Source organism: Mastacembelus armatus, chromosome 17, assembly GCF_900324485.2.
Source record: "Mastacembelus armatus chromosome 17, fMasArm1.2, whole genome shotgun sequence".
NCBI lineage: Eukaryota > Metazoa > Chordata > Actinopteri > Synbranchiformes > Mastacembelidae > Mastacembelus > Mastacembelus armatus.
Genome location: NC_046649.1, coordinates 4660915 through 4733003, shown reverse-complemented (window position 1 = coordinate 4733003; position 72089 = coordinate 4660915). Strand labels below are relative to the sequence as shown.

Sequence of the window (72089 nt, the reverse complement as noted above, 5' to 3'; positions counted from 1 at the left end):
AGATCCGACTTCACGCCTCTAATAAAAATCGGTAACTGCGCTGTATCCGTGTTATCTGTGCTTTCATCGACAGCTAATGAAAAAGCTGTGTAGCTGCGTGTCTCCTCGGCCAGCTGTGTTGCAAGGTTTTCTGCTAGTTCCGTAACTCGGTCCGCGATGGTGTTTCTTGATAAACTGACATTGTTAAAAGTCTCTATCTGGTCGGGACACACCTGCTCACAGACCTTCAGCATGCACTGCTTCAAAAACGCTCCCTCTGAAAAAGACTTGGAAGCGTGGGCGATTTCTTCAGCCACAATAAAGCTAGCTTTCACTGCGGATTTCGTGAACACACTCTGCTGCGACCGCAGTTTGCCTTGTAATTCTTGGACAAGTTGTTGCTTTTCTTGAAGGCTAGCTTTGGCGTACTTAGCTCCGTGTTTGGTGTCAAAATGCCGGCGTAGATTATACTCTTTGACAACCGACACCGCCTCGTAACACAAAATACATACCGGTCTTTCTCCTTGAAGCACAAAGAAGTATTCGCCTTCCCATCTTTCTTGAAACAGTCTTCTATCTCCATCAACTTTTCTCTTTCTGGACATTTTGGGGTCATTATTTAACTCTCAATTCCACTTGTTGGCATTGAGGAAACACTGCCGTGTAGTCGCGGGGAGCCGTTACCTCGCGGGTATCACAGTCGACAGGCATTGTGGGAAATGTAGTTTTTTTTTGTGTGTCAAATCACGCTTTTGACCTATTTTTTTAGACACTCAGACCTTTTATGCTCTCGCGGGCCACATTAAATGACGTGGCGGGCCACATTTGGCCCGCGGGCCTGAGTTTGACACCCCTGCTGTAACCAATAGGCTGTAGTGTATGAGTTCACTGAAGTCTTGAAAGACCATACCAGTGGTTTTCCATGTTTAAGGCAAATAACTAGCATCTGTTGACATCGCCCATCAGTCCCAGTGTTTTCTCAAAGCTTGCTGCCATACTTCAGATTTCAAGCAGAATGGTTTGCCAAGCACAGGTTCATCCACTGCATCGCCAACAACAGCATTTCCAAAATGTCCCATTCATAGCAACAGTGTTGTGATTGTATAGTTTTACATGTGTTACAACTAGGGATGGGCGATACCAGCATTTTTCCTTTCGATATGATACCATTATTATATGGTACTTTTATCAGATACTGACTTTTTGCCCCTTAAAGGAAACTCACGATTGCACAGTGTTCATTAATAATTTTTATTGCAATCTTAATTGCAATCAAATGATGAAATATGAATAAAACTCAGGAGCATAAATACTTGAAATGCTTAGAAAATTATAATAGATCAATGTGTAAGTTAAATAAAAATAAGATGAAAGGAAATCTTTTTTGAAATTCTTTGCCTTTAATGAAACTCTCCCTCAGTGTCTTCTGACGGTTAGCAAGTGGTGCAGGGGACTTTGAGGCTTGCTGGTTCACTTCAGGGCGATGTTCAGTGTTTTTAAAAGTGTCAGGGTGCGTTGTCTTTAAATGCTTAAAGAGGTTGCTAGTGTTGCTGCTATGTGGCACCACTTTATTGTGGAGCACATGGCATTACCTTTGGTCATAGGTGAAAAATAGCACAGCACCACGTTCCTTTTTCTCTCTCGCCCATCCATGCTGTCGCAGCGCTACTGAGTTCACTCTGATCAGCGGTGTGAGGATTGAGGTTGTGCAATGAGCCTTCGGGTCTGACATCTTGATAGGCTGCCATAATCACGTGACCCGGAACACCATCTATAATACGCCCGGACTGATTTTTGCACATACATTAAAACTCTCAGAAGTGAAAACAAACTGCACATTTTGTATAAGCACGGTGTATCGCAATACTTTAAAAAGTATCGATTCCTGAATTTCGACCGGCAGGTATTGATACCAGAGTATCGATACATCCGTCCCTAGTTACAACTAGCTCTGCAGTTATTTCTTTGTAAACTACTGTACTGTTTGTTTTTTAACAAGTAAGCAGGTCTTGCAGCACTGTTGCCCCATCAGTAATAAATGTCACATTTAGGGTAGTTGTTTCAATGACCAAAGAGATGCAAATGGTTAGATAAACCACAGCAAGTGGCATACCAATGATTTTCGTTGCACTTCTGTGAAATTTCTTTAACTCTCCAAATAGAAGAGACACAGGCTGAGATATCCCTACTTTTAGCTCATTGAATGGATTAATCTTGTAAAAGAATGGATCCTACATTTCCCATAATGCACCTTCAGAGCATCTCTGGTAAAACGACTAGGCATACACAACACCCGCAGTCAACCTAATCTGCATGTGTTTGGACTGGTGGAGGAAGCTGGAGTGCCCAGAGAAAACCCACACAGACATGGAGAGAACATCCTGTGCTCTTCTGAAGAAATCAGGTCTTCTTATCTCTTACACTCACTACCATAACCATAACCAATGGCTATGGCTGTAATTTTTTAACCTAGGCCATTAGTTTTAAGAAAAATACAAAAAAATTAATTATAAGTATTTTGGAGATTTTTTGTTGCGTTTTTGTTTTTAAGCTTGTGACTGACACTGATAGGCTATGTATAAACATGCTTACATGAACAATGGCTGGATGAGAGACAGAAAGCAAAGGTACAATAGAGCTGGGAGATTAAGAGAGAAGTAATTTAGATAAGAGCAACCTGGAGGGTTTGAGGAACAGGAGAGACTCATATTGTATACAGTCATACTGGCTGCAGAGTTAAACAGAGCAGACACAAAAGCCATGTAGACACACAAACATGAATTAATATACAGAGAGGGGATTTGTTTAGAACCTCAAGGGAAGAAGTGTCATGGCAAGAGAATTTTTATTTTTGTTGACAGAATGTCCACATGCAGTTTTTCAACTCCTTTTAATTCACTATGTTTACTTAACCAACCTTAATATACTGTACTGTTATGGATTATGTTGCGCTAGCATCTTTGAGTTGAACAGACTTTTGAGCCTGGACTGCATCACTTCATCAGGACTGGAGCACTTCTCCAAATTGCAACTCAATAATAAGTGTAGGCTTCATTGCCAAATGTTTGACTTGAAAAACTTGAGTCTGAATGTTAATGCGACTAAATGATATCCCATAGTTTAATATTAACAATAATTGTAGACAATGCTTTTTGAGATTTGGCTTGTTTTGAATTATTTGATGTGCTTTCTGTCCAAGCCAGATACACATCAGTAAGAACAGGTGGGTCAAGTGTGAAGCCTTTATTCCTCCAACAGACAAAGGTGCAGATATCAGCTGTCCTGTCTTACAGAGGGCACTCATTTCATTTCTGGGGAGGCTGCCTCTAAAGTCACCAAGGGTAGCTCTGTTAGTAATGATCTTATTTTACATTACTTTATGCTCTTAACATGCAGTGATTTCAAAACCAGATTATGTGAACAAATTATTTGTTCACTTGTCAAATGAGAGGGCTCCACACAACTGGCAATATTATGTCCTTTCTCTCCTGTCTTACCTGTTTTGCTAGATACTGATGATCAGAATGCCTTTAACCTATTAGCTTCCACCTTCATTGTATGCAAACCCCAAAAAGATGTTTTAACTGGAACCCCAAACCTCTGAAACCAGAGAACGAAGACACAGGAAAAACGTCCAGAATGAACACCAATGATTTTATGGATGGTTGTCAATTAAAAATATCTATGTCTCTTAGTTAGTCTCTTTTTGTTCATTAAACGTCTGCCAATCTAACAGTGCACTTCTGATGGCTGGATAGATGAGAGGAAAGGTAATAAATGATCGTTTAGCTCTGCATGCAACCTTATAAAACAAGGAGTTGCTTTAGATATCAGTATCTCTAAAGGGTTTTCAGCATTAAAACTGTGAAACATTGTACTTTAAATGATGTACAGTGGGTATGGAAAGTATTCTACTCTTTGTGTCATTGCAGCCATTTGCCAAAATTAAAAAAGTTCATTTTATTTCTCATTAATGTACACTCAGCACCCCATCTTGACAGAAAAAAACAGAAATGTAGACATTTTTGCAAATTTATTAAAAAAGAAAAACTGAAATATCACATGGTCATAAGTATTCAGACCCTTTGCAGTGACACTCATATTTAACTCACATGCTGTCCATTTCTTCTGATCCTCCTTGAGATGGTTCTGCTCCTTCATTGGAGTCCAGCTGTGTTTAATTAAACTGATTGGTCTTGATTAGGAAAGGCACACACCTGTCTATATAAGACCTTACAGCTCACAGTGCATGTCGGAGCAAATGAGAATCATGAGGTCGAAGGAACTGCCCAAGGAGCTCAGAGACAGAATTGTGGCAAGGCACAGATCTGGCCAAGGTTACAAAAGAAATTCTGCAGCACTCAAGGTTCCTAAGAGCACAGTGGCCTCCATAATCCTCAAATGGAAAAAGTTTGGGACGACCAGAACTCTTCCTAGACCTGGCCGTCCAGCTAAACTGAGCAAACGTGGGAGAAGAGCCTTGGTGAGAGAGGTAAAGAAGAACCCAAAGATCACTGTGGCTGAGCTCCAGAGATGCAGTAGGGAGATGGGAGAAAGTTCCACAAAGTCAACTATCACTGCAGCCCTCCACCAGTCGGGGCTGTATGGCAGAGTGGCCCGATGGAAGCCTCTCCTCAGTGCAAGACACATGAAAGCCCGCATAGAGTTTGCCAAAAAACACATGAAGGACTCCCAGACTATGAGAAATAAGATTCTCTGGTCTGATGAGACCAAGATTGAACTTTTTGGCGTTAATTCTAAGCGGTATGTGTGGAGAAAACCAGGCACTGCTCATCACCTGCCCAATACAATCCCTACAGTGAAACATGGGGGTGGGAGCATCATGTTGTGGGGGTGTTTTTCAGCTGCAGGGACAGGACGACCGGTTGCAATTGAAGGAAAGATGAATGCGGCCAAGTACAGAGATATCCTGGAAGAAAACCTCTTCCAGAGTGCTCAGGACCTCAGACTGGGCCGAAGGTTCACCTTTCAACAGGACAATGACCCTAAGCACACAGCTAAAATAACAAAGGAGTGGCTTCAGAACAACTCTGTGACCGTTCTTGACTGGCCCAGCCAGAGCCCTGACCTAAACCCAATTGAGCATCTCTGGAGAGACCTGAAAATGGCTGTCCACCAACGTTCACCATCCAACCTGACAGAACTGGAGAGGATCTGCAAGGAAGAATGGCAGAGGATCCCCAAGTCCAGGTGTGAAAAACTTGTTGCATCATTCCCAAGAAGACTCATGGCTGTACTAGCTCAAAAGGGTGCTTCTACTCAATACTGAGCACAGGGTCTGAATACTTATGACCATGTGATATTTCAGTTTTTCTTTTTTAATAAATTTGCAAAAATTTCTACATTTCTGTTTTTTTCTGTCAAGATGGGGTGCTGAGTGTACATTAATGAGAAATAAAATGAACTTTTTTGATTTTGGCAAATGGCTGCAATGACACAAAGAGTGAAAAATTTAAAGGGGTCTGAATACTTTCCATACCCACTGTATAGTTTTCCACACTGACCAAGCCTACATGATGAGGTAACAAAGATTCTTTGTTTTCTTGACTTAAATACTTTAATAATGTGGTTTTTAGTGTGTTTAAAATGCACTTAAGTCTAGTATCTTATCCTCTTTAAGGTAATCTGTTTGCTTTTATTAAAGCACCTAAATCACCTTGTTTGGCGTAACAGTGGTTATGTTCAGTGATATTATTCATGAAAGACTATAAGGTTATAAATGGCATTAATGTGTTTAATCATTTAAATGTCACGTAGAGTAATTGTTCTAGTTTGAGTGACTAATCCAATTTTGCCTCAATTTGCCAGTGACTCGTCATCATTGCATTCCAAATCAAATTCAAATAAATCTCTAAACTTCCTGTTTCACATATAGCACAAAAATACCTTTCTAATCATAGATATGATGCAAAAGCAAGTAAGTATTTAACCCTACTGCCCTAGAAGGTCACTGATAAACTTTCATGTTTACAGGAGCTATGATGCAGCGATAAATGACGGTGATAAATGTGACATATGCTGTCTTAACCTTTGCCTCTGGTTATTACAGACACGTGAATTATTGATGTTTTTTCTGAAAGGGAAGGCTACTGAATTAATGTTTTAAATTCAGAATGTAACATTATAGTTAACACCAGTTGAATCGTAATCCTTGATTTCCTCTTCTTATTACCATAGTATTACTGCACAGACATCCTAAGCTCTTCAGATTCTAATGCATATCAGGGCCATCAGGAATTCAGTGTAATTGTGTTGACACTTTAGCTTTAGGACTGTCTTTATCTCTGAGGCTGGTTATTTATATTTTTTCTGTATTTTTGTCTTTTAGGCCTCATGTTCATTTATTCAGTTGGGAAGGCTGCAGGGTGGAACATACACAACACATATCTTGGTCTTGAGTCGTCTTGCTTAATCATTACTATTAACTGAAAGACTCTAGGACTATGACTTCCTGCAAGCATATCACAAGAAAGTTAAGAGCCATCCTCCGTTGTTTACACACAGCCCATGCACACTATTACAAGGAGGAGCAGCAGCATCAGTATGAAGAAGCAGCCAGAGTTGTTGTGATGTTCTGGAGAACCAACCCAGCCAACATTAACCATATTAACGTTAACCATATTTCTTTTTCCCCATCCTTCTTTTTTCTCCATTTTGTTGCTTTCTTTGACTTTGTTCCAACCCTCCTAACAGTCTCTCTTCTTTTCTTCCTTAACATCAGCAACCAAGGTCAATTTAGAAGAGTCTGCTCTGATGAGCTGAATGTTAACCAGTCTGAGTATGGCAACAGCTCTAATCTATGGCACTGTTAAATGGGCCTGTTGGTCAGATTCTATGTTGGACAGATACATTGGACACAGAAATAATGAATATGTGATTAGTGGTTTCTGTACAATATACTAAAACTCTAGGCTCCCATGGAAACAATGTAAGGCTGTATCATACCACTGCATCACTACCATAAAGTCCAAAGAGACTGATGCAGTAAAGAGACAGAGTTATTTTCAGCTAATTGCTGTAGGCATTTTAGCTGAAAGTTGAAGATGATATTCCCAGACAAGATGATGACACTTGCATAGCACAGTGGGAAATAAACAAATTGATTCTGAGTATAACACTTGGACTGAGCCAAATAAATATAGAATAAGGTGTAGAATAAAACTAGCAGCCAGGGAGGAGGGTTGGTCAACCATTTGAGCTAATATTGGAAAAGGCTTGAGTAGCTTGACTTGAAAGTTAGACGTTTTTAGACCCCCCCAGTATCACAACTTGAAACACCTGGCATAGACAAATGCTGACAGGTAAAGTGTAACCGTTTGCTACAAAACAGGAACAGACTAGGCTTACTGTGAGTTCTGGTGATGAAACTGAGTGGGTGAACCAGAGCAGAGTCTGGAGGCATGCAAAACAGCATGAACAGAGCAAATAAATCCAGGGATCTAGGCAAGAGGCAAACTGCCTGAGCAGATAACTACGAAAACATGAACAGGCAGGAGGCAAAAACACTAAGGCTGAGAAGTGAAAAAGCTCTAGTGAGCACATCAGACAATATGACCAACAAAACAAGGATGAGATCAGTACATTTGCTGTGGAGCTGATCAGGGAAGGGTAAAGAGTGGGTGTATGAGTCAGGAAGGAGCAATAAGGCAGTAAGAGGCAGGTGAGGAGGGCAGAGCCAAAGAGAAAATCTGCAGACTGGATTGGAAATGACAGTTCATGAAATATTTCGGAGAACAGGGCCCAGGCCCTGGACTGGGGTGGTTTAATGCAAAGAGTTGTATTTCTCCAGCAGAATTAGTTCAGAACATCATCCAGCTTAAAGGGCAGCTTAGAGGACCATTCTGGTGATGGAAGTACAGTAATCAGTCATTTTGTTTTTTAAAATCCCTGACAAGATGCCTCTCCAGGGTGTTTAATCCAGAAGTTTTGTGTTCTGACTAATCTATATTTTGATCACTTACTTCTTCAGTACAGCAGTGATGGTTACAATAATACGATGTGACTGCTAGGGAAATATATTATATATTAATAGAAATGATTTCTGACATATTGGCTTGGCAGATTGTCATATTGGCATATTTATTTAGATGGTCAGGGCACATGTCAAAATCACTACCAGTCAATTGGCATTATAGTCTTAGACAAGAGATCATCTCAACATCTCTGTCTCTCTTTTTTAAGACAATGTACTGTGCTTTTATTTATCCTCTCTTGCTTTTCATTTCATTTTCTTTTATTTATGTGGAAGCTGTGTAGTCATGAACTGTATGAAAAACCTCAGTCAGTAATGACAAACTTTTTCTACATCTTGTCATTCTGTGCCATTTTTTATTTGCTTTTATAACAAAGCTTAAGTACCAGAAACTTCTGTACTGGAGTACTGCTTACCCTAGTTTCTATTTAGCTCAGAAAAACCAAAATGAATGCAATCAGATTTATAATCTGGCCAACAGAAATAAATATACATATACATATATTCTTTCTGCACATCATAGATTTGATTTAAAAAGATGTTTTTTTTTGCCATCAAATTACATTCAATAACACAATGACATCCTGAAAACAATTTTTTAAGTGTATTAAAAATCAAACATTGATGTCCATAATTTACAAAAATCTTCAGACCCTTTACTGTGGCACTACAAATTATGGTCGGATGTATCCTGTTTTAGATCCTGGTTTACATTTCCTTAATGTGTGTCTGTAGTTTAGAGAGGCACACATATTTATATAAAGTCCCACAATTCACAGTATAAAAAACACAAGCAATGAAGCCCCAAAACCAAAGAGCTGTCTGCAGATCCCAGTGGTAACCCTAACAGAGATCATAACATCAGATGGATGAACATCAGGATAACCTTCTCACCAGCAGCCTTTAAGGTGTGTGTGGCTAGATGGAAGCCTGCGTGACCAAACAGGGCATCATAGTCCACTTGGAGTTTGCCAAAATGACATTCAAAAGGAAAAAGACAGTTGAATTCCAAACACTGTGTCTAGCAAACAGTAGACAGTGCTAAAACCATCCCAGCAGGGAAGCATGGTGGGGTTAGCATCATATTATCAGTGGAGTTTTTAGCAGCAGAGAAAGCGAGACTGGTCAGAACTGAGGGGAGAATGATGGCAGCCAAATTTTTGTAGATCCTTGTAGAAACCCTGCTCCAGAGTGTCAGTGATCTGAGATTGGAGCGACGTTTCAGCTTTCAGCACAACGACCTGCAGCAAACAGCCAAGACATCAGTGGAATATCTTCATGACAAGTCTCTTGACTGTCCTTGAATGCTCCTGCCAAAGGCCAGACTCTGACCCCTGCTGAGAGACGTGAAGATCACAGTTTGCAGATGTCCATCCAATCTGGCAGAGCTTAAGAGGATATGTGAAATGAAATATGTAAAAAAGTCCTAGTGTAAAACTTTTAATTTTGAATGTTTAGACTTAAACGTTCATATTTGTGATATTTTTTGCTTTTCCTGTGATTGTAGAACTTTAAAGTCAGTACACTAGGACGGTGGATTGGTCACCTTGTGTCACTTGTATCTACTTTGTTTAGTTAATATATGTTCACAGCAACATCACTTATCAGATTGCCACATGTTTTGTGGCATTTTCACTAGGCATGTTAACACAGATTAGCCAAATGTTCTACAGTGACAAAATGTCAAAAACTCCATGGTGGACTTACTGATTCATTTTTGCCAACAGACAGAAAACATAAGAAATTTGATGGAAGAGGATACTAAAATTCAACAAAACACAAAGTCCTCTCCACAAACATAAGACCAATGTTGAAAATTTAAAGTAAATAAAGCTGTTTGAGACTGACCTTGTTATCCAACTGTCACTGGCCAAAAAGATGTTCATCTAAATATAGAGGCAGCAGGTTTGCCCAGAGGCTGACTGCCATCATGTGGGGGCTAAACTCTTGCTGAGAGCTGACGTTCAGTCTTACCCCTTATGGTGCACTCCATCGTCACAAAGTGCACTTCATAAAAGTCTTAGACCACTCCAGGGGCACTGCACAGCAGACAGCCCTGCACTCTGACCTTTGTTATGAAACATACTGTATTAGTTACAGGCTACAGTTTTAAAGGGGCAATGAAATAACATGTTACTCTTCCAAATAGTAGGATGACTTGTGAGAGATGCAATTTTAGCGCTGGAATTGGTCCATAAATATAGCAGGCACAAAAAGACACAATTAGCATACCTTTGGTTCATAGAAACATAGCCCAAATGTTTTTTTAATGTAAATAAAAAAATGACTAAATGTCTGACATAAAGGCATGAGTAATTTAGATTTAAATTTATTGTTGGTATGCTTTTCCTCAACAAATCAAAGATTTTTTACTGGGGATAATAGACAAAGGAAACAGGCGCATATTCTCTACTGTCTTTTGCCTTAAAGTACAGTGTATGTTAATAGTAATCTTTGTTTATGTTAATGTTAATTAATTAATGGGGGACTGTTTTGGCTCCATTCCTTATACACACTATACACAGCAGACTTCACATACAATTCTGAGTGTTGCCACATTCAGAAGTATTCTGATGATACTGTGATTGTTGCATGTATCAGGAATGGACAGGAAGAGGAGTACAGAGGCCTGATAACATCCTTCAGTGACTGGAGTCACAAAAGCTGCCTCCTACTGAACACCTCTAAAACCAAGGAGATGGTCGTGGATTTTCAAAGGTCTAAGGTCTGTGGTGCAGACAATGAAGTGGTGCCAGCCTAAAAATATCTAGGCGTGCATCTGGACAATAAGTTGGTCTGGTCACTGAACAAAGATGAACATATACTATGTAAAAAAAACTCAGAGACGACTTTTTTTCCTTAGACACCTGCAGGAAGATGCAGCACAGGCTTTACCAAACTATGGTTGCAAGTGTACTGTTTTATGCTGCAGTCTGCTGGGGAGGCAGCATAAAAAAGAAGGATTTGAGGCTGCTGGACAAACTGGTGCAAAAAGCTGGTTCAGTGACTGGAATGAGGCTGGACTCACTGGAGGCTGTGGTGGAGAGATGCAGACAGAAAAAGGGTAGAGACCATCCTGGAACACACTGACCATCCCCTTCACAACATCCTGATGGATCAGAGAAGCAGCTGCAGTGGACGACTCACCTCACTGAGCTGCAGGACTGAAGGATACAGGAGATCCTTCATCCCCACTGCCATCAGGCTCTACAACACCTTAGACAATGGAAGATGATGACTCTCTCACTACTGACTTACTAACCAACTAAAGGCTTCCTGGGTTTCCTCTTCAGGATGAGTCTTATTCTTATCTATATAAAAGGTCTTTTTGCACACAAAGAAAAAGGTGACATGAACACAGTGAAAATCATTGGAAACAAAACCCAAACCCCTTCTATTCTCATCCTACATATCCTAGCAAACTGCTCTTCCAAGATTGCAGTTGTTGTATAAATGACCTTCCTTGATGGAATGGCCAACATCATACAGAGGTGTGTGGAATATTCATTTAATTATATTAACATGTTTGAAGAGAGACAGAACGCACATAGATGGGCAAGTTAGATAGAGGGAGTAGTCATATAGACAGAACTGGAGAGCTGAAATATCTCTGTATGCATTATAGAGTCAGACATTGGTTATTGAGTGAATGTGTTTTGAACAAATTGCCATCTAGTGGTGACACAATGGAAGTGACGTGTTTACTGTGGAATGTAGACATGCTTTGTCAGTCACCAGGAGGGAGGGGGAGTGAGGAGTGTATGTCTGTCTCAGTGGCAATGCCATCAAACTGCATTTCTTCAAACACTGTGAAAGCTATTTGTGTGGGGTTTGCCCACTTGTGTATTTTGACATATTTTTACTGGCAGAATATTTATAAGTGCTTCCAGTCCAGTGATGCAGAAATGATGTAAAGATGCGGTGGGAAAAAAGGTGTTTGACCTTGAGACCTGACACAGGCTGCTGTCCTCAGAGAACTGTCTGGGTTCTGACTCAGCCTGCACGTACATAGACAGCGTCTGATTTACTATATTAAAGACATACATAGACAGACATAGTGCAGTGGGATGTTTGAGAGTGACAAAAAGAACAGGAGCAAATAGAAAAAAACAAACATTTTGCTCCAGCCTTCTTTATTCATTCATTTCAGTGGAGACTCTGCACCCACTGCCTATGCATGAATATAGGGAGTAGCATCTGTCACACATTAGGGCTTGTAGTTTTCTTCTCTCTGAACATTAAAACTACAATTCCACAGGGCAGCATTGCAGTAACAACAAAACGTACTTCTACATTTGTACCTGCATTCAAAAGTACATCACTTCTTTCTAATCTCCCTTAAAGTATTGCTGTATTATTGTTGCAATATTGACAATTCCTAAAAAGGTGATATGAATAACTTACATGCAGATGTGGACTCAGTACAGTCCTCACAATGGCTGCAGATGCTTAACCTTGCAGTTTTTCTAGTACTTAAATTAAATACTTTAAAATATTAGCAATTCACCTTCAGTTATGTTCCCTTTGTACAAAATATAAATGGTTAAATATAAAATACTAGTCTGCTGCTTATGCTCAAGTGTCAGAGGTCTGACATTACTAATGTCAGGGGAGTATATGGGAGTGACCACAGCACTGAGTCTACTATTACATTTATACCTGACTATTAATCCATGACAGCAACATAAAAACCAACATTTACCAATGGAAAACTGTAATCTTGATTTTATGTTGTTGCTGTCTTCCAGGCCAGACTCCCACTCAAGTGTGGCTGTTTAGTTGAGAATCAGTTATGGTCATTTTTTACAGTAGAAGTGGCGGCCTTAGATATAAAAGACCTGAAGAAGAGCTTGGAGTTGAGGGTTGGGACCCTTGCTCAGAGGTGTGGGAGATGATGAGACAATCAGAGCAGTATCTGCTCTGGCCTTTTTAAGGAAGGCTTTAATAAGGCAAGCTAAAACAGACCTTATCAGACACAGGCTGAAAAGAGGTGCTGAACAAAAGCATGTAACATTTTCTACTCAACCCTAAAATAAAAACATAAGCCTGAAAATGAGTATATGTCCTCTTCAAGGGCTACAGAGACAACACATAAGGAGTGAGTGGCAGCACTCGAGAAGAAGGAAAAGTAGACAGAGAATCATGTGGTGGCTTGAATAACTGCAGTTAATGCATCTGCTGTTTGTTTGTGTGGTTTCAGCTGAATATAAATTCAGTGATCCATGTACTTTATAAACCCCAAAACAGATACAGCCTAAAGACACATATACTCTCACAAATGCACTAGAGGCAGTGCACCCTAAAGTAACAGTTAATGCACTCGTTATTTATTCATGATATCGACCTCTACAGTATTTTGGTTTTGTGCCATAAATATGTGTCCTCATTTCTCCTATACAATATTACAGGACAGTCTTCCCCTGGCTTACGTCATTAATTGGCTCCAGAAGGCTTGACGTACATTGATTTTTGACGTAAGTCAGACTAAATGAATGAATGAAAGAACATGTAATGCAGCATTTGCTCTGAGTGACGCCAAACGGAGAAACAGGGTATGCAAACTAAACATGGCGGCAGCATATACATATAGTGTTTGTATGTATTCATTCCTCTTATTTCCATATGTCCACGTGATCGGTGATGTAAATCTGCGCCAGTGCGTCATTTACATTTACTCTATAAGGCATGGTGTAAGTCTGAGGTTGTAGAAATGGCATAAGCTGGAATATGACTGTATTTGAGTGTTATTATCTTGGATCTAGACCATTGCACAGGGCTTTAATGTAATCAGGTGTGTATGTGACAGATCAGGCTGTTTTTTTCTATATTTTTGTTGTTGTTAACATCCCATAAAAAGAGCTGTTTCTACTCATCATGAGGTCTGTGAATCCAGAACCTGATTCAGCTTATTCTTCTGTGCCATAGACCTGCATTGTTTTCTAAAATTATGAAACACAGATCAGTGAGCCACACATTACACTGTTGCACCTGTTTCCATATTATTGTTATCTATAAACAGCTCCACAGACTAATAAAACGCTTTGACAGCCTCTTGATGTCATTGCACGTACACATGAACAAACTGTCGGAAAATGGTGTGCCCCAGTTCATTTAGGCTTATTCAGAAAAGAGCTGGACTGTATACATTATTAAATCTGCCATATCAGTGTGAAGCCCAAGAAGATGTCAGACTCTTTTTCACTGTTTAGACTTGTTGATTTTATTCAGAATATTGGAAGCTGTTTTTGATATCAGTTTTAGTCAAAGTCATATGCAAATATTAGTCAATAGATTATTTTAGTTCTTATATTATACAGCATTTACAGAGCTTCATGAGCTCCTGCTCCTAATGCTTTCCCTACCATTAGTAGTAACATTGGGAGCATGTATTTATCATTTTTGTCAATATGCGTGAGCATTTGTGTCCTGGTATGTGAGTCGTTGTAGGTGGCAAACATGGATCGACCCTCAAAAAAAAGCATTGCCTAGACCACCTAAGACGCTGTTTGTTCTTTCTGCATAATCATCATGACAGTCCCTTCAGCAACGTGTCTGCTTGCCTCACTGTCAAGACACATGCAGGCTGGAGGAGCTCTGAGCTCAGGTTCTGAGAAGCAGGATCTGGTTGATGACCAAACAGCTGACAATGCAAGGTCGCAGACAGATTTACAGTGGGTACGGAAAGTATTCAGACCCCTTTAAATTTTTCACTCTTTGTGTCATTGCAGCCATTTGCCAAAATCAAAAAAGTTCATTTTATTTCTCATTAATGTACACTCAGCACCCCATCTTGACAGAAAAAAACAAATGTAGAAATTTTTGCAAATTTATTAAAAAAGAAAAACTGAAATATCACATGGTCATAAGTATTCAGACCCTGTGCTCAGTATTGAGTAGAAGCACCCTTTTGAGCTAGTACAGCCATGAGTCTTCTTGGGAATGATGCAACAAGTTTTTCACACCTGGATTTGGGGATCCTCTGCCATTCTTCCTTGCAGATCCTCTCCAGTTCTGTCAGGTTGGATGGTGAACGTTGGTGGACAGCCATTTTCAGGTCTCTCCAGAGATGCTCAATTGGGTTTAGGTCAGGGCTCTGGCTGGGCCAGTCAAGAACGGTCACAGAGTTGTTCCGAAGCCACTCCTTTGTTATTTTAGCTGTGTGCTTAGGGTCATTGTCCTGTTGAAAGGTGAACCTTCGGCCCAGTCTGAGGTCCTGAGCACTCTGGAAGAGGTTTTCTTCCAGGATATCTCCGTACTTGGCCGCATTCATCTTTCCTTCAATTGCAACCAGTCGTCCTGTCCCTGCAGCTGAAAAACACCCCCACAACATGATGCTCCCACCACCATGTTTCACTGTAGGGATTATATTGGGCAGGTGATGAGCAGTGCCTGGTTTTCTCCACACATACCGCTTAGAATTAACGCCAAAAAGTTCAATCTTGGTCTCATCAGACCAGAGAATCTTATTTCTCATAGTCTGGGAGTCCTTCATGTGTTTTTTGGCAAACTCTATGCAGGCTTTCATGTGTCTTGCACTGAGGAGAGGCTTCCGTCGGGCCACTCTGCCATACAGCCCCGACTGGTGGAGGGCTGCAGTGATAGTTGACTTTGTGGAACTTTCTCCCATCTCCCTACTGCATCTCTGGAGCTCAGCCACAGTGATCTTTGGTTTCTTCTTTACCTCTCTCACCAAGGCTCTTCTCCCACGATTGCTCAGTTTGGCTGGACGGCCAGGTCTAGGAAGAGTTCTGGTCGTCCCAAACTTTTTCCATTTGAGGATTATGGAGGCCACTGTGCTCTTAGGAACCTTGAGTGCTGCAGAAATTCTTTTGTAACCTTGGCCAGATCTGTGCCTTGCCACAATTCTGTCTCTGAGCTCCTTGGGCAGTTCCTTCGACCTCATGATTCTCATTTGCTCTGACATGCACTGTGAGCTGTAAGGTCTTATATAGACAGGTGTGTGCCTTTCCTAATCAAGTCCAATCAGTTTAATTAAACACAGCTGGACTCCAATGAAGGAGCAGAACCATCTCAAGGAGGATCAGAAGAAATGGACAGCATGTGAGTTAAATATGAGTGTCACTGCAAAGGGTCTGAATACTTATGACCATGTGATATTTCAGTTTTTCTTTTTTAATAAATTTGCAAAAATGTCTACATTTCTGTTTTTTTCTGTCAAGATGGGGTGCTGAGTGTACATTCATGAGAAATAAAATGAACTTTTTTGATTTTGGCAAATGGCTGCAATGACACAAAGAGTGAAAAATTTAAAGGGGTCTGAATACTTTTCGTACTCACTGTAGGTGCACTTTTCTGTCTGTCTGTTTTTAAAGGAAGTCTGCAGCATGTACAGTAGGTCATGTACCCTAGGTATGGCCTTAAAATGCTTATTTGTCAGACATGTTATACCTGAAAATGTATGTGGTAAGTACCCTGGGAAATGAAAAATGTGCACCATTACAAAATAGATTTTGTATTTGTGCAGTGAGTAACATGCAGGTTATGTGACATTTGAGGCAAATCTATTAATGTTCCATTCAAGGCATTTTTGCATTAGACAAACAAAGGTAGTTTCATTACGCTTCTTTTTGTTGACTGCTCTTTATCCTATCCTTTAGGACCAGGAATGATGTCATCAATGATGTCATCAGGTGGACGCCAAGACACAGTCGGTCAGCCTATCTACAGCTCTGACTACCTGTCTGGTGAGGGTTAAAGAAGTGATCATTATTTATCACTTGGTTCTAGCACTGACATGTTCATGCATATTCATAAGCAAGCAATTCACGCCATTGCAATTAGTTGTTATGTGTGAAAATTTGATGCAGAAATGTGCTTTGTAGTTGTTGTCTACTGTGGTTTATGCTCTACATATATATGATCAGGTAAGATAAGATAAACTTAATCTTAACAATAACAATAACAACAATAATGATAATCTTAACATATGAACATAAATATATATATATATATATATATATATATTTTTTTTTAGTATGAGAGTGTAGAATATTTTCACATAATAAAACACCACTTTTGTCTCACCAACAGGCTCTTCTCAGTCTGGAATAGGAGGAACCATGGGGTCCAGCATGCCACCATTCCAGACCAGTATCAGCTCTAGTCTCGGCCAGTCTGGAATGAGTTCAAATATGGACACCCAGAAGAGTTCAGGGTTGTTTGGTCTGGAAAACAAAACTACAAGTAATACCAGTGGAAACAGTCCATTGAAAACTGGTGCCCCATTTTCTGGCCCAGGAGTCCACTCTATGGATAATTCTACAGGTATCACAAAGTGGGGTGGTTGCATGTGCTATAGGCAGAAAGGGAGGGTGGAGTCAGGAGAATGAAGAGAGAGTGGGAAGTTTCTTCTCTAAATTTCAGCTAAATCATTTTACGTGACACTTGTAAGCCTGATTTATTGAAATAGTGAGGTGGTGTTAGAGTTGGATTTGGCACACAGTTACAGAGGAGGGTGGAGCTAAAGCCTTGGCACAAATTGAAAAATCTACATCCTGGTCATATCTTATAATGAATTTAATCAAACCCAAATGTTAGACTATACTATTCAATATTATACTAATCTTGCATTTAGCTTTCTGTACAGTTTGGGCATGAGTGTGTGGTGCGTGATGACAGCAAGAGAGCAGCAGCTTGATCACACAGGACATGCTTTTAGCAGCAGAGGGCAGCCTTTTGTAGTTGCTTTCCCTGTAGGTGGAAGAGTTTCAGCTCTCCTTTGACGTCTGTGGTTGCCTCCTGGCTCTATGCTGTCTGCATTTTGCTCCTCTCTTCATCTACTGACAAGCTGAACACAGGTGACCTTTTTAAGGACAAGCCACAGTTTTTCAAGTAGTAGTTAACAGTCTAAAAAGGAAACAGCAGCCTATAAGTAAGTGAGTGCGCCACATTAAATGTGGGCTTTCATCATGAATTAATAATGTTTATAATAATCAATAGCTGCTTCAGTGAGTAACAGCTGAACATCACTGGTTGCTGAGCAACAAAAGCACAAGCCCACAAGAGGGTTTGACAACAATGACAGAAGCACACTATGCCTTCTGCAGATTGTAATTTAGACAATCTCAGCCTATTTATTGTAAAAACCAAAAAACTAAGGGTGCGTTCAGAAAAGACGACCTACTAGCCTAAAATGGTTTGCATCTGACGTTGTAATTTCTGCTACACATTTTATTCTTCAATCTGAAACATGTACTGTTGTGACATTTGTCCATAACATAACTCCCCACTAACCTACACATATTCAGTTTTTAGGGAATGAAGTGATATAATCACATGCTCCTATTTTGTTGTTTAAATTTGGAGTTTAGCTAAGCCCTCCATCACACAGAAAACCTGCAGGTGGACAGGCTGAGGCCAGTATTGGGTTGGCACAGAAATTATTGTATTCTTCAGTTCATTTCTTTGTGGTATGGTGCTGTGCATAAGGATAGATTAGGTTAGTCAAAATGTCTGGATTTAAAAGTCAAGATGTCCTGGCAATGAGAGTAACAGTGTTTTCTTAATATATATATATATATATATATATATATATATAATGGGAACCAAGAAGAAGCCGCAAGGAAAGCAGCCACAGCCAAATACCTACAGAGAGTAAGGCAAGTCCTAAGAAGTCAGCTAAATGGGAAGAACAAGGCCATCAACATCTACACCCTGCCGGTCATCAGATACCCCGCTGGCATAATAAGCTGACCAAAAGAGGACATAGAAGCCACTGATGTCAAGACAAGGAAGCTCTTCACAATGCATGGAGTACTTCACCCCAAATCCAGCATCCTGAGACTGTACACTAAGAGGAAGGAAGGAGGCCGGGGACTGGTGAGCGTCAGAGCCACCATCCAAGATGAAACAGCCAAGATCCATGAGTACATCAGGAAGATGGCCCCAAGTGATGGAATACTCAGTGAATATCTCAGGCAACAGAAGCCCGATGCAGAGGACGAAGAGCAAGAACCATCATGGCAGGACAAACCACTGCACTGCATGTACCACCGACAGATACAAGAAGTGGTTGATATCGAAAAGTCCTACCGGTGGCTGGAAAAAGCTGGACTGAAAGACAGCACAGAGGCACTGATCGTAGCAGCACAAGAACAGGCCCTGAGCACAAGATCGATAGAGGCCAGGGTCTACCACACCAGGCAGGACCCCAGGTGCAGGCTGTGCAAAGATGCCCCTGAGACAATCCAGCACATAACAGCAGGTTGTAAGATGCTAGCAGGCAGAGCGTACATGGAACGCCATAACCAAGTGGCCGGCATAGTGTACAGGAACATCTGTGCCGAGTATGGGCTGCAGGTCCCAAGGTCAAAATGGGACACACCTCCAAAGGTGAGGGAGAATGACCGAGCTAAGATCCTGTGGGACTGACTGACAAACAGGTGATGGCTAACCAACCGGACATAGTGGTGGACAAACAACAGAAGAAAGCCGTAGTGGTAGATGTAGCGATCCCAAGTGACAGCAACATCAGAAAGAAGGAACATGAGAAGCTGGAGAAATACCAAGGGCTTAAAGAAGAGCTAGAAAAGATGTGGAAGGTGAAGGCAACAGTGGTCCCCGTGGTAACCGGCACCCTTGGGGTCTGTGACCCCCAAACTGGGAGAGTGGCTCCAACAGATCCCAGGAACAACATCAGAGATCTCAGTCCAGAAGAGCGCAGTGCTAGGAACAGCTAAGATACTGCGAAGAACCCTCAAACTCCCAGGCCTCTGATAGAGGACCCGAGATTGAGGAAGACACACACACCACCCATAGGGGTGAGAAGGGAAAAAATTTATATATATATATATATATATATATATATGTGTATATATATATATATATATATATATATATATATATAAAACACCTAACACACAAAATCTGCAGATATTTACAACTCCTGCCATTTTGCAAATTATTTTCTGCAAAAAGAAAGTTGCATTAGGTCAGGACTGACAATAAAATTAGCTCATTTTCACTCTGGTTCAGTTCAATCTTCATTTGCCCTTTAAACTGTCCTTCTCATTGAGTGAGGTGAGCATAAAGTGGGTAGGGTAAGGACAGTACCATGGAAATATTATGACAGCTGGATATGGCACCACCACATTTTCCCTCAGTGGCTACTCACAGCATTGCAGCAACAAATTCCACCTGCAGTCCAAAAAGCATTTTCCTCCTGGAGCCCAGTGATAAAAAGATGTTTGCAGAACTGTTGACAGGACACCTTGAACTTCAAACAGTTTTTTACTCTTTCTATTATTATTTTTAATACATATGTTTCTAAAGCTTTTACAGTATTTATCCCATTTTATTTTCATGATGTCATTCCAGTGTAAAACCTATGGGTGGAGTGGGAACATGTCAGCAAGTCAAAGCACTGGCAACTCATGCACATGAGAGCAATGAGCATTAAATGCAGAATCTAACGAATGTTGAGCAGTTAGGATTAGAGGACTTGCACGAAGCACCACACCACAGAGGTACTGAGGGAGCAACAAGCACTGCTTCCACACTTGTCACACCCATATTTAATCCTGCCCTGGCCAGGGATTCAACCAGCAACCTTCCAGTCACAAGCTTGCTTTGCTAACCTTAAGGCTGCCCCTGCCAGACAATAAAGAATCACTTTTTGTTTGGTAAAGATTGCATGTGCAGAGTTTATCATTATTCTGTGAATCTATAATACATTGCATATGTCCATTGTGTTATTTAGGTTCATTTTAGTGTTTCTGCATTTGTGATGGTTTACCATAGTTACCATTTACTACAGCCTAAGCATGCATTTATTTTTAATCATGCAGACTAGACACCATTTGAAATGTGCTTGATTTATTTACCATGATAAGTTGCCCAAAAGCCCCGTTGCCCCCAGTGTGTTTGTTTCGCTCCATTGTGTGAGTGTGCAAGCTCTGCCCCTGGATGATTTGGCTTAAAACAGTCAGTCCATTCAAGGTTCCATTCAGAAACTTAAAAATCAAAAATTTACAAAATGTGATATGACCAGACCAGATGTTTCAACTTTTATTTCTTCCCAAGGTTATTAAAACCATAAACTGAGTTAAGACTCTGAGTTAATGTTGATGTATTATAGATTTCCATTCACAGTTTCTGGTTCAACAAAATTGCCACTGACAAATCAAAATAACGTTTATGTGAAATGTCAATTTAAAATTAATTTCAACCTGTGTTATCCTGGCAGGGATGAGTGACAACCACATCGTAACTGGCAAAAATCATGCAGATCAATCAAAAATTCAGCCAATGCCTGCTACTGATGGTTATGTTGCTATAAAGCATTACCTGTAAATATACATCTTCATGTGAATTGATTATGTTATAGTATATGTAGTCTTTACTGAACCACAGCGATAGACAGTGACATGTGAGTAAAACAAGCTATGGTTAAATGTATTTATAAAAGCAGGTCCCATCACATGTCAAAGAGGGCTAAAGCAATCAGATTATGGTTACTATGGCTGGAAACATGCTGGGAAGCTAACTTTAACTTTGTCAAATTTGTTTTTCTCTATACACAGGCAGCATATGTAACAGTGCAAAGGCTATGCTTATTTGACTGGCAAAATGTATCATCTAAATGCAGTTCTAACACATGTTGCAGTAACACGCATCAGATAAAATGCAGTACTGCTGTTATAATAGCATCAGTTTCTGGTTCCTGGACCCACCCACTCTCGTCATTGAAAACCATCATTTAGATTCTAATTTAGTAATGAAAATCCTTCTGTCTGTCCAAGTTTCACAATGACACATAGAGATTATCACTCTCTGTCTTGATTTGGCAGCTCATTTAACAATGCACTAGATTACCTTGAGGAAATAAGGTAGCACAGAGTTTGACTTGCATTATTGGACTCATTGTTTCGATTAAAGAATTTTTGCATCATCCAGACTCAGACAAACTCAAGTCATTTATATTTGCAAAAAAAAACAAAAAAAAACAAAGTTAGTGTGAGTTTAGCCTGGCTTTGCTCTGCTAACTGTGATCTATGGTTCAGTGTTAGACTCTCATTACAAAGATTCACGATGTACATTGGTAAACAACCAAAAGCCTATATGTCCCCCAGTGCAGTTCAGACAAAGATTTGTCCACTGTGTTATACAGAGGTCTGGTAAACTCGCTGTTTTCTAACTCCGTAACTCTAGACTTTGCACAGAAATAATGTGTTTTACATACTGTGTATAGTACGACTCGGCAAAACAGCTAAACAGACTCTGTAGTTTGAAATTAGTGGAGTTCCTTGTATAGATTTAATAGATTGGACTAGACCAGACAATATACTAATTTAATGCCATGAAACACACAAACAGTTTAGACCAGATTTTAACCACATTTCCTCTAGTAACCACAATCTCATGGCTTTTTGGCAAGTGATTCTCTGACACAGTATGTGATTGGTTCCTCCTCTTATAAAACCCTCCCCCTGGCAGCTCCTATCCTCTCTCCCAGCGGGTCATTGGACGACAGCAGTCCCACGTCCTCTACTTCCGAGCCTCTCAGTCCAGAGAGAGCAAGGCCGGGGAGCGAGGCTGGCAAGCAACAGCAGAAGTGCAAGAAGAGGAGAGACTGCAATGAGGTGTACAATGCCTTGAATAGCCAGGAGAATAGCATTGGTCAATCAGAGAAGCATGGGATGAATGATAAGGATGAACAGGAGGTAAAAGAAGATGAAGACGAGGAGGAAAACTGGGAGTGGGAGATCAGAGAGAGTGGAGGAGTAGGTAGGGTAAAAGGCAGGAAGACGAAGAGTCGTGCAAGACTTCCAGAGGAGTGGGGAGCACCTCAGCAGCCTATATCTCCCAAACCAGTTACAGTTGCTCCTACCTGGGCTTCAGCTGCTGACTCTGGTCCATCTGGCTTCAAAGCTCCAAACTCCAACCCCAGCCCTGTTTTGCCCTCGGCCCCTACACAAATACCCACAAGTTTTAACAGTTCCCATGCTAACCTTGTAACCGACTCGTCTCCACGCTCCTATGAGCCCATGTGTGTAGACGATTTCCTTATGTCTGCTAATGATGGGCAACAGGCAGACAAAGAGAAGATTTCAACTTGCAGACCAGAAACAACTGTGCCATCCACCACCAAGAATGGCTTAGCTGTGGATGTTAGTGGTAGTCTAGCTTTAATGACAGGGGACAGTCTGAGCCCAGTTTCCCAGACCTTCTCTTTCCTCGATTCAGTCCTCCAGACCCCTCCTGGCTCAACTCCTGACTCACAGACTACTACCCCCATCATCAACACGCCCTCCCTTGCTACTGCTCCCCTGACAAAGTCCACCCCAACAGAAACTGCCATACCTGCTTCACAAGCTTCCTCTGTCTCCAAGGGCACTCCAGAATTTCCTCCTGCTTCTGCATTGTCCACCAACTCAACTGCAGTTGAATCAACCATCGACATTAACGCCAAATCTTTTGTCCCCTCAGCAACACTCATGTCCCCCACAGCCTTGCCCCGTACACCTGCAGCCATTCCAGTAAGCTCCATGGGAACCACCGCCTCAGCTATGCCCATTAGGTCAGCTTCTCCCTGCAAGAATGAAACCACCCCCACTAGACCATTAGGCACTCTCCCCCACCAAAGCATAGCCACAACCGTTAGTTCAGCTACCCCACCTCCCTCCATCACTCCTGCAGCCCCTCCCTCTCTCTCTGCACACTCAGAGCATCAGGAGTCCTCATCGCCACAGCTCCCCCCAGTGGAAGGTTGGTGAATTACAGGGAAGATTTTGACTATCATGAGGCTAATTTGAACATGAGTCATTGTAGGCTAGGGTAGCAGGAAGAAGCTAATAATTGTCTTCCTGTATGCATGGCTCTTTGTGGATTGAGGATCAGACCTGCTTGGTGCTTGATCTTTTCCTGTTTGTATCTGTAATAATTAGGGCCTGACAGAGAAACACATGGAAGCTTATATTTTAATCACTTCTTGAGACATTCATATCTAAAACTGATCTAGACACAAAAATGTTTTGCCATTTAAAAACATTTAATATCTAAAAAGAAATTATAACCACAGATACCTCAAACATTTTTAAACATTTACCAGGAAAAAAAAAACATTTGTGTCCAGATGCACATTTGTCATAGTAATTGCTGGCATGTGTATAGGATACAAATGTACTGTGCTGTTCCGGCCCTATATTAACAAAACTGCAAGGATAAACCGATAAGTTAATTTGATTTCCGTCTGCCTGCCTCTGTGTGTCTAGTACCATGATCATCACTGTTTTATTACCTGACCTGCTGCTTGTGATAGCTCTACTATCTACGCTTGCTCCACCATCTACTGTTTCATGTGATTGTCAGCTGCCTGCCTAACTTCCCACTATCTCCTCTCTGTCTATAGAAACACAAACCTGGGTCTGTGCATGGCAAAGCTAGCTTGTTACTGCCTGTTAGCTTTATATAGTCAGTAACTGTTTTTTAGTATTTGCTATTTACTGTTAATAACAGTAGTGGTTATAGTCTGCTCACAGCCAAATTAATGTAGCAGTAGAGAAGTTAAAAGTATGGCATGTGACTAAAATTTGAAAACATGTTGCAAATTGGTTTGCCATTAATGTAAGACAGTTTGGGAAGACATAACCTGCAAATTTCAGATTTTTGGATGCCTATTTGGTTTATTGTGTGTATGTTTTGCATTTCTGTTGAAACTGTCTGTAATGTATTTGACTACATTTAGATTCTCAAAGATATTTTTCTGTGTAAGTAGACATTAATTTTAAGATAGTGATTGTAGGCCATCACAAGTTGTAGCTAATTTGCCACTTGCTGCTCAGTAAAGACCAAACTGGAGTAAGCTAATCCTTATAAATTATTTATAAGTATACCACATTGGCCCCCATTAGGGAACACAGTTACAGTTACAGCTACAGTTACACAGTACAAAAAATATCTTAAACTAAGTTCCCTCACTAGATATTTTGCACAGCTTTCAGTCACATCTCTTAGTGCAGTATGCCATGCCATGGTTCACCTTAATGTCCATGGCATCCCACTTCCTGTATAATATCACCAGAATTCCATACTTAATTTATGTGATGACAACCAAGCCACTGACAAAATGAGTAAATGCAATTCACTGATGAAACCCAGAAGATGTGGCCAAAAGCTGGCCGGCATCAGCCTTCCAGCTTAAGAGTGACAGTATACAAAATGAGATGGACTGATTCTGTAATACAAAGATCCTGTGAAGTCTGTAAGTGCAGAGAAATTGATGTTTCTGTTCCTGTTTACCTCCTTGTCCAAGTTCGAAATGATCTGTTTATTATGGCATATGGGAGTTATTACTGCAACAGAATGGCACAATTGCTGATTTTGTATCTACAAAAGTTATAATTAACTCTGTAGGCATAAATTTTTAAAATTTGACAGATATAGCTGATCACATCAGTTGGTGTAACAACATTATATTAGTGGACAGTCCAATGTCCACATGTCTTTTTGGGCTGCCTGGCCACTTGTACATCATGGGGCTCCTGGTAAAGCTGGGCTAAAATCCATTATCCATGATTTGCTTTTTTTCTTTTCTTCAGCCTTTATTTACTACTAAAACCTGAGCATATTTGGTAATATTTTGAGAACAGCATGAACTAAAACAGGGCTGTCTTTCACACTGGTTACCTAGAGTGAATAATGGCAAATATGCAAAATGTGCTGTTACTCCCAGAATCTCTAAATGAAGCTTTAAAACAAACTGATTATTTTCAAACAAAATATCCAACTCCTAGTCATTGTTAGGGCTAACATCTTGGTAATAAATTGTCATGTTTAATCAGTGAAACTGTTTCTGAAGTGACTGAATTTTCTTTTTTCTGTTTCTTAATGCCATCAATGATGGAACTTTGAACAGCAGGTAAGACAAACCTCTTTTCTGAGTTTGTATATTCCGTTCTCATACGAAACATTGAAGTGGACGTTGGACACCACTGGGCCCAATTGTGGCATTATTTTGATTTTGTTGTATATAATCATTTTATTTATTTACACATGGCTGCTTTGACAGTGATGGGTTTGAATATGCAATAAAAATGGACTAAATTCAAGCAATGTAGAAAAATGATATATTAATACATAATTTGTCTGCATTTGAGTTGTTAATGGCATAGCATTGATTCCCATATTATCTTCTTTTGCCATAATTGTGACAGTGGCTGACAGATGTCTCAGGTGACATAAAAATATACAGTACAGTGTGAAAGTTTTAGGCACTTTAGACGTTTTAGATTCTTATCACCATCAGGTGTATGATTTATCTCAATAGTGCATCCCCCCTGTGCAGGACAACAAGCCCATAAAGTACCCATTACAGTTTATGAAGAACTACTTTCAGGGGCAAGAAGAACCATGAGTCCTGCAGCAGATGGTCTGACCCCCAAAGAGCCCTGATCTGGGCAGTGTGGAGTCAGTCTGGGATCACATGAGGAGACACAAACACTGGGACAGCCTTAATCTACAGAAGAACTGCAGCAGCTTCTCCAAGGTGCTGCAAAGTACCAGGAGAAACTGAGTGCAGGTCAAACCAGAGAGAACTGGTGCTGGTTTAAGGAAAGTGCTGGAAATACTGATTAGATTTCGGTTTAGTTCCCTTTCCTGCACTTTCTATAAAGATAATTGATAAATGAAAAATTATTTATGTCATTTATGTTAAAAGCATCTCGTGTGTGTTTTAAGTGTCTAAAACCTTTGCACAGTATTGTATATAAGTGGAGTGGTTGGTGCAGATGAAAGGGGATCCAGGAGCCTTTCTTGTTTTGGAACTGGGAGCTGGTTCCACAGGAGAGGAGCTTGATAGCTAAAGGCTCTGCCTCTTGTTCTAATTTTGGAAACTCTGGGAACCACAGGTAGACCTGCACTGTGAGAGCGAAGTGGTCTATTGGGATAATATGGTACTATGAGGTCTTTAAGGTATGAAGGAGCTTGATCATGAAGGGATTTGTATGTGAGAAGAAGGATTTTAAATTCTATTCTGGATTTTACAGGGAGCCAATGAAGAGAAGCTAATATAGGAGAAATACGATCTCTCTTGCTAGTTCCTGTCAGGACTTAGCATACATGTCCTTTGTTGTCTAACAGATTTCTTGGAACATAAATTTCTATGGGACAATTGTAAATCAAATTGCATACTTAAATATAAATAATAGCAAATCCACCTTCATTTGCCACAAATACAAGGCTCTTTACCAACTGTATAGAAATTACAGTGAATGTTTAATGAAATTCTGCAGCCTTTCATTCGAATTAATCAGATTAAGTTTGTGTTTGTGGAAAGGCTGTCACTGTTACAGAGGCTGAGGTGTCTCGAGGTAAATATGTTGCTCTGTAGCTCAGGCTCCCTTCTTCAGTTTTCAGCTGCTACTGCTCAGTCACGCACGTTTCATGGGATAAAATAAAGGATGTTAGTGCAAACAGTACAGTGTGGTATTTTTCAAAACACAATTATTGGTCTGGTAGAAATTGCCCATCATCCACTGTAAAGTGATAATTACTACATTAGTGGTTCTTTCTAATACTAGTAACCTTTTCGACTGTGATGAACTTTGCTAGAGCCCTTCCCAAAAATCTCCCTGTTGTTGAAAATGGTTGCTTAAGGTGGAGTTTCTGATGATGCAGTAAATGTCCTTTTCTACTGTATAAACTGAAAAATAACTTCATTCCAACACCTGCACATTCTCACTGAACAACCTTCATCAGGTACTTACTGCAGTATGTGATGGTGGTCCTTCACACTAAAATCTTTTCACTCTCTCTCACCATCTATTGCACCTATAAAGTAGAGCCATGAAAAGATCTTTGTTTTTCAGTTAGTGACAAAATCCATCATGAACTCCACTGAGACTATTTTCTATACACAGTGGCCACCTTTTTAGGGGAAACTGAGTAATCTGATGCAACAAAATAACAGCCATAAATTGTAGATGTATATAATTTATATGGTTATATTAATTGCCCCAGTGCAATGCAGGTAGACTGCTTTTGTTATCTAGTCAGACTAGGAATCAGTGAGTGTGCTATAATATAGTTATTGACAGCCAGCTAGTTCCCTGCTTTAAGGTTTGATAGACATGTTTTTCTATCAATATTATTCTAAGTCTGTTTCTTTCTTCTGATTTTATCGTGTGTATTTATAAAACCTGCATTCGACATGCACCTCTGTCTTCTCTCTAATACAATATTGATGTCTTTATTCAAGGCAGACACACTCACTTTTTACCAGGAGTCACATGTTGTATACCGATTGTTTTCAAACCAAGTATGGTTTTCACCCAGAAAGTTCAGGGGCACATAATGTCACAGTCAGCAATGAAAAAGTTTAATTAAAAATGGCTGCATACTTTAAACTGGCCAGCGGTCTGTGGCATCACCGTCTCTCATCTCATTGTTGTCAAATGCCACCTCGTCCCTATTTCACTGCACAACCAGCATGACGTTAACACAATGTTGTCTTAAAGTGGTAACAGTGCACATGTATCACTTACATACAAGCATCATGTCCTCTAAAATGGGAAAAATCTGCTTTCATTCATGTGTTAATTAATTGAAGGTTTGTGTTGTGTTTATGTCACTGAATGTGTCAGTGTGTGTGCGTGTGTTTAGCTGGTCCTGCTGCATGGGCATTTTTAGCTGGACAGTCTGTGTGTGTAGTGAAGAGAAAGCATTCTTGAATGCAAAGCAAAGCAGTAGTCATCATTTGGCCAAAACACACTTACAATCACACACACACACACACACACACACACACGATGCAATGACCTGGTTTTGTCCATGAGAGTTAGTCAATCAAACTGAATCAAAGTGAATCCTATCACTTGTTGCTAGAGACCCACATGTGCTGTGACTGGCTGTCTAAGATGGTAGCTTGACAATCATGTTTTGTTGAGTGTATCCCTACTCACTGGCTCCATCAAGTGTTCACTGGGAGAATTGCAGCTATGACCATAAACTGCAGCTGGAGCTCAACAGTGACAAATGGCTGCTGGTGACAGAGAGGAATAATTCAGTCCCATTAAATACACTGAAACAGCTAGGCATGTGATTTTAATGTAAATATTTGCATTTCTTTTCAGGTTTGGTCCTGTGAGGAAGCTGTAATACATTAAATCTGTCCCTGTCTTTCTGTAATTAAATGTTCACAACCATTACTGGTGAATAATGCTGAAATGATTAGTCAGTGTATTTGATTAGTTGTTCAAAACCAAACTCAGCAGTAGTTCTGGTAATTGATTGATCAAGTCATTTATCAAGACAATATGTCAACTATTTCAGACCCAGCTTTTCAAATGTGAGGATATGCTGCTCACCTCAGTTTGAAAGCCTTGTAATTTGAATATATTTGGGTTTTGGTTATTACCATTGGAAATTGTGATGGGATTTGTCTGGCATTTTATAGATTCAACTGAACAAGTGAAAAGGTTACTGAGCATAATCATGAATCTGTGAGCCCTACTGTTGGATGTTGTCCATGGCACATACAATACTACAGCAGATATGTCAGATCAGTATCGGTGCATGTTAGCCCAATCGATAAAAGAAATTTCAGTAGACAAAAGTCAAAGTTGGTTTGAGGCAGTTCAGAAACTGTCACTGTTACATAGCACTAACTAAAAAAAGCACTGACAACTTGTATCTGGAACTGTGAAATGTTCTGCTAAGGGGGCAGCAAAAAAAAAAGAAAAAAATGAAGGCATCTGTATCAAGATTATTGTTTATGGTATGTTTTTGTCAATAAAATTGCCACCGGTTGATATCATCAATGGATTTTTAAAGCTTCCATGTATCTATATCAAGTACAAAAACTCCAGTATTGGTCACGCTATAGTAAACCTATGAAGGCATCTTTCCTTATAGGCAGGTACTAATTCTTTTCATTTTACTTGTAAAATAGTCTTACATGCACCATAAATATATAAATATTCAATATATTCTTTTTCATTGTGAAGATGTCTGTCTTTATTTCTTTTACTTCACTACCATCATTGTGTTGTAATATTTTCAAGAGTCCCTTGAAACTTTCACGTATTATGTGTTCACTCACTGTGACAGCTACTGAAGAGTGAAAATCAGACCTAGAAGACTCCCCATGAGGAAACATGGATGCCATGAAACAGATGGAGCTGTAAAAACATGTTTTCTTGATGGTCAGCTGGAAGTTAATTTCATTGGCTTGCAAAAATGATCACATATATTGGGTAGTTTGGTTATGGCATTGGCAAAGGAATGATAGGATCACTGAGTTCAAATCTCATCGCATTATTTTCTCCTTACGCAGTAGACTGCTCACCCATCATGAGGCTACATTTAATTACCCATTAATAGTTTCTCCCTGCGTGATGCCAGTTTAATGAAATCCTATTTTACAGTCTCTTTTAAAGTGGAATTTTCCTCATTAGTGAGCCCAACCTGAGCACTGCAGACTGCAGGATCTTATTTAGGACACTTCATGTTTGGCATATGTGTCTGCCACACTTTCGTTCGGGTTTGTCTGTCTTCTGTATATTTAGGGTGATTTTTTTTCTTTTTTCTCCTTTCAATCTACTAGTTACAATATTTCTATAATGTCTGAAAATTTTACTCCTTTGGTGTAGAGATCAGAAAAAGCTGATATTCTTTCTTAATATTGCAGTTTTAGGATAAAATACTTTTTCACTGATCTTGTGTTAAACATTGTCGAGTCCTGCAATCGATAGGGTTAGGTAACCTGCAAAAATGATGAGTAATGATTAAAAAATATGTTTATATTAATTCACTGGTATGGGCAAGGATAAAAATGGATTTGATGCAGGTGGGAAGTGGGTAAAACAAATAGCTTTTATTAAATAGCTAACCCATAATAATGTGACATCTTACTATAGGTATGTCTTTGTAGGCTATGTGGGCCTATGCCAACACAGATGGCATTCAGCAAAATTTATTTCTAGAGTATATTAACTGTAATATATGTGAGGATGCAGATTATGTGATCCTTTTGTACTCACCTGTTAAACCAGTTCTAATTAAACAATAACACTAGCCAATATGAGAAATCCATGTTACAGTCGATATTGTATAATTTAATCAATGAGGGAAAGGCTGTTAAAACCGACTGTGTAAGTATGTTTTAATTATGGATATTAGTAACAGAACAGGTCCATTACAGAGCTTAGTGGGTGCAAGTTTGCAAAACTGGACCCTGCTGGACTCAGAAACATTGTATTGGGTCTTTTAAATTCATTTCAGACTACAGAAGGAGAGACAGACTAGGTTAAGCTATTAGAGCAAGAAGTTTCTGAAAACTATTTTTCTACTTGTCTTCTTTTCTTCCCTCCTTTCACCTCAATTTTTTGCTCTCATTTCTGGTTCACTCTTCTCCCCCCTGTCTTATCTGTCTTATTTCCCCCCTCTTTCCTACTTTTACTTTCCCCCCTTTGCGCCCTCCCCTTTTTTCTCCCATCCTCCATATTTTCTTACCTTACATCTGTTGCCCTTCATCATCTTTGTTATCTCAGATTCCTCCATCTCCCTCCTTTTGTCTTCCTTATTCCCTCTGTCCACTTTCCCTCAGCTCCCATCCATCCTCTCTCTGCTTCTCTTCCCCACCCTCTCATTTTTCTCTCCTGTCTCTTTACCCTTTCTGTCACCTCCAACTGCATCAACTCTTCCCTTGTCTTGTCAAGATGCCTTGTGTTGCTCCAGAACTGTAGTAATCACTGCATCAGTGACTCAGGGGGTGAGGCATGGGGCTTGTGGGGGTGTTGGTTGGGAAGGGAGGAGGGTTGTCAGGGTGACATGGGAGGCAGTTGCCGTGGAAACAAAGACACTCCGCAAATGGGGGATGGAGGGATAGAGAAGAGGTGGACTGAGTGTGACAGTCAGTGAGGTTGAAGAATAAAAATAGAAACACTCTGACAAGATCCTCCTCTCTCCTTCTCTTCCTCCATCCCCACACCCTTCTCCCTCTCTCTCTGCCCATGGGCAGTCAGCTTTAGCGTCCTCCATCTCCAGCTGCTGTTCAACAAACTGTGAACTTCGGAATGAAGAATTACACTGACCTCCATGATGTTTTCCTGCATAAAATGTCATTAAAGCATAAGATTGCATTTCAGCATCCACTGCTATTTTCTAAAATCTGTTATTCTCTTTTAGTACTTTATTTGAATTCCTGTGGTCTACCTTGTTAGTTGCCGAAGTTTTAGTTTTAGGGACTTTTACAGTTTCACTAGGGTAACCATATTTAACCATTTCCAATGTATAATCATTAAACCGCCATCCATCCATCCAGTTTCTATACCCACTTATTCCTTAACCAGGTTCATGGGGATCATTAAACCTTTCACACAAAATTTGCATTAGGCTATTTAAAGTTGCCGTGGCTCATGGGCAAAATAGAGCCATATAGCATTACAGTAGCATACTGATGAAAAGACATATTGTTTCAGATAATTAGTCGGAAAAAGTTGAAGCAAGGGGGTCAACTACTGTATACTGGAAAATTGCTTTTGATCTCTAGTTAATTTAGCATTCATTTACTGTCCATAATACAACTAAACAACTCAAATATAAAATGTAATATAAAAATAAAAATAACACAGTCAAATGGAATTGCAGCACAAATAGACAAATGAGCTACAGAACTCATCAAAATGGGCAGCGACAAAGTCAGAACACTCTAGAGAACATGGGCAATGACTTACGTGTGCTAACCAGTGAATACTGTGTCTTTATTTTGGGTATGGATCTAAGTAACTGATTTTTTGTGTCTTTTGTGTAGCAACAGATCAGTTTGAAAAAGGGGATATGAACAATGTAGCTTACTGTTAGTTGGGACAGAACAGACGAGGGCTAGGCCCTATATGTTAATATAATTTAAAAATAAGGATGAGGTCATTCTCTTGAATCCAATAAAAAAAATCACAGAGAAGATTAGACTGTCTCCTAAAACTTCCCAACTTCCCCCCACTGTGACACAGCTCCAAGCCCATTCTGTGCTACTGAAGGTGTAAATGTTATAAAAAAAAACAAAAGTGGTGACACTACAGGAAAAATCAAGGGATCACCAAGGCATTAAGACTGAGCCTCTGTGTATAATGGACATCTGTACCAAACATAATCTAACCTAATAGTTACAGCTATTTCAATAAAAGCTTTAAATGCCAAGCTCATGCTGTTGTTGCTGAATCCTAATCACAGATGGGAATGCCAACTCAAATCCCAGCCTGTAGTGTGACAGTTATGCCAGTCACCTCCTGGCAAATCTGTTGCCAGGTGGCACTTCATTTGTTCAAAAGTTAGTTGCCCCTGGACTTAATCCAACCAGCAGTTACATTTAGCCTGTAAGCATATGTTTTTTAGGAGACAAAGCTGAAAGTTGCCTCAAGTATGAGCATGAGCGAGATTAACACAACTCTACAGGTTGTAACTCAGGTTTTAAAACTGTATGTTGTGCCTCCATATTGGGAGAGCTGCATAATAAAATCTGCTGGTGGTGCAGTTTTTATCCATATGGTAGAATATGGTCACCAGTGTCAGAGTTTGAAAACTCCTGCTGTAAACTGACTTACAGAAATGACAGTTCTTAAAGCTACATATTTATTTAGACCTAAAAGAAAAAAATATCTTCAGAGTTAGTGTCCCTCATTAATACTGACAGAAAAGGTCAATAGAGATATATCAATCATTGCCAGTTGCTAATGAAATGAATCAAAATTACATGAGTCTCTTTAGTCCCTTTAGTCTTTAGGCATAATTCTGGCAAACAGTTACAACAATAAGGCCGAAACAGCAATACTGGATCCTTAAGAGAATTCAACCCAAATTTCAATAAAGAGGAAAATGAAGTGAAACTAGTCATTGCTTGGACAAAAAGTTCAATTTTCCAGTGTAAATGGGAAAGAATCATGACAACCCTTGATGCAGCTGTAGTAAAGGTGACATGAGCAGGATCAGCTAAAGAACAGTGCTACAGGCTTTCAGAAATGAAACTCAAAAATGATTTGATGAACATACTACTAGATTCTTTGGCATATAGAGATTAGATCTATTGTCACATCAATTATTTATAATTTGTGTAGTTTGTTCTCTGTGCCTTCCAAGTTTCAGACTAAAACAAGCCACCTCTTAGCCTGACCCAAACCTTAACAGAGCTGCCTGTGCTGCCCAGATTTCTTGCATAATGTTCATCCTTTCCAAGTTTGTTGACTCTAATGTCTCACTCTTCCTTCTCTGGCTTTCTCTTCCTCTGTGGTTACAGTAGACAAATTGTTTATGGAGGATTATGTAATAATAGTCATTCATTTTCAGTCATGCGTGACAAGCTGCTCTTGTCATTTTGGCAGAAGCCTTGGGTGTGCTGGGGTTGTGGTGGGGTTGGCGGGAGACAGTCAGCTGTCTGTGTAGGGAAAATCTTCAGATAGATGCCAGTATTGTTCATTATGCATTTGTTTTGAACAGGGACTGTCAAGACCCAAATCTGGCCTGCTGACAGCTGATCCCTGTGGTTCCCAGGTTACAGACATTAACCACTGTCTACATGGATTCATGTTCTGCATAATGTAAGGGCTCTAGCTCTTTATGAATGTTACCTTTATTTTCAGGAAAGATTGTTTCACGCATCAAGCCACCAGAAAAAACCCAGCAGAGAATATATGATTCCAGATGGTTGTATTCATTGGAGTCATTTTGGTGTCATAGTGTTCATGTCATGAATACTGTACAGAATGTCATGCTGCAGCATCAGGTATGTCTGAAATGTAGCTATAAATTTCACACTGTACTTCTTCAGCCCACAGTCTTAGGTATGAAGGTGTGATATACTGTAGTTCTCATGCACTAGGAGAGGCTGGTGGAGAATGAGACCTTTACCTGCTAGAGTAGTTTTAGTGAAAAAAGTCTCCAGTTAATTTTAGGATGGAGGAGTTGGAAAACATACAGTACATCCATTCACCATACTACAGTTTCCCATAGTGATACTGTACACTGTACAGTATAAGAACCTTGGGAAGCATTTGGAGTTTGTTCTGATTTAATGTGGTGTATTATGGTGGCATTATTACTACGCGGGCAGCAAATGAATCAATTTTACGTTTTATACCACTACAGAGCATGACAACAGCTAGCAATACATACAGTTGGTTGAAGGCATAGTCTGTTCCTCCAGCAGTGTGTGAGATTTTTTGGGGGGGATTGTTGTGGCCTAAAATGTTTAATTCAACTGCAGCCTTTTTAACAAAAATTATAATCAATGTTTCTGTGTTTTTATATTTACTTTGTTTTGCAATAAAATTGTGAAAGCATCTGAAAATTGCAAAGAATATTTTCACAAAATGTTTAGATGTAATTTGAGACTACAATTTTTAGCACACATGCCTTCATCACTGTGATTTGTCTCGTCTGTTGACCCCGTGTTTCAACCATTCCTCAGCTATTATTTGTGGTACAAAGTGTCACTTGATGACTTTTGCTCGTGTTCAAACACTGTTGATTGTGGTGCAAAACAGGGTACAGCTTTCATGCAGAGCATCAGGGAATTGACCTGCATAGTCTTTAGCTTGAAATTTGTGGGTAAGAGCAAGATGAATCATGCATGTCTGCATCTTCACATCCAGAACATCCTGGAAACACAGACTGGATGCAGGAAAAACAGCCAGTGCTGGCTTGACTCAGTCCATGTTACTTTATTTAACCACAAAACGGTCCAGCTAAGATCAGCTTGTGCATTCCTCTTCCTATGGTTTTGATGGCTGCCATTTTTAAACCATAATGTACAGCTCACAACATACAGTTAAGCTGAGTGACAGAAAAGTTTTTTCAGTCTGAACTGTACCTGTGAAACAGGCCTTTCTTCACAGCATCCTTCCACTGGCACAATTGATATAATTAATGATGACCCAGTTCATTTTAGGTGTCCTAGTAATTATGATCCAGCATCCACAAGGCTTTTGGAACTGGCACAGAAAATTTTGCTGCAGCTATAATTAATGTTTAACTTGAAATGATCATTTAAGCACCTGTGTGAACTGTCTTGTGTTGCTTTTAAATTCCACGTACCAAACTGACAAAGCCACTTTTACAGCTGACACACACAGTTATTTGGCCATAAAGTTGGCATGATTCACCTTTGTGAACTGTTTAATTGTCACTTCTGTTTTTATGAGGTTAATGCTTTTCCATGTGGTATAATACATCAGGGAAAGTATAATAAGTTAACCCTATTTGTAGCCTGTCATTATCAGTTTCTGATTACCATCCTGCACTGCTTTTACTAAGTTCCTAGGCACAAATAATAAACCCATCCTGCCACTTTTTTTCTACTCGCCTGATTGTCTGTGCAATTTGGAAGGAAGCAGTAAACGAAGTGGTTGGGTCAGTGGTTCTGGCAGACAAATGAGCCAGTCATCAATAAGGAGCTATGTGGAGTTGTTGTTGTACCAAACAGCAATGTTTCAAGTTTGGAGTGGCACGTGCCACATCTGCGGAATGGCAGCAGATGCATAATGGACTGAACCTGCTGCAAGAGACATGTAGCCCATAGAACTAAAAACCAGCTCTATATAGAAACACTCCTTACAACACTGAGCAAGCCACATTTATTGTAAAATGAAAGCCAGGATCAGTAGTGTAAAAAATGATGTCCTTTGTTCTTTGGTTTGCAGAAATGTGGGTATCTTCTTACTGACATCTGTAAGTGTCACAAGAAGAAAGGATTAAGGGTGACCTCCTGGTGTTACTGATAAAAACTATGTCATGGGTGTCTCACTGTACACTGCACTGTAAATGACTCTGTGGCTGGAGTTCAGGTAGTGATGTGATAAGTGGACAATTGTGGGAAGCCTTGTGGAGGCATTTGAAGCCCTTTGCACATTGATAATGCAAAATGCACAAACTAAAGGCACAGATGAATTGAACAAGTCCACAAGGTTCAGGGCACACAGTTTTTTTTTTTTTGCACACACACAGTCTCATATGGTAATCTTAGTGTGGTTTTTAGTCTCAAAATATGTATTTCTTTGTCCTCTGTGGCTCCTAAAAGAAGGAGACAAAGTCCAAGCAGAGACTAGTCAGGATGATAACAGTTTTTAGTGATCATTCTCCATGTGTCTCTCGCTCTGTGGCAACATGTGAACAGTGGCTGTCATATGGCAGCTGAGTAATGGTGACAGTCATTGATCTTTGTGTGTGTGTGTGTGTGTATGCCACTGCTCAAGCGTGTGTGCAGTCATGTCTTCATGTGTGTATGGGTGTGCATGTTTGTCGCTAGGGGCTAGATGCTGAAATTTTGCTCTAGCGAATAGGGAATATTCGGGGCTGTCATGTGACTGTGTGATGTCAGAGGGAGAGAGAGAGAGAGAACAGAGATACAGAGACAGAGCAAGGTGCAATTTAGCCCCACAGCTGATCCGTGCAGTGTTCGGAGAGCCACTGAGACAAACAGGCACACACACACTCTCACAGTTCTTTGGCTTTTTCCTGTAAACACACACATCACACTTCACACGCATCTGCGTGGTCACACGCACATCATTTAAAAAAGGCTGCATTGCTTCCTCTACTTTCCAAGCCTATACCACTTTGGATACTGAGGACGTTTCTGCCTCCTGGACAAGGATAAACCGACACTTACCGGAGACACAAAAAAGCAGGAGATAGAAAGAAGAACAAAAAAGACAAAAAAAGGAGTAAACAAGAAAAAGGAAGAGACTGACAAGAGACCAACACAGAAAAAGAGCAATACAGGAAGAACTGAGAACATAACAGAAGAATGTCTTTCCTGTCTGGCTCATCCTGGCAGCAGCCTGGCATTATTACTGGCAGCACTGGGTACAAACAGCCTTCCAGTGGGCATCAACAACAACAACAGCAGCAGCAACAGCAGCAACACAAACCTACCAATACCCTCTCTGATGCCAACATCCCATTGGTCCTGGCCTCCTCTGTACTGTCATCCTGCAGCCCAAGCTCTGTTCAACACAGTGACTGGCACTGCCAAGGCCAGATGGCACTGGGGGGGCAGACTGCTGCGGCTGCCACCCAGGGGGGGTCCAAAATAACTTTGACAGAAGATGAGGTGAAATTAGGGCGAAACAGGCCTGAAGGGACGTCTTCCCACTTGCTCCCTTTTTCTTCTCTACTTGATTCTACATCTACATCAAATCCTAATTTTGGACAAAATAATCTGCAGCAAAATTATACAGGCAGCAAGGATAGATTTTACATCCAGGGATTTCAAGTGTCTGCCCAAAGTGAGGGCTCGCTTCATCCTCCAAAACAGGCCTCCGGACTTGGGGAGAGGAACACACTGAACACTGCATTAACTGGGAGTTCCACTCCAAGCCTAGAAAATAAAGTGTATGAGAAGAAATCTGGTAGTTCTTCAACATCTGAAGAACTACTTCAAAATCCAAAAGAAAATTCAACAGCCAGTCAAACTGTGGAATCATCTTTGAGAAAGCAAAGTGTGGATAAAGGACAACCTGCTGGAACTGGTCCTCCTGCTGCTGAACTAGCAGGGGACAAAGGTAGTTCCACGGCAGGGCCCTCAGCAGGCCTGTCACCGCCACCAGCTAACAGAACTAATGTTGGCATCGGGGTGGGTAGTGCAGGGGAGAGTAGTACAGAAAAACAAAACTTAAGCTATACTGAAAAGAGAAGGACAGGATCAGCTTTTCCACCTAGTAGCTGCCAAATAGAGACGGCAAAAATCCATGGCCCTCAAAAGGATTTAAACCCTGGTGACAAAGGGAGACTGGGATCATGTGCTACATTAAACAGAGAAACAAAAAGCAGCGAGGGCAGTGAAGTGCCCCAGAGGACTGCGGTGAGACGTGCAATGTCTGACTGTTCACACCTGTCTGTTCCCACAGTAATGGCAGGGACATACCCCGTGGGCATGGGAGGCCCACCAGCAATGACAGCCAATTTCCCAAATTTTGCTTTGATGGGAACAGCATGTCTGCCCAGGGCACCCTACCCACACGTCGCTGTCCGACGCTCATTTACGGTCATGGATAGCACAGAAGCTGCTGCTGCAAGGATGACAATGATGTCATCCCCATTAATGACATCACCTGTATTGCCATCTTCTCCACCCCCTAAGAGGCATCATGAGAGCTGTGAGACCAACTTTTTACTGCCTGTCCCACCCCATGCAGGAACATCTGTAAATAGCTGCCGTGATAGTAACCCAAACACAGTGGGTAAGAGTTTCTTCTTGTGTGCATGTGTGTCTGTGAACTGGGTCATGAGAAAACATGAAAACAGTAAATTATCACATTTACAAGGCAAAGTTTACACAGTCTGGTATCAGATCTGTGATTTGTAAAGGCCTGATTTAAAATCCAGACACTTGATAACAACATGGTCAAACTGAAGAATTCAAAGTATCTGCAGTGCAGTCAGTAAAGACATATATTTATGAATAGCAACAGAAGGTGGCACCCTGCAGATTTCCACTTTGGTCAAAAGCACATGCACTATGACACACTTGCCAGATTCTGTGAGAGTGAATATTCTTCATATGCATCCTTTCTTTCTTGATAGAAGGCACTTGCACTACTGTCCACCACCATTATCCACGTGTAGATATCTGTTCTATTTCTTTGTGTTTCACTTACCACTTACAGTCACAAGACTGAATCACAAGAAAGAAGAAAGCCTTGCTGCCAAAATGGCAACAAAACATCAACATTTTTTTTCCACAGTTTATTAGCAAATGAATTGACTGACACCTCTTGATAATATAATGCAAACCAAGTTAATGCACTGGGTAAAAGGGGGCATGGCTGTTTCACAAATAGGTGATGTATTGATTTGAGTAATGAAGGTACATCGCTTTGAAGTGCATCTTTACTATACCTTATGATCACAGCCACCACCTGAGGCCCTTTAAATAGAACTGTAATGACTGTGGATGCACAGTTTTTGGGGTTTTTTTTTTCGGGTTTCTTTTGGTGAATTTTGTTCTCATCATCCAGACCAAAATCATGAAAACCACCATCCTTCCATCCATTGTCTATACCCACTTCTTCCTAACCAAGTTCACAAGGATCTGCTGGAGCTTATCCCAGCCCTCTCACCCCGGATAGGTCACAGTCCATTGCAGTGAAAAGCAACAGGTGATAGTTTTTATATTTATTTATTTGCACAGGTTACCTAGTATTGCACAAACTGAATGTGTGAAACACTGGAGTTAACTGCCAACAACAATCTTTGGTGGTTTCTGTTGATCATCAGACTGAGTGAGCTGTGCTGTATCAGGGTGAGAGCTGAATGAGTTTTGGGAAGGTTAACATTGACTTTAGCTTGGAGAATGGACTGTTACAAGTTTTGCATTACTGTAGATATAACCATCCTAAATCGCTGACCCTGGCTATTCCGTGTCAGGGTATTTGCCAATCTGTGGCAGGTCCCAACCGGGTCCCTGCTTTGTATGAGACAGCAAAGCTACAAACTAATGAATGCAGCACCAACTTTTTAACAGCCCTAAGCACCATGTGTGGAAGCCTGTTTTAATGCTGTATATATCCACCAGGAGGAGCAGTGACTGCTTAATTTAGTGCAGGGGTCGACTGTTAATCTGAACCTTCCATCAAAGTCCACAGCAACCAGTGGCCTGGACACAGTAATGGCAGCCAACTGAGGTAAACGCCCTGGGCAGAGTGGCTGGCAGAGACTGACCTAAATATTAATCAGTGTCAGTGTCAGAGTATTAACAAGCGTTTCATTATGGTTAAATGTTGAGAACTTGTATGCCTTTTGAAACATTGTGCCGCTGGCAGTTGTATTGTGTTGTCTCTGTTTTTTATCATTTAACTAGGGTTGTCACCTTGCACACTTTGTGAGACAGTTGCTCTGAGGCTCTGTGTCACCCTCTCTTGCTCCCCAAATAATTTTCACACCAAATATGAGGAACATCAGATGTTTTCCACATTTCTCATCACCAGTCATGGCCAAAAAGACAGAAATAACTCAGCGACTTTAGGCTTTGATATAGTACTGTCATTATTACAGTTTTTAATAAGATATATACAGTTTCCCCAACTCAACAAGTCAAAAGACTATTTGGCTTGTGGTGTTGTAGTTTCCTGTTAGTTAACTTTGCTAAACAGCTGTGCACAACTTATGGCACAGTAGTGGTGATTCCATAATAATTTAGTTAATTCATAATTCAAAATTATAATAAAACTATAATCATTTTTGATGTGGCATTGGGATCTTAAGCGTATCCTTTTAACATAAATGCATTACTGCACACAAACAGTCTAGTTTCTGTTTTGTTGACAATGATCTTTCTCTAACATAATCAAATACCTAGACATAATCAGCAAAAGTATATCCTTATGCATGTAGACCTAATCACTCATCTGCTGTTGCAGTTTAGTTGTATATAAATGGGAGAGGTAATGATTTGGAGAGTATTAATTAAATGCTGTTTACGTTGACACATCTTTCCGCCTGTCAGACAGAGAAAGTCCACCTGTGGTCAAGAAAGAGAGAGGGAGTGTGAAAATGGAGCAAAGCAGAGAAATGTAACACCTTAGAAATTTTGATCATATGTCCAATTATAAATCTGGTGCTTTATTTTGTATAATGTTATAATGGAATGAATTTTTCTCAGTATTTTTGACACTAGTTCCAGACTGAATGTAATAAAAGTCAGCTAATTACTCGGTCTTACAACTTTATTCAACAGATACAAACACAAATCTACTGAAGACAATTTCTACCCTTTTACTATGAGTGTTTTTGGAATAGGGCATGAAGAAGTAATTTGTCAATAAATGGTAACTGATTTCCAGTAGTTCCATTCCAGTAGGGAATGATAGAGTTTTAAGATGAAGACATACTGGGTTAAATAATTTACCCTGCATTAACATAAGATAAAATTATATACAGGAGAGTTTGGATGATATGGTAGAAAATGTTCTTTCCTGCAATGTTCAAGTTCTGCAAATGTTTGAGGAGAAACTCTAATCTCGTTCTAATAAAAACTTGCAAATAAAAAATGAAGTTTGTAGCTCATCTAGTTCGCACAACTACTGGAACTCATTTTGTACTGTCTGAACTATGGCCTGGACAAAGATGTGACTCTGCAGTGTGAATACTTTAGCCAAGCCTGAAGTGGTGACAGTATGCAAACAAATGAATGGTGCTTGAATGGGAGTGTTGACTGTAGAATCAGGACACATTATCAGGCATCAGGAGAAGGTGGTGGCGAGTACTATGTTCTGTTGATTCTGTTGCTTATTAAATAGTTTAGGAAAACTATGTCTATTATCTCCGAAGTTTTGATTGTCGGAGTTTTAAAATGTAAACCAATATGGAGAATATAGATTTTGTCAAGGTTCAAAAGATCATAGTATTTCATTTCAAATATTATCACAGATATTACTGCATTTTTTAAAATAATCACTTCATTCTTTGTTTCCAATTCAAAGGAAGTTCTCACAAATTGAAATTGAAGAAAGAGAAAGAGGGAAAAATGTATGAGGGGACTGGCAGAGGATTATAAACAGCCCAATCTATGGCTCATCTGCATTAGAAATGTCTTTAAATGGTTCAACATAATAAACTATACCTAAAAAATTAATGGATGCACATTCATTTTCTCCATTTTAATGTCTTTCATCCGTTTCTCTTCAGCAAATACTGCGTTTGTCTTTATATGAAAGGATTTATCCATCCATCCAGTGATGTATTTGACAGCAGTCAAGAGAGAAAGGCTGGGACATTGATTAGACATTGACTCTGACTGTACTCATGCAAATATAGAGCAGCTATTTCTAGCTCTGTATGGGTGTGTAGGTGAAAAGCTTCTAGTGACGTGAATCTGACAGATTTTAAAGGCACACACCCCCACAGTTACATTGTCACTAGACAGTGTGCCTGCAACTTGTGTAACTTCCAGGTTAGCAAGCACAGTGATTCAGTCTGTAGAAAACAAATAAACTAGATACACTACAGTAACAGTTGGAGCTGTTTTTGTTGAACGTCTGCCTCAAAAAAGACAAACTGAAGGTGACGCCACAAAAAGCAAGTAACGAACAGTTTAACATGAGGAAATATGGATCGCAATGCTGGTTTTGACACTGAAAAAGAATCCTCACTAAATTAAAAGTGTTCAGTTACTAATTCATTTGATTACTTCATTACTCATGTCTCATAACACATACAAATACTTTTCAAACAATGATTTGCAAGAAATATTAAGTAATAGATTTGAGGAAAAAATGGACTTGATGTGCTAAAAGGAACCTGCATCTGTGACATTACACCCACAAGCTTCAATTCACACAGTGACATACCCTGTCCTTATGTAAAGCTCTGCATGTATGATTGCCATAAAGGGATGAGGGGACAACAGTCCCAGAGAGACAAATTACTAAAATACAGAAAAACACCAAATAAAAAAGCATTAACTTAAAGTTTGTGACCTGTTGGCACCTTGTGAATGTGTGATTGCAGGAGAGGGAAAGTGAACAGTTGCACCAGGTGCACGTGGGCAGGCAGGAGGTTCACGCAGTGTCACATTTTCAAACTAAAACCAACATTTTGTAGCAAAAGGAATTTCAAGCAAAAGCAAAGTGTTGCGACGCATTTTTCGCCTCAACACAGGAATAATGTCAAAACTGTTTTGTTTCCTCTGTGGGTTTACACATTGTGCTACATCCTTGCAACTTTCACACTATATTCACTGGCTTTAATTGGTGCAAAGCCTTCCTATGTGAGTGCTGGAACATATCTAAGTACATTTACTCAAGTAAAACCATGTACAACTTTGAGGTACTTACATATTTCCACTGTATTATACATTGTATTATCTTAAACAACTATAGAAGGAAAGTTTAACATTACATTAATGCAGCAATAATATTAATCCAAAAACATATGAAAATATTAACAGAAGGACAGTTTTCTAAATTATAAGTACTTTTACATTTGATACTTTTGCTGATAGTACTAAGACACTTAGGATTTCACTGCAGAATTTTTATTTGTAGTGAAGTATTTCTGTAGTGAGGTGTTGCTCAATATTTTACAGCTGACTTCCCTATTTTATCTCTGACCTGTGTTTTCTGGTGATAACAGAAAGTATGATTCAAAAGCACAAAAACTCTGAGCAACTTACTGAAAAACTCTTCTTATTTTAATAAATTCAGTCAATAATAATTACAACCACTATCTGATTATTTGTACGCTGTACGTGGTTTGAGCAGTTTCCAACACAGTAAAGTTGGTTACCTTAGTGAGGAGTTGTAAACGTGCAGTCTGATGCAGCCCTGCAACTCTTCATCTAACAGCTCCTGACAGTTTCCTGTTAAAAATAATCTGCTGTCAAAAATGTTCAAAATTATTGTTTTGCAGACATATCATGATGTTCTAACAATACACTGCAATTTCTGTTGCTTCACAATTATAGCAAGCTAACATTTTACCAGTTTAACACTTTAAATGTGAAGCAGTTGCAATAGGAAAAGTAGCATTACCAGTAACTTAATCTTGCAGTGTGGCAACCTGCTATTGTTAATCTAAAATCCTCCTCTTTTCAGACATAGCTAATGACATGGTGTAAAGAAAGTGAACAGTAACCAGTAAGTCTGATACCAATGAGACAAAATTAGACTGGATTACATACTGCACCATTTCCTCTGAATTTCCTCAGGCATTTAAAGGCATTTTGGATCCAGCATTGGAACAGCAGGCTCTCCACTAAAAATGAAAACTGCTGTTTAGAGGGGTAACAATAGTGTTAATTGTATCAAAAATTAGGTTTGATTTGGTGGAAATCTAAATAATTATAACACTGTGGTTATAAAAAATAAAGCTTTATAATTATAATTACAATGTGTTAACTAAAACTACCATTACGTAGTGATTTTATGAAAATGCAACAGACTCACACACTGTAGCAAGTGTGTACTGTGGCTTTATACAAAGCCATGTGGATTTTTAATGTGTCCTTTATTTTTGATATTTCTCAGCTTGATAGCCATCATGCTAGCAAATGCAAACTGTAGCAGGCAGTGGTCAAACAAGAGTGAAAGATGCCTATGTTTGTGTGTGTGTGTGTGTGTGTGTGTGTGTGTGTGTTTAAGGCTGCCTGCAGTAAAATATTCTCGCACCAGCTCCATGTCTGTCAGTCATGCTGTGATTTATGTGGCAGCCAGCTCTTTCTGTTTTTCCCTCTTTCACAAATACATTTTGTGTCTTTATAAGAGTTGCAAGGTCACTCATTGACATACCCTACAGTATTCCCTCTTCTTTATCCTTACCTTAACCATTACTACTAAATGTCTAAACCTAACCCTTATTCTACTCCTAACCTAAAGCTAATTCTAACATTAACCCTAAAACCATGTGTTGATTCTCCAACAACTCTTTCTAGTAATAAGGACCTACCAGAATGTCCTCACAAACACAGAATGTTCACAGAACAATAGTATAAAACTAATTTCTCTACACAACCGAACATCATCATGTTTGATATTTACAATTCCTTACTGGGGATGCTCTCAGGGAATTACCCTCTATAGCCAATTAGAGTCTGGGAAGCATCACCAACCAGTTGTTGGGTACCTTTACAGCTCACATGGCAGTGTATCCCAACACATCCTGAGCTTGTTGAATTATGGAAACAATACAAGTATCTTGTTAGTGTATTGTGCATACATACATACGTATTTTCAAATATAGCAAAAACGACCTTGTTGAGCAGAAAAAAATTTACTTAAGTTGCTTCAGTATATAAGTCATATTTCTAATTATACCAATTAAAATCTAAGTTAGCCTGTGAAGTAAGTAGGCTAAGCATAAAAACAAGCAGAAGTACATTACGAAATTCATTCATCTGTGTGCAGTTGCGTTTTTAAACAACTCCGCCAATGTGAGGGGGGAAGGTGAAGCAGAGTTTCAGACTTTATTACCTGTAGTCTGCAGTATAGCTCTTTCTTTTGGGCAGCATTTTCACTTGTGTTACACTAGGAGTTGTAGTTTAGCGTTTTCTTTTTCGGCAGTACAATATTATCTTCACTTGAGTCAAGAGTGCCATCTAATGCTAGTGACTATATCATTTCAATTTATTTGTATAGCACCAAATCACAATACAATCATCTTAAGGCACTTTACAAAAGCCCACCAAATTCCTTATGATCAAGCACTTGGCAACAATGGAGAGGAAAAACTCCCGCTAACAGAACAAACCTCCAGCAGAACTGGGGTCTTTGTCTTTACATGCCTGAGGAAATTTACATTCTGAATTCACATGGAAAGATCATCATGAACATGAACAATTTGGAATCTGTCTGATAAATAAGATTGAAACCACTTTATTGCTGTTCCTTTGATTCCAATCACATGCTCCAGTCTCTGTAATAAGATGCTGTGGTCGATAGTGTCAAATGCAGCACTAAGGTCTGGGAGGACAAGTACAGAGATGAGTCCATTATCTGAGGCTAAGAGAAGATCGTTGGTGACTTAGTGCTGTTTCTGGACCATGATGTGCTATTAATCCTGATTGAAAATCTTCAAATAGTTCATTCCTGTGTAAGTGGTCACACAGCTGCTAAGCTAAGAATTTTAGAAATAAAGGGTAGGTTGGATATTGGTCTATTATTACCCTGGATCAAAACTAGGCTTTTTGAGCAATGGCTTGATTACTGCAAACTTAAAAGCCTTAGGCACGTAGCCTATTAATTGCTTTTTTACACTCAAGTATGCTCAAAGCACTTTTACATTATTCACCCATTCACACACACAGTCACTCACACATTCATACAATTATGGAACAACCACCCGGGGCAACTTGGGGTTCCTTGTCTTGCCCAAGGACACTTCAGCAGGTGGACTAGTGAAGCCAGGGATCACCAACGCTTTTGGTTCATGGGCCACCTGCTCTACCTCCTGAGCCACAGCCAGAGTAACATGGACAAAATGAATGTAAATATACACATATACACACTACAAGCCAGAAAAAAAAAGTGCAACTTATAGTCTGGAAAATGTGGTACCACAAAGTCCCATTTGATCATGTGAGTTTCTCTGAAATCTTGTGTCTGTGGAATCGCCAATGTGAAACTTACTACAAGTGGCAAGTGTGTGGTCTCCCAGTCTGGTTAAATTGTCTAGTGTGTGTGTTTAGGTGGATAATGTTATAATGGTAAAAAGTTTTTGAAACTGTCCTCATCTCTCTGGTCTGCCATGTTTTTAAAATCTATGAATATTTGAATATTGTGTGTAGTCAACCTAAGGCTGTCCGCATGGATTTAACATATGATACTGATGCATTTATTGCAATTATTTTCATCCATTCACCTTTTTCCACGAGTCAAATAATGCTTTAGAAGAGTAAAAATAATTTGGAACAGTACTCGGAACCTACGCAACCCGGCAGCCCCCAGTACAGCGTAATTGTTTTTATGCTAGACACGAGATGTTTGTAGCAATATACACAGTCTTTACATCCACACAACCAGCAGAAAGTTATATTTTATATAAACAAACCTTAACAGGTTGGATTTTCTTAGACGAAGTACAACTATACTCAGTTCTATTTTTACAAGTCTTGATAGACCAGGTTTGAATGGACTCAAGACATGCTTGGATATTGGAGATCACTGAATTTTTTTGTTCTTTGTCTAGAGGATATATTTATTTTTATTTTGGTGGTAAAAGCCAAAACATACTGTTGAACTGGGGCACTCACTTTAAAAGAATGGTCATTGTAATTACTAACTAAAAAGGGCGTTAAACTGATGTTTAAGGTATCGGCATGCAACTGAACCTGTCTTATTATTTAAAAAGTTGAATGTCAATATGGCTGATTTTATATAGATCACATTAGCAGATGATTTTAAGGCTGGTTTCTGGTTGGTTAACAGGGCAGCTCAAGTCACTCCACTGATTAGCATTATACAAGTACCCACAATGAGTAAGCTGTGTCTTTAGTACCTTTAAGTCTTTCAGTACTTAAAGGTTATGTTGGATATCGCTATGGATATATGCACTGGATACAATGCTTATTACATTTAACATTCAGCTGAATTCGTGGTTATTTAGACGTCTTTGTTCATGCAAATTATGACTGTTTCTCAAAAGAAAAGGTGAATGCCGCAATACAGTGTTACAAAATACCCGGAGAGGGCTGGATTGGATGGAATGGTCAACAACAACATTTGTCTTCCATCTGCTACCAACATTCAAAGCATGTTTCTTTTCACTTTGACCACATCAAGCTACATTGTGTTTCTGCCTAAAACTAACAAAACCTTAACCACAGCAGTTTTATATTAGAAGAAAGTCATAAATATCATTGGTCCAAGCATTCCCAAAAACTAATGTTCCTTCCAAAAATTATGTTAAAGTTCCACTTGAGTTCATAATAGTCAAAATTAAGTACAATCTTTTCACAATTACCTATTAGATAATATTGTATAACAAGGCTGATACTAACACTGACATTCTTTCTCTCACAGTGAAATCAGACAACAAAGACAAGCAGGAGAAGACAGATGTCATGTTCAATAAGACAGACAAGATTGACACTTTTGGCAAAGACAAAGAGGAGCAGCAGAAGGAAGATAAAGGCCAAGACAAGAACCAGAAATCTGAGAAGATTCTTAAAGATGAGGAAAAAACTGAGAAGATGAATGAGGAGAAAAACAACAAGGCGAAGGAGAAGACAGAGAAGGTGGACAAGCCAGAGAAGACTAACAAAGATGAAAAGAAGGAAGATGAGATGAAGCTGGCTGAGAAGAAAGAGGACAAGGGAGGGAAAGGCACAGCCAAGTCTCCAACAGGCAATAACAAGAAAGCTTTACCAAGCCCTGACAGCAAGAGCAAGGTGGGTCTCACACACGTTTGTTTTATATTGACTTACATTCATTCCTCAGGTAATTACTCTAACCATAACACTTATCTTAACCTTAAACTTAGTTGTCACTCTAAAATTCAGCTATTTACATTGTGGAGTCCCCCACAGTATGAGAAATGCCAGGGATACACACACAGAACCAGTGTTATCACCTAAAGGTCATAGTGCTGAACTCTGCCACAGCTGGTGTCTAGATTATTATCTGTATTGCACCATCCACTTTTATTTAACATTCGTCTGTCAGAGTATCTAAAACTCTTGACATGAATAGCACCATTTATAGACAGTTATGAGACAGAGTATGGTATTAATAACTTATTGAACTTGCTGACAGTTCTCAATAACTAGTCTGAAGAACTCGTCCTCTTTTTAAGCCTTTAATTGGATGTTATGTCAAAATTATTAGTCCACTCACTGACTAGCTGGCCCTGGCTGTTTCACAGTGAATTTAAGAATCACATCAATGAGAGAAACAGACTGAAATACACCCAGATTGTCTATGATGACCTGACCTCTTGGTTTCTTTGTTGAAGAGACATTGGCTCTGGTTGCAATATGTGAATTCAGGTCAATTCAGTTTATTTGTATAGCGTCAAATCACAATACAATCATCTCAAGGCACTTTACAAAAACTTGAGAGGAGAGGAGAGGAGAGGAGAGGAGAGGAGAGGAGAGGAGAGGAGAGGAGATGAGATGAGATGAGATGAGATGAGAGGAGAGGAGGATAGAAAGTGGAACGAAGAGGAAGGGAGAAAAGAGGAGCGATGACCTCAGTGCAACAATGCTCAGGCAGTCTAGGCCTATAACAGCATAACTAAGGTAACCCTGAACCAGCCCTAACTATAAGCTTTGTCAAAAAGGAAGGTTTTAAGTCTTAAAAGTATAGAGGGTGTCTGCCACCTGAACCCAGACTGGTTCCACAGGAGAGGAGCTTGATAGCTAAAGGCTCTTCTGTGGCATTACATCAATGTCAAAACTAGAGGGTGCATGTTTAAATTGTTCAGCACAAATATCGAACTTGGAAGTGCAAATATAAAATTTGCGCATACAGAAAGAAGAGCTGTGCCTATGTTTCTCATTGAATTTCCTTTGGCTGCTCTCTGTGCTCAATTGACATTTTTGTGCGTGACAAAATATAAGGGGTGGTTTTGACAGTTTAGGGGTGGGCTCATGTACGTTTCTGCCAGTAAATGCTGTTGGTTGCTTTTGTGATTGACTGGACATTGGCTGCTACATGAACTTGTTACTTGGTGTTTTGACTTAGTAATGTCATTCATTCTGCTGACTGCTCTGAAAAAACATGATTTCAGTCAGATCATTTTCACATTAACCACAGCTAAATGCAAAGGTTTTAGCTAATCAAATGAAACATCATACATCAACACTATCATTAGCGTAAAGCATTGCCATATCATACACACTAATCGAAGAAATACTGCCTATTAAATAATAAACATTACCATAAGATAAAGCACCGTGTTGTTGCACTCAAATGGCCCTCTCTTCTTTGATTTTAATGGCAGATGGCATCCACAAGTTGCATTACTGCCAACTAATGTCTGAATAATGTCTGAATACTGTAGCGTTCTGTAAAAACAGGCTACAAATGATGATGAGTGTTGAGAGCGTTGTTCAGTGTGTACGTGCTTGTTGATGAACTGATTATGGCAGCACAGGAGCCATTACCTTGCCAGCTAGTGTAATTCATCAACCAGCCTGCCAGTATTCAACGTCATCAAGCTTCTAGCACCAACTCGGTATGAATATGTCCACTATTTGAGACAGGATGTCCATGTTGCTTTGAGACTGCTGCTCAATTTATCACATTCCATGGCTATTTTGTAATTTACTTGCTCCAGAGTGGTTATGAATTGCTGATTCAATATTATAAGTCATGATCTGTTTTATGATTATCAAATGGCTACTGGCTGCACTGCCATATCATGCTGTCATTGCAATCAGTGATTTCATCTCTGCTTTGTCTTCCTCTACATGTATCGCTTCCTGCCCACCTTTTTCTTTCTTTGTATCCCTCTTTTTTTTTTTTACTATTATTGTGACTTCTTTTAATTCTGTAATCACAAGCCTGACGTGGGCTCCACCAAACCTCGCCCATCCACCCTCTCCAGCAATGGTGAGGCCACCTCTGTTAAACACCCCTCACCCACCACAGCCTCAACCAATAAAAAAAGCCCTGTACCCAAGTCCACTACACCCATTGCCACCAAGCAGCCACCAATAGCAGCTGGCTCCGCCAAGTCTAACAAGGTTGCCAAGGTGAGTGTAATACATGTGAAAATGGGATTATTGTATAATTCCAAATTTTCTTATTCTGCATTCATGCCTGTGATTGTGCTCTGGTAAAGATGTGAAACATAATCATTCACAACACCTGCCAAAGTATGCATTTCACCAAAGATTTCTTGCTCTGCCAGTCTTATTGAGGCTATTATTAGATCCAATGTGTGTGGAATTGGGGTAGAAAAGAAGATATTCCATAGGAATATCTGGTTTTAAATTGACCACAAGTCATGATGGAATATATATGTGAGGACTATGGAGCCACAATGATGACTTTAAACTTTGGCACTGAAAAATAACACTTGGCACTGAAGACATAACAAGAACTGAAAAATTAAACATTTGTACTGAAAAAAAAAACAAAAACATTGATATGGAAAAAAGTAGGAATACTGAAAAAAACCATAATCTTAGTTTGTTGATGTTTTTTTAAATGCCAAAGTTATTGTCATTCAGTGACAATTTTTTGATTTTCAGTGTCACTGTTTTAAAATTCTATTTTTTTTCTCATTTTTAGTACATGTTCTACAATTTGCATATAAATTGTATATAAACTGTGCTCTCTGACTACTATATTGTGGACATCGTCAAATACAGTTTCTGCTAGTATCAATGTTATTGTGGATATCGTTAATCTCCATTTTGAGTATTGAAAATATAACTTTGACCAGATGAAATGCCATTATGGATATCTAAATTGTAATTAGCAATCAGAAAGTAGTATGGTATCATTAAATGTTTAAACAGCTTGCCATAGATGACTCTCACTGCCTAGAGGGACTGTAGACCACCATGTATTTAGCTAGAGCTCCCAACCACTAGTAACTCTATCCTGGTTTTTCCACACAGAATTGAGCTGGTATGAAGTTACCTTTTAACCAGCTTAATAATGTTATATTATTACAGTACACACAAACCCACTCCACGTGCAGACATATGGTATACTCACACATACACTGTCAAAAACACACACCCACAGCTTATCTCTCCTCTGTTTTGATTTCCAGACTCCAGAAAACGGTACCACTGAGAAACACCCACCTGTGCCAAAGGCCACACCCACACCCCGAACATCTGCCAATAAGAACAGCTCCTCTACAGTTGCTGCAAGCAAAACTGCTGGTACATGGTCACTTACATGCACACACACACACACACACTAACATCTTTTCTATTACATGCCAGTGTCTGCCACCCTTCTATCACTGATTGATGAGCTCCACTTTGCTTTGGCCGGTTCACAGGGTTTCCAGTGCAATGTGATCTCTATAGAAGGATCTGAACTCTACTGTTGCTGATGGAAAAATGACTCACAATGTAGACTGCTGCCACTGCAGGCAATAGGCTAACTCAGTTGCTACCATATGTTTTATCAGATTCAGAAGCTGGCTTTTGAAGACACCAGACTGTTATTTTTATCCACATATCACACACAATATATTTCACCTAAGTGAGGGAGCTGTGACTCAGTCAGAGCCGTATTAGTGAAACAAGTGTTTGTTCGACTTTTTGTGTTTTTCAGCTCAGTACCCTCAGAGAATATGTTCCAGTCATTCAGTTATGTACTGTACTGTAAGGTGCATATTTCATTTTAGCTGCATGACTAAACTGAGCTTCATCCAGTGGCAGAAGTAGTCAGATTCCATTATGTGAGGACTACATACAACATGTCTTAATCAACACCAAATTACTCTGGCTTGCTCAAGCTACTGATTGACAAACACATTGAGACATTACAAAGCTAAACTCATAAACTGCTTAAACACCTGCAATTTTACAATTTACACTCAATAATCAAATAACGCTTGCTGTACCTGAAAAGACACAAATCTTACAGATGCAATTAGTCCACTTGCAAAGGCATAACAGCTTTTTGTATCAAAATAACCTATATATTTATTTAATCAACTTAGCATGCCAATTATCTGGTTGTGCATACTCCAAGTCTTGTTAAAAAAAAAAAAAATCTGTGATCTTGTGTCTTATCAGTTGTGTCTGATTTCAAAAAGTTTGAGACGTGAGCAGATTAAAATTCCAACGTGTTCGCTAGCATGCCATCCACATGGAAACACATGTACGCACACTATACAAACTTACAATTATCATTGCTCACAAACCTCAGTCAGAGCATATAGTATATATATAATACTATATTTTTGTTGGAGAAATGAGCTGATTACAAAAGTGCTGAATAGATTAGTGTGAGTAAATGTAAATAGGGTTGCCATGCTTTTACATCATGACACATGCTTTTTCAGCTGAATGCTTTGGCAGGAGTTTGTTGGCCAATGCTTTTAGCCTATTTGTCATTAGAGTCACCTTTAAGATTTGTCTGCTTATGAAGACAGACTGTCCCTTTTGGGTTAACAACAATCTGGCGGAAGTAGACAATAGTATCTGGTGTGCGTGTAGCAAGCTCTGGCAGTTTTGGCTCCCCAGAGGGCATCAGTTCATGAAATGGTGTAGTAAAACACTTGCTTGAAATCCACTGGTCCACTAAATGGTAAATGGTCTTGTACAGCACTTTTCTACACTGCAATCAAAGTGCTTTACACTAATTGCCCATTCACCCATTTGCACACACAGTCATGCTTACTAACACACAGATGCTGGCATTACCATCTAAGGCACTACCTTGACCATCACACAGAAGCACACAATCATTCACACATACACTCATACACTGGAACAGCCACCAGGAGCAACTCAGTGTTCTGCTCATGGATACCTATGGAACATAGAAGCTGGGGATCAAACCACTGAAACAGTCTTTCAGTGATCACCTCCTTGCTCCAGATGCTTTGATATTGTCATTATCATCACAAGCCTAAGGTTGTTTTATAAAAGTCAGTATTTTTTTTTGCATTGCTGGCCACAGTTTTCCTTTTTCTCACCATTTGATAGTACCTCCAACAAATTAGCAGAGTGCAGAGATACATTGCAGTTTTGATGGCAAAAGCCCTCACTGCTATTATGGCTTTCACAAGCCGTGTCACTAAGATGGCCTAGTAAATATCTTTATGGGGGACGGAAAACCAAAAAAACGTTCTCATGAACTAAGACAGACCAATCCACCTTAAAAATAGCACAACCTCCTGATAGCTGTTCTATGTATGGAAGATCTTATCAACAGGACTACCACAAGACATCAATATTTATAGACTATTCCTAAAGTAAGATATAAGCCTGATGTCTGTATCAAGACTTCTGTCAAGTTGCTGTCAACTTGGGGCTCATTTCCATTGAGAGAGCAACATCTGTTCTTTAGATGCCACTTTTATATTATAGCTCAGACCACTGATTAAAAAAAATCTGGCATTAGACAAATTGTGAGAACAAACTGATTCATCACCCACTTTTTTGCAGTTTGTACATACAGTGGGTACGGAAAGTATTCAGACCCCTTTAAATTTTTCACTCTTTGTGTCATTGCAGCCATTTACCAAAATCAAAAAAGTTCATTTTATTTCTCATGAATCTACACTCAGCACCCCATCTTGACAGAAAAAAACAGAAATGTAGAAATTTTTGCAAATTTATTAAAAAAGAAAAACAAATATCACATGGTCATAAGTATTCAGACCCTTTGCAGTGACACTCATATTTAACTCACATGCTGTCCATTTCTTCTGATCCTCCTTGAGATGGTTCTGCTCCTTCACTGGAGTCCAGCTGTGTTTAATTAAACTGATTGGACTTGATTAGGAAAGGCACACACCTGTCTATATAAGACCTTACAGCTCACAGTGCATGTAAGAGCAAATGAGAATCATGAGGTCGAAGGAACTGCCCAAGGAGCTCAGTGACAGAATTGTGGCAAGGCACAGATCTGGCCAAGGTTACAAAAGAATGTCTGCAGCACTCAAGGTTCCTAAGAGCACAGTGGCCTCCATAATCCTCAAATGGAAAAAGTTTGGGACAACCAGAACTCTTCCTAGACCTGGCCGTCCAGCCAAACTGAGCAATCGTGGGAGAAGAGCCTTGGTGAGAGAGGTAAAGAAGAACCCAAAGATCACTGTGGCTGAGCTCCAGAGATGCTGTAGGGAGATGGGAGAAAGTTCCACAAAGTCAACTATCACTGCAGCCCTCCACCAGTCGGGGCTTTATGGCAGAGTGGCCCGACGGAAGCCTCTCCTCAGTGCAAGACACATGAAAGCCCGCACAGAGTTTGCCAGAAAACACATGAAGGACTCCCAGACTATGAGAAATAAGATTCTCTGGTCTGATGAGACCAAGATTAAACTTTTTGGCGTTAATTCTAAGCGGTATGTGTGGAGAAAACCAGGCACTGCTCATCACCTGCCCAATACAATCCCTACAGTGAAACATGGTGGTGGGAGCATCATGTTGTGGGGGTGTTTTTCAGCTGCAGGGACAGGACGACTGGTTGCAATTGAAGGAAAAATGAATGCGGCCAAGTACAGAGATATCCTGGAAGAAAACCTCTTCCAGAGTGCTCAGGACCTCAGACTGGGCCGAAGGTTCACCTTTCAACAGGACAATGACCCTAAGCACACAGCTAAAATAACAAAGGAGTGGCTTCGGAACAACTCTGTGACCGTTCTTGACTGGCCCAGCCAGAGCCCTGACCTAAACCCAATTGAGCATCTCTGGAGAGACCTGAAAATGGCTGTCCACCAACGTTCACCATCCAACCTGACAGAACTGGAGAGGATCTGCAAGGAAGAATGGCAGAGGATCCCCAAATCCAGGTGTGAAAAACTTGTTGCATCATTCCCAAGAAGACTCATGGCTGAACTAGCTCAAAAGGGTGCTTCTACTCAATACTGAGCACAGGGTCTGAATACTTATGACCATGTGATATTTAGTTTTTCTTTTTTAATAAATTTGCAAAAATTTCTACATTTCTGTTTGTTTCTGTCAAGATGGGGTGCTGAGTGTACATTAATGAGAAATAAAATGAACTTTTTTGATTTTGGCAAATGGCTGCAATGACACAAAGAGTGAAAAATTTAAAGGGGTCTGAATATTTTCCGTACCCACTGTATGGAAACAAGCACAGTACTTGTCCACACACCAACACTGAACTACTTGCATCTTCATTCACACTTCAACAATGTGGGAAGAGAGTATTTGGTATGGGCTATCCCTTTTATATTAGGGATGCTAAGCTTGTGTGCTGTCTTTACTACACAGCTAGCAAGAATGACAAGGCTGAGAGCAAGACAGGAGAGGTCAAGAAACCCAAGACTACAGGTAACAAAGACAGGCAGCACAGAAAAGAAAAAAGTTCTGTAATTGTATTCTGAGTGTTTTAGGCTCATCCTCAAAAATCCCCAGAAATGTAACCCAAATTAAGCAAATCAATATAGCCTACTATAATTTTAACTGCCCCATAAGTATATTACATTTACCTTGGTGATATATGCTAAGATTATGAACTCCCCTTCTTTCCTCTTTACTAGACAGAGATATTTTGTGTACATCTTGTTTATGATTTTAACTAATTTGAACCATTATATCGACACCTTACTGATGCTAAAATCCAACTTTCAAGAAAAAAGACATTTTTGTGACTGATTTTTAGATTTCAAATTTCACAAAAATGATCTATACTTTATTACTATAACCTTTTCTGTAGCTCGTCCTCGCCAAGCCACCAATACGGGTCCTGCTACTCCAGCTGCCTCTACTAATGGTGAAGCCACCAACACTCACCGACGCCGTGTCATCACCAAGCCCCCTGTGCCCAAACAGACTCCACTGGAGAAGAAGCCGGCAGTGCCCCGTGCTCCTCGAACCCCCAGGGCTATCAACGCCCCAACACCAGACCTGAAGAATGTCCGTTCCAAGATTGGATCCACCGACAACATCAAGTACCAGCCTGGTGGAGGAAAGGTAGGACAAATGAGACAGTTTGAGAGAGGCCTGTAATTATTACAGATGTACCTGTCAAGATGTGCTGTAGATCATAATAACGTTATGTTACTTTGCTAAAAAGTAGAATAGTAGTAGTACTACTAGAGTATTTAAGTATTAAGTCAGTTATGCACTGTACTGTAAGGTGCATATTTCATTTTAGCTGCATGACTAAACTGAGCTCCATCCAGTAGCAGAAGTAGTCAGATTCCATTATGTGAGGACTACATACAACATGTATGTAAGAAGGGACTAAAATCACTGATACATGATCATGACATCTAACAAATCATAAATAAAGGTTAATAACAGCTGCTGCAGCATGATAGGTTATACTGACATATTGTCTGAGATATCACATAGAAGTACATCAGCAGAAAGGGGTCTTCTGAACCTATTACCATATCTGAATACACTTATTTACTTAATGTGGAGGATTCATCAAATAAATCAAAGCAAATAAAGTGAATTACAGTATATATTGTAATTTCTTCTAATTAATTTACTGTCTCAAAAATGCATGTAAAAGGACAATTATTTTTAATACAATTGAATAGTATTTGTCCTTAAGTAATTTATTTATATTTACTTATATTTACTTCCTTGTCACATTAAATTCACATCTCATACCTAACCAATAAAGCTGTTTCACATGTCTTGAAATGAGTACAAAAAGTTCTCACAGAGTTGACAAAATAACCTGAATAAACAGCATTTTAAAAGCTAGTCAGTACTAACTGTGTATTATGTCCTGGCAAATCCTTTAAGTGTAAAGTGGCTTTCATGTTGGTCTCAATGCAGGGATAACTAATATGGAACTGGATTTCATGAAGCATAGATCCACCAAAAGCTTTTAGAGCATTGTCTGTGCCTGATCTGATAACTAAAGCCAACAAAAGATCACTGCAGGCTCTGTCACAGTCTGTACTGAATACACTAGATTCAGTCCCATTTGCAGCACTTGTCAGCTTTTTATGCTCTTTTCTGTGCTGCGTACAGTACAGTATTGTGATACTGTAGCTGTGGTAGCTGGGATTAGAGATAAGTGATGAGACTGGAATAGATGGAGAGACGAGGAAAGTTCTATACCATCCTTACCAACAATCAAATAGCTAACACTAACACACATTCTTATATGACAAACATCATGCTAATCTCACCTCAGTGCTGCAGACACTGACTTTTTTAGAGGGCATTGCCAGTACATTCAAAATGAAGAGAGTTCAAATGTATTTCTTACATTTTCTACCTCGTAATCACATCTTTCCTTCAGTTTCTTCAATGTCCTCTGTCTGCAGCATTATCTTTGTTGATCATTGCCTAATGCTGCCAAGCATGCTTTATTTTTCACAATCCCCACCACCTTAAAAGGTGCACCAATCTCTAGCCACCTGCTGTAATGCACCCACACATGCACACTGACAGGTAGACAACAATGACAACTGATTCTACGCATGCCAGCAGTTTTTCCCACTGTGTTACAGATACACAGTATGTCCTGGACTGACATTGATAACCTGTTTGCACTTTGTTTTGATATAGTGTTTGCCTTCTTTCCATCTCTGCTGCATTGTCTGTCACTGTATTAAACTTTCATCAAACTACAGTTGTTTAAAGGCCAACTTGCAGTCTGGTAATTCCAGAGTATTAATGCGTAGATACATAGTGTTAAAACTAGATTCTATTAAAAAATAAAATAAAATAAACCATACATATATATATATATATGTGTGTGTATATATATATATTTATATTGGCCTCAAGAAAAGCAACTTGGAGGTGATATCACAGATAGAGCAGTCAATCTATGTCAAGTTTAAATAAGAAGAAATATGGATCATAATGCATGTTTCGACACTAATAATATTGAAAATGTATGTTCGTACACACATAACGGATTGCATGCAGCCTTAATTTAGAAGTAAAATGCATGCAAGTATTATTAGCAAAGTATATTTATCAACAAACTACAGTGTAAGTATCAAAACATATAATATATAGAAAATTGTGATAGTGATATTACATTACACAATAAGGTTATTTAAAGAATTAGCTTAATCTGTCTGACTGGGGCACTGTCCTCATGTATGGGTACTATACCTTCCTCATTCTAGTGCACTGAATGAAAAATTGACGCTGTGAATGGGTTGCAGCCCACTGGGCTTTGAGCTGGTTGTGGTGTCAGTGCTAGGGGGTTATTGACAGCTTTTGGTTCAGTGTGCTATCACGAGGATAGGACCAATACCCAATTCACAGAACCTTGGGTTACATATTGTAACCCAATCTATACTTTGGGTAATCTATAGTTAAATTCATGTCATTCAGACATTTTTATTTTCTGCCATGTTTATTTGTTTTCATGGCTCTGTATTCTGTTGCATTAGTCCTACACACAATGCCTCTAATATAGGTGTCCTTATAGTCCCTGATATTTTAAACCTGTTCTGCCTGGGCTCACTAGAAGAGTAGAATAACATAAACAGTCACTGGCTGGGTCAGCAGGGTTGCAAACTATTCAAGATTTGTCATATCCAGTACAGCGCATATTTATCCAACAAAATAGCATGCATGCCCCTGTTTAGCAACATCCTGTTTCATATTCACAGTGACTCCATACTTCCTCCACCCATATCATTTAGACATGATTGCATGGCCAATTAAAGTTAGATCACTGTAGAGAAGGAGTTGTTGCCTCTCTGAAGTGTTCCATAAAATTGGCTTAACCTCACATTTCTTGTTCGCAACAAAGGAACAACTAACAGGGAAATGATGCAGAGTCTCTAATTCTAAGCATTAAATCTTTGAGCACTAGTCACTCTTTCAAGCATCTGTACTGTGGTGCAGGTCTGCTCCTTTTGTGTTGACTCAATCTCCTTTCAAAAACCTGCTCTAGGCCTTTTATCAGTCTACTGGAGTGGAGCCACTTTACACACACAAACAAATCACCAATCTGCGTATGTTGCACTAACTCATTCAGTTTCCTGTGATACTAACATTGGTTTGTCTGTATTAATGTTTTCCTTTCAGCAGCAGCACAGTGCTTTAACAACCTTTACATCCTCAGTATTTAGGAACTGGATTTGTACAACCAATATGGCATTTGATCTCTTGTCATTTACTGTATAATTATTTGCAGGAAAAGAGATGACACAAGATGACAAAATCAAGAGCCTAATATGCTCAATGTGTGCACAAATACAGGCCCTAGATGGTATATTGTTTATCTAAGACTCTTTGTGTTCTACACGCCATTGGATGCCTAAGGTCAAGCGCATGCTGGAAATATTAAAGTCGCCTTTTAATTCGCCTTTTTGTGGGAAGATTTTTTATCTCCACTGTTTTTGTTTTGTTTGTTTTTTTGGATTCCTGTGTAACTATTCTCACACTGTGTTTGAGTAGGGTATTACTAACACAGGATAAGATTTTGTTATTGTTATTGATCCACTGTGATTCATTATCATGTTTTTAATTTGCTCCAGGTTACTGCCAATGGTAGCTATTATCCATCTGACACAGTACTTCAGATCGGCAGTTCTGCAAATATTTACACATGTTTAGTACTGTATCTTTCCAATTGGATTGGTCCATAATTAAATTTTACAGTGCATCTAATTGCTGCTACTGCTATCAGTTAGAAAATTAAAATTTAAAGTTCAAAATTACTCATGCATCCACACATTTGGCTATAAAACTTGGTTCAGCTTAATTCTTTTTGATCCAGCTGTTGTTTTCTATGCAATCATACACTATGGTTCTGTTTTGATTGGCTGTAATAGCCTACACACTTGGTCCAGCTGCTAACCACACATCCAGTCCCCTTTCCATTTGATCAGCCCCATGACCCCACCTGCTCTTCCACCTAGTTGTATTGCGGTGTGTGGTTGGCTGGAGGTTGTATTGACCAGGGGGTGGTTGTCTCCCCAGGTCTCCTCCACCCCGAACAACAAGACATCAGACCCTTCCACCCCTACCGGCAAGGCCAGAGTGAGTGCCCATCATCTACACCCTCACACTTCACATACCAGTATATCCTCCCACATTCTCTCTGCATTCATTCCATATACAGTCCTTACTTGCATGCACTTCATTACATGATTACTCACTCCAAAATAACACAAATAATAAATGAAGCTGCCATGTATAGAAGACAAGATAATGGAAATGCTACATCTAAATGCAATTACTGAATAGACTTGGTTTTCCGGGTTTATTTCTTTTGTGCTACTTGTAGGTTTGTCCACTGATCCCTGTACAATATATTGTTCCAATAACATTACTGCAGAATGTATGCAGCAATAGTTGTGAAGTGTGAGCACACAGCTGTGGAAGAAGTGGTGAATGAGCAGACACAAACTTGGCATGTGTTTTACTGAGTTTGTCTTTGTTGTGATCATCAGTGATGATAAATGAAATATTTTAACATATGAATATTTAAAGTAATTAAAGTAAGTAAGTAAGTAAGTAAGTAAGTAAGTAAAGTGCTTTAAAAGTGGCATTAAATACCTCATGGCCCTTGTGGTATAGTATGTAGTCTTCACTCTTGTGGCACTATGTAAAATGTAGTCATTTATCCCTTTTCTTTTAATACACTTGAGTTTCAAGTAGTTTTTCTTTTAGCTTGTAAGCATTAGAACCAGAAAATTAAGGAGGAACCACAATCTCGCAGCTACAACAAAGAGGATGTTTACAATGTGCAATTAGAAATTGAAATAGGGGGTAAAACCTCAGCCCTGTTTATAGGCTACTGCTTCTGTGTGTCTCTGTGTGTGTGTGCACCTGGTATTACTTTTATGGTGAGAACTCACATTGTGAGCTCTTGACCTTTCTCTAGGTGAACAGATGCAGGTCCCCACCATGTAAATCATTGAATTTTATGGTGATGATGGTGATGTAAGGTGTTAGGGCAGGTTATGGTTAGGGTGAGGATTAGGGTGAGGGTTAGGGTTAGACAGGTGGCAGTTATGGTTAGGGCAAGTCTCCAGGAAATAATTGTAAGCCACTGTAAAGTCCTCATAAGGAATGAAAAAAACACTTGTCTGGGTGTGCGTGTGTGTGCTTACGCATTACTGCTCCGTGAGTCATCCTTTGCTGGTGCCACCTGCGTCATCGCCATTTCCTTATTGGGGAAAAAGATTTGAAAATGGATTTGAGAGAATGGAGGCAGGTGTCTTACATCTGCTGCAGAGCATTTTACTCCAGTGAAAATCCTATTATAAAGGAGGTAACTCACTTCTGGGGGATGGTACAAATGTAAGCTTACTTGATTAAAGCAAAACATCAAGTTCCTAAAAAAATGAACAATTAAACAGCAATGGAGAGGGCATTAAGTAATACAACAACATCTAGTTAATTTTTACCAGATAATAACAATTTATTCCAAGAAGGCGTTTCTTAAATTAATAGTTACTCAGACACATATATTACCTTGTATATTAAATAATTCCCTGCAGTGTGGATATGCATATGTATTTGCTCTTTCATATTTGATGAAAGTGAGGATGACCATTCATCATGTGATGAATGACTCTGGGTATTATAAATAAAATCCCGAAAGATTATTTTAATGGTTCTACAGATTTAATTACATTCAAAGCTGTTTTGACGATTTGTCGCCACTACAGCCTGCCAAATCAAAGATTTAATTAGAATTAAGAATTAAGTCTTATGTCCTCAAACTATTCAGAAATTCACACATTGGACAAATCATTGTAAAACATCAGAGGATAGCAGACTAAATATGTAAAAGAAATATTTTGCCTATGGTTGGTTATTGAAAAAGCACAGGCTTCCAGGAGATGGAAGATGACAAAATAAGAAAAAATAAAACTAAGCATTGTTTTCTTCACCTCTGCCAATTGCCCAGTATATGCAAAAAAAAACAAAAGTTGAATCCAGCTTGATGACTTCAGGGACATGGTGACCTAGATGTGGACTCGGATCTAGATAGAGATATTGAGCTCTCTGGTTCATGCTTCTGATCTACTGTCAAAACCAGCAAACACCAATGGATACCCTGTTTAATAACACTAATGCACTGCATGACATTCCTATTGGCCTGTTAATTTGTTGTATGATTTGTATGCCGTTTTTAAAGTTGAGATGGCTTCATTTATTTTTCTGATTTGTATTTATCCCTTTCCAGCAGTTTGGTTGCTCTTTGTAGTAGTGTATTTGTGAACGTCAAATACACTGTATATATATATATATATATATATATATATATATATATATATATATATATACACAGTACTGTGCTAAAGTTTTAGGCACTAAAAACACACAGGTGATGCTTTTATATAGTTTTTCATTTATCAGTTATCTTCATACAAAGTGAAGGGAACCAAACCTAATTCTAAGCAGTATTAGCAGCACTCATCTTTGTCCTTAAACCAGCAGCAGTTCTCTCTGGTTTCTCTGGTGTATAGGGGGTGGACCTATACAGTGTGACGTCACCCATGGTGTTACACACCGCGAGAATGAAGCCAATTCAGACAAAAAAAGAAAAAAAATATGAAGCCAATTCAGTCGCTATTTTTGGCTGCTATGGATGTCGCCATGTTGCTTTTGTGGAGCTAGAAGTACCATATTTGGACAGTATTCCCATGGCGACCATTGAGCCAATCAGCAGCGAGCTTGTTGAACATACACACCCCCTTATGAGCGTATACCAATGACTGTACAAGGGGTGGACAAAGCAAACCCGCTTTTGGGTTTGAATCCAAATAGGAAGTAGCTGACTTGCGTCATTTAAGTCCCTATTGTTGCCACAGTAATCATTGTGGCTTTATTCTTTGTTTGAACATGCCTTCAATACTCATACTTTTTTATGTCGATATTTGGTTCAAGTGCCACATGTCGCCCCCATGTGGAGATGTTTGAGAGGTTTGATTGGCCGGTTGCTTTACCCATGCACATAATGGTTTTAGGATACCTGCCCCTCTGTGATAGGAATGCATTTGCTACTCTCTCCAGGTGGCGTGTACATTCAACAAGCTTGATGCTGATTGGCTCAGTGGTTGCCATGAGAACATTCTCTAGACACTGCCTTATTGTCCAAATATGGTACTTCTGGCTGAAAATGGCATCTGAATTGGCTTCATTCTCGCAGTGAATAACGCAATGGGTGACATCACACTGTATAGGTCCACCCCCTATACACCGTCAATGCTGAAATATATATGAGTTGTTGAAATGATGACCTTGTGCAGATTTACTAAATAAACCTTAAAAAAAAATTTGTGTGCACACAATACAGTGCACAAGAATAGTTGCTATATTGCACCAAATCACACTCATCATGCAGTGTTTAATGCCTGTAACTAGTATCTCTGTTTTAGGAGGATAGTAACAGAAAATGAAACTGTACATATTCTGTAATGATTCTCAGCTAAATGGTAAGAAACTGTAACATTATGTTTTACGTTGCTCATTATTGTATACTATTTATGATATAAAATGTTGTAAGGTTATGCGGGTAGATTACTATAGTGTGAAAACAAAAACTTGTCAGCAAGGGGTTTCACGTAGTCACTGTTCACAAACTACTCTGTAGGATATAAACACACTGCTTTTATAATTAAACCCTACAGCTATGTTTTCCCATACACTGTATTTATTGCCTTTTTAAGAACTCTATTAGCTGAAACAAAGTTAACAAGACTGTCCTCCAGGTTGAATGTTTTTAAGTGACATTTTAACAAGCTGCATTGTGATTGGTCAGAGGTGTTCCTGTCACCAGCAAAAATTGTTAAACTTAACCTGGGGGCGAAAAAAACAAACAAACAAAAAAACACACAGCAAACTTCTATCATTGATGTGAAATGGTCTATTGACCTCTTGTGTTACAGAGCAAATATCAACATAGAAAAAGAGTAATAATAAGACTTGTTCGAACAAAGATGACAAAGCCACAGTGATTATTGTGGCAACAATAGGGACTTAGTAATTGGTGCTGATTTTTCAATGTCCACCCCTTCTACAGTCATTGGGCTGGACCACACAATTTCTCCTGGTACTTTGCAGCACCTTGGAGAAGCTGCTGCAGTTCTGTAGATTCAGTCTGTCCCAGTGTCGTCTGTCTCTTCATTTGTTCCCAAACTGACTCCACACTCCCCAGATCTTTACTCTGTGGGGGTCAGACCACTTGCATTGTGCCCCTGAAAATAGTTGTTCATGAATTGTAAGGGGTACTTTATGAGCTTGTTGTTCTGCACAGGGGGATGCCTGATGGTGTTGTATAATAAGAACCTAAAGCATCTAAAGTGCCTAAAACATCTGCACAGTACTATATATATATATATATATATATATATATATATATATATATATATATATGCACTCCTGATTCAGATAAACACTGAAGGAAGGAATGTGGCCAATCTGTGTCTTGTTTAAAAGAGCTGCCACCTAATTATTCACCTAATTTGTTGTTCTATCCTGCTTGACTCTGTCACACATTTCTTTCTTTCTTGCTTGTCTACCTTTAGGTTCACATAATGCACAAAAAGTTGGACTTCAGCCATGTCACATCTCGCTGTGGTTCCAAGGACAATATCAAACATGTCCCTGGAGGTGGCAATGTAAGTACTGGTGGAGCTGGAAGCTGGAGTCTGATTAGGGTGGATATATGCAACATTTTATGCAAACTTCCTCAAGCCTCATTCAGTGTGTCTTGCACAAAGCAATCAGCATACTGTATCCATTAATCTTGTGTTATCCCTAATTGATCCTTGCACATAGATTTAGATCATTTAAGGGTTTATTTATAGAGAGCCTCTATAAGGGGGTTCCACAATAACAATACAGAGCACCTTTCTTTAAATATCAAACACTGACATGAAAGCTTATCATTTTCAAAGTAACTTTGAATGAATGTACTTTAATTAGCACATTAATTGCTCCAACTGTTTGCATTCGGATTGATTTCACTTAAGTGAACTGACCACAGATCCTACTGCCTACCTTTCCACGTGACCATCTGCTTTACTTTCATGCTCGATTTATTGTATGGGACATTCTCACAATCACCAGTTTGTGGTGAAGTCTGTTTAACAAAATACAAAAGGTAGATTTCCAAAGCTATCACATGCATTTTGCTTAATGGCCAATCATCTTGACTTAATCACAGTATCCACAGCTGTGCAATTTAAAACTCAAGAAACCAATCAATAGCCTATCAAAAATAGCCTATCACAGGCAAGATGAGATGAGATAAACTTTATTAATCTCTGAGGGGAAATTCAGGTAGTCTTGTAGTGAAAGTAACATGTAGTCAATAGTAAGTATAGTAACAGTCCAGCTCATGTTGGTCAGTCATCTGCCACTGGCTAAAGTATTGTAGAGCCTGAGGGCAGTGGGGATGAAGGATCTCCTGTATCGTTCAGTCCTGCAGCTCAGTGAGGTGAGTCGTCCACTGCAGCTGCTTCTCTGATCCATCAGGATGTTGTGAAGGGGATGGTCAATGTGTTCCAGGATGGTCTCTACCTTTTTCTGTCTGCATCTCTCCACCACAGCCTCCAGTGAGTCCAGCCTCATTCCAGTCATTGAACCAGCTTTTTGCACCAGTTTGTTCAGCAGCCTTGCATCCTTCTGTTTTATGCTGCCTCCACAGCAGACTGCAGCATAAAACAGTACACTTGCAACCATAGTTTGGTAAAACCTGTGCTGTATTTTCCTGCAGACGTCCTAAGCTGTCTTAGGAGGGAAAGTCGTTTCTGACCTTTTTTATATAGTACATCAGTGATAATTGACCAGTCCAATTTCTTGTCCAGTTGCACGCCTAGATATTTTTAGGCTGGCACCACTTGAGTGTCTGCACCACATATGTTGACTGGATACGGAGAGGGCGTAGACCTTTGAAAATCCACAACCATCTCCTTGGTTTTAGAGGTGTTCAGTAGGAGGCAGTTTTTGTGACTCCAGTCACTGAAGGATGTTATCAGGCCTCTGTACTCCTCTTCCTGTCCATTCCTGATACATGCAACACTTGCAGTATATTCAGAATACTTCTGAATGTGGCAACACTCAGAATTGTACAGCTTATACACACTGTACACAGAATGAACCCAAAACAGTCCCCTGTGGAGTCCCTGTGCTGCTCAAAACTCTATCAGAGATGCAGTTCCCCAGCCTCACAAACTGTGGCCTTTCTGTCAGGTAATCTGTGATCCAGGAAACAAAGGAGGGGTCCACCCCCATTCCCTTGATCTTGTCTCTGAGGATAATTGGTTAGATGGTACTGAATGCACTTGAAAATCAAGGAACATAATCCTCACATAACTTACAGGTTCTTCTCAGATGAGACAAAACACGGTGAAAGCATGTAGAGGACAGCATCATCCACACCAATGTGTTCTCTGTAAGCAAACTGTGGGGATCTATTGCGTGTTTACCCTCAAGTCTTAGTAGGCACAAAATCATCCTCTCCAGGACCTTCATAATATGGAATGTGAGAGCCACTTGGCCTGTGGTCATTTAGTTCAGCTGAACGCTTTACTTTACCTGATGGAACAATACAAGATGTTTTCCACAAAGTTTTAAAAAAAAACTTCTTATAAATATCAGCAACAAACGTGTAATTTTTATACCGTTTGATCATTACGGTATAAAAACTCAGATTTTCCATTATGGGTCCTACTAATACCTCTCAACTGTTCAGATATTTATTTTTATTTTTTTGTTGTCCTTTGTCTTTTTTGTCAATTTTCTGTCTTAGCTATATGTATTATACTGAATTTCCCCCATGGGGGATGAATTAAGTATCTATCTATCTATCTATCTATCTATCTATCTATCTATCTCTCTATCTCTCTATCTATTTATTAGGAGTTCTGTACTTGTTATGTAGTGTACATGTAAATGGAAAACAGCAATACAGTACCACTAACGGAAAGCAGTATGTCACATTAGAATACCTTACTTTGTAAGGCATGCTCTTTACAAAAGTGACAAAATACAATACAAAGTAATAATACTACAGTAAAGTATTAGGTTACTACAGAAGTCTCATAGGAATGCAGTAAAATGAACACATTAAAAGGTTACCCGAGTATTCAAAGGTTGTATTTGCTGAAGTGACTGTTTCCTCAGTCTAAAAGCCATCATTAATATTTAAATTATCTGTAAAGATTTCCAAAAATTGGCTTTGTATTATAAAATAAGATCATTATTTTTTTAACCTGCCAATCTAATAAAGGAGAGTGCTGAAAGAATAATAGAGCTAGGAGAGTGCTGAAAGAATGATAGAGCTAATAGAGCGGTACTGGATTTCTACTTGGGGGCTAATAAAGCTTATCTTATCTTATCTTATCTTAGACTTAGCACTGAAGGTTGTGGTCAGCTGACTGTCAAGAGAGCTGACTGACCTTATCACACACTGTCAGGCAGATTACCAGGCTTCCGGGTCTATCGGTGCCAGCAGTGTCACAAAACTCAGGATTACTCCCTGAGATCCTGAAGACACACATTCATGATGTGATGACTGTCTAACAACTGCCTGTACCTCCAACTATAGCCTGTCAACATTTGTCTGCAAGAATGGTGCATAATTTACATGCTTAACAAAGTAGGGAACCAGGCCTGGGTAGCATGCTTAGTAGGTTTCTTGCGTTTTATGCCATGCACATTGTTCATTGCATTGTACAGAATGTCTTACTTTCTGTAAATGCACTAGGTCCATTATAATGGATGACAGTTTTGCATTGATTTGATTTTGCATTTTGCATTAGATGCTACATTGTACGTGTGGCATTTTTATGAGTTATTATAAAAATACTGCATTATGCTCTTTCTTTTTCCCCAGGTGCAGATCCTGAATAAGAAGGTTGATGTGAGCAAGGTGACTTCCAAATGTGGCTCCAAGGACAACATCAAACACAAGCCAGGTTTCAACTCATAAGATATCTTGTATTCTCATTTATCACCCCCATCAAACTCTCACTACTATTCTATTTTTTATCCTAGGTGGTGGTGATGTTAAGATTGAGTCCCACAAGCTAAACATTAAGGCTAAATCTAAGATTGGATCCCTGGATAATGTGGGGCCAGGCAATGGACAGACCAATGGACACAAGGTTCAGTTTAAACCAGTCATTAACAGACAGTTAACTTCTCTGGTTCTGCCGAGTCACTGTGATTTTACACCACTAGATGGTGTGTTGGTATGAGAAAATTGTTCACTAAAAAAACAGTGTTCTCTCTGTCTGTGGATGCATTTGTGTGTCCCTGCCCTTGTGCCTCTATATTTGGCTCCAGGAGGACAAATCAGAGGAGAAGACATCTTCACCCCCGAGTGGCGCTCCAGCAATGGGACCAGGAGGTGTTGCTAAGGCAACAGAACCAGGAGGTGTTGCTAAGGAGAATGGGGTGAAGGAGCCCACGCCCACTCCTTTTGGAGGAGATGGACTGAGAGACTCCCTTAGCATAGAGAAAGGCATCACTCAAACAAGTGGGTGTACACACACACACACACACACACGCGCGCGCGCACACACACACACACACACGCACACACACACAGAGCTATAGGTTTCAAAAGCATCCACAGCCTCATCTGTGATTATAACCAACTGACTATTGACAAAGTCCTGCCACCTTTATTTAGTGTGGCTACAGCTGTTGTGTTTCCATTCTTACACACACATGCAGCTTACATTAATAAAACAGACACATTGAGACACAGCCTCCACAATCTTACATATCAAATATATATATATATATATATATACACTACTCACTCTAATTACATCTACATAATACATAAATAGTTATGGATATTTTCAGCTGATAAACTGGGACTGGACAATCATTGTTTAGAGGTTCAGTGGATGGTGAATTGCAGAGTCAATTGACAATAAATAAACACATACTGTGTGTGTCCCTGCTTTGTGCTACGTGTCTGATGGAGCAGGATGGTAAAAATAGCAGACACTGTGCCACTAAATTAAATTATGAGAAGACCAACAGAGTAAAGATTAGCCAGTCATAGTGGATACATTTATCTCTGGCACTGTAGCTGGCTTCCCAACTCTCACTTGATGTGGTTGGAAAGCTAATTGATGGATGGCTGGATGGCTAATAAAATAAAAACAGGAATGGTTTATAATTTGCCCCTATAATTCATATGAACTTGCCCAGACAGTGACAGCCTATTAAAGACCATTGGGCTGGGAAATTTAAAGCCTGGAAATATCCTTTGAGCTCTATGTCACTTTATCTCCTTTTATCACCTTCCACTGTCATTATCTTGTGGTTTCTTTCTTCTGTCTTAATCTAGTATGTTTTTCTCCACAGACTGAATCCCACTGACCTGTAGATTTTGGTGGGTTATGCACGGCAATCGTCAACCTGCCAATCAATAGATCTACCAACCTATCATGGCGCAGTCACTTCCCTCTGGCACCGCCCTTCATCTAGCCCACTGCAGTACCAAACTGAACAATCGCCTCTGTGCTTCTATGGGTCTGCCTGTCAGCTTCCTATTATCAACCCTAATCTTTGACCTATCAGTGCCCTTGAATTGACCTTTGACAGAGAAGAGAAGTTGCTGTTTGTCTGTGTTTCGCTGTGTGGGATTTCACCAGCTTTGTGACTGATAAACTCCCCTGTAAACACTTACTTGGGGACCCCAAATCTAAAATCTTAGTAACACCAACATAATAAACCCACATAGTCAATGCCATGTTGAGTATATTGAGCATATCTAGATTTTCATGTCTAAATTGTCTAAATTTGTACTGTATTTTAACTGAGTTCTGAGTCTCTACTCTGGTCCCCTTTAACAAGACTTCACGATTCAAAATCATTTCTTGTTAACATCCCACAGGATGCCCACAAAACCCTGGAGGGAATTCAAATTCAAGCCCAAAGTAGTTACTCTAAACAGTATTTTAACACTTTGTGAGTATCACACAGTTAAACTGCTATCTGCTGCACTTTTAAACAAGTAATGTGAACACTGATGCACAGTATACCGTACATAGTGCTTTCCTTATTGCAGACAATGTCAAGCACTGTGTGACAGGTTGGTGTTTAAAAGCAATGTCACATCAGTACCTAAAATGGTGACATTTTCAGGAAAAGAAATCCCCACTTTCAATAGAATCACATATTCTCTGCTGCTAGGGTCATAGTGTTACCATGCCAGCACAGCGGTTTACAAACTAGCCCTGTGAGTAGTCTCTACAAGATCAAGCCTCTAGAACCCTGAAGACATGCAGATAAATTTCACAATAACACAATATCTCAAGTATTTGTTAATAGAGTGAGGTACACACTACTATCGATGTTGTACTGCACTTGGATTAAAGTATTGAACAAATGACTAAAAAGCACATAGACTACAGAATGCACATATTTCAGCACCTTTGCAAACCCTTTTCCTTTATCTCTGAACAAGCTTGCATACACTCATCTTTAACCCTTTACAAGAGACAAACTTTAAACGTGTAAAATATAATTAAAACTCAGTCTTTCAATGAGCCCATGTCTGTTATTGTACATGCAATCCTGTTCTCCTGCATAATACTACTATGGTCCCAAGACTATAAACACCTGATACCAAACCTGCCATGTGTCCTTCAGATCCACTCTCACACCTAAATAACCCTGTGAGCAATCTCTGAAGTCACTCTGACCTGTGTCTAGCACTTACAATCCAATTGTGGGTATTGAAGACAGACAGACAGCACTTTCCTCCTCTCACTAATGTGACACTTCCTGGTCATGTGGTTTGCCCCAGTGGAGAAGGGTGGAGCTGCGGAGCCACACCCTCTTTAAAATCCTCCCACTATTGGGTGCAGCATAGGATCCCACATATACACATAGAAAACACGTAAGCACAGGTCTAAAGGGGAAAGCACACACACGCAAACACACACACACTGTCTAGCACATATACATATATACAGTATAACACAAACACAATTCAGCACCGTAAAATAACTGTACGGTGCTCATAAAGCATCTCTTTGTTCTAGAATGAAACCAAACCTTTACTGTGTTTTGGTAGTCTATGCTGATATTCTTAAAACAATAACCTCTGTTATTGTGTTCCTATCATAGTCACTGTCGGACATT

At 39.6% G+C, this 72089-nt stretch overlaps 1 protein-coding gene across 1 annotated transcript; it reads left to right on the top strand.

The window, feature by feature from the left end:
• The first annotated feature begins 22021 nt into the window (after positions 1-22021).
• Positions 22022-70673, top strand: LOC113134108 (microtubule-associated protein tau-like). The gene is made up of 13 exons (XM_026313345.1): positions 22022-22031; positions 22427-23698; positions 48436-48803; positions 50919-51110; positions 52142-52256; positions 56292-56351; positions 56737-56993; positions 60939-60998; positions 65501-65593; positions 68815-68896; positions 68976-69085; positions 69267-69459; positions 70305-70673. Exons 1-13 carry the CDS (start codon positions 22022-22024, stop codon positions 70307-70309), a joined length of 2817 nt encoding a protein of 938 aa, XP_026169130.1. The 3' UTR covers positions 70310-70673.
• The last annotated feature ends 1416 nt before the right edge of the window (positions 70674-72089 follow it).

What these genes read in the sequence shown, in the direction of transcription:
- LOC113134108 (XM_026313345.1), top strand. An exon ending in ACAGCTCCCCCCAGTGGAAG is followed by an intron (nt 23,699 to 48,435) that starts GTTGGTGAATTA and finishes TTTCTCTCACAG; the next exon opens with TGAAATCAGACAACAAAGAC. An exon ending in ACCAGCCTGGTGGAGGAAAG is followed by an intron (nt 56,994 to 60,938) that starts GTAGGACAAATG and finishes TTGTCTCCCCAG; the next exon opens with GTCTCCTCCACCCCGAACAA.